Source organism: Eptesicus fuscus, chromosome 4 (assembly GCF_027574615.1).
Source record: "Eptesicus fuscus isolate TK198812 chromosome 4, DD_ASM_mEF_20220401, whole genome shotgun sequence".
Taxonomy (NCBI): Eukaryota; Metazoa; Chordata; class Mammalia; order Chiroptera; family Vespertilionidae; genus Eptesicus; species Eptesicus fuscus.
Window position 1 is genome coordinate 31559496 of NC_072476.1, and position 60331 is coordinate 31619826.

The 60331-nt window shown below is 49.6% G+C and overlaps 1 protein-coding gene across 2 annotated transcripts; it reads left to right on the plus strand.

Annotated features, from left to right (window-relative positions):
* Positions 1-3701: 3701 nt before the first annotated feature.
* On the plus strand, positions 3702-26479 carry MDH2 (malate dehydrogenase 2). 2 transcript variants are annotated; one of them, XM_008141458.3, is made up of 9 exons: positions 3702-3888; positions 11067-11235; positions 13564-13647; positions 14321-14430; positions 15705-15830; positions 18731-18808; positions 23844-23943; positions 24278-24429; positions 26166-26479. In XM_008141458.3, exons 1-9 carry the CDS (start codon positions 3823-3825, stop codon positions 26295-26297), a joined length of 1017 nt encoding a protein of 338 aa, XP_008139680.1. In that variant the 5' UTR covers positions 3702-3822; the 3' UTR covers positions 26298-26479. The 2 variants fall into 2 exon arrangements, with proteins under 2 accessions (XP_008139680.1, XP_028001112.1); XM_028145311.2 differs by lacking the exon at positions 11067-11235 and having other exon boundaries at positions 3836-3888.
* The last annotated feature ends 33852 nt before the right edge of the window (positions 26480-60331 follow it).

A 60331-nucleotide genomic window follows, 5' to 3' on the forward strand; every position in this document is an offset into this window, starting at 1 on the left:
CTATCCAAACCTCCTCACCTTCCTTGAGTCCTCATTGAGCAACTTCTGTATAATTTTCTAGTTCTACCTGGAAAGGTTAAAGACACGGCATATGAAAGGTCCTCCCCCGCCAACGGCCCGACCACCCTTCCAGCTTTCTCCCAGTCAGAGATGAGCATCCTTTGACCTCATCCTCTCCTACCTAATCCTTCCCCCTCCCCATTTTCCCTTAGCCCCCTCCTTTCAGCACCCTTCTTTTTTTTCCCAAAATTCACATCTCACAAGTTTGAAACACAAGTTTCAAATATTCACAACTCATGAAATCAGAGAGAAAACTCCTAGAATAGCTTGGACTGTGCCCTCTGAAGCTTATGCAGGCACAGAAGCTGGTGGTAGGCCCTCGCCTGGAAAAGTCTGAGGCAGCTGCATTGAAATGGTCTGCACCCCCATAATCTATTGAGGCAAAAGATGCATTAGTGTACCCTATAGACCAGATGTGGCCCAGGCAGGAGAGAGGGCCAACTAGAAGCCATGTTAAATGGACTTTGCCTAGGAGGAGCCACCTGGAGGGCCAAAGGACCAATTGCAGGTAGAGGGGGATTCCAGAAACCAGGGGCTGAGGGAGCAACTGAAAGCAGCAAGACAAGTGTAAGCCCTAGGTCAGGGAAACTGCAGTTAAGAGAGACCCACAAAAGCACTGCATGGAGGAAAGAATCAGATAAACTCTCATCAAGCTCACAGACTACTAATGCCACATGACAAAGGGACCTTTCCTGCCCCATCTCTACTCTTACATCCCCCTCCAGTATCAATGGGTCTGAAGTCTCAGTCTGCATGGTGTGGTGGTACAGGGGCGATGAGGAAGCAAGATGGAGAAATATAGAAGTCAACCACCCTCCTCTGGAAAGGTAGGAGCCTAACTAAAGCTAGAGAAGGAGAGTTGCTTTAATTTTGAATTAAATTCAGAATTTTGACTATTAATGTGAACTAGACATTTAGGCTATTGCAGTGAGTCTGTCCTGGTGACTAGATGTAACCCAAGGGCAACCAAATATTTCAAGAAAGAGTGGGGATGAAGACATAAATCTGTTTTACAATGCACCAGTCTTCTTGAATACAGCCCTGTATGTTCAGTGAAACAGTTACATGGGCAAAGCAGAGCATAGCACCTGGCATAGTCAATGCTTGATAAAGCAGCTGTTAAGACTGTTATGAACAATCTTGGGATTTAAAGGGAAGCAAATAGGAACTGATTGTAAGGACAGCTTTGTTGTCAAGTTGTTTGGAATGGCCCCAGTAAAGGACTTGGGAGGTAGTGAGTTGTGGAGATGACAGAGCTAACTTGGCAGGGATGGGGAGGGTATCAAGCGCCATCTGTGGGGGTGAGCCTGAGAATCTGTGATTCTAGCTTCTCTCTCGTGGCCTTAACTTTCCCTTCGAGAGGGATGACTTCAGGCCTGGCCTCTCTCCTGAGTTTCAATCCCACATTTCTTCTCAGAAGTAACTCCCCATTTGTCTACTGTTATTTCTATATGGACAACTCACCATCACTTCCAATTCAGCCCATCTTAAATGGAGCTCTTTATTTTCTCCAGCCAGCTCTCCTTCCACACAACCCATGAATTCCACTTCTATACAAATATAATTCTCTCAGGCTGATTTCCCACATTCCTTTCATTCATTTCTTAAGCCCTTAAGATTGTTCCCTCTTTGGCCCCACGTTCTCCATTTCTATGAACACCATCATCACTCAGATCTTGATCTCATAAGATAGCCTCCTACACAATCTCCCTGCCCCCCCCCCCCCCCCACACCCCCCACACACACACACATTTTTCCCTTGAAGTCCTTAGCATGCCCGGGTCAGTCTAATCTTCACAGTTGTGGTGGCAACATAAAAGCCTTTGATAAACACTTGCTTCCCAAGAAATAAAATACAAACTTCTCAGCTAATGTTCATAGGTCCTACACAATCTGGTTTTTCCAACCTGCTTTTTCCAGCTTTATCTAAAACCATTCAACTCTTCCCAAATTCAAAGCTTCACTCTCAGCCTGGTTAATGCTGGACAATAAAGACACAGAGATGAAAGAGATACCAAGGTGCTCAAAGTTCTAGTGGTAAGATACAGAGGTAAATAATTAACCGGAAAATGTGGTCAGTGGCAAGATAAAGGACACTGCTTGTTCTCATCCCCATTCCATCAGAAATTATCTATTCACTGTCCCCTGAACATAGGCCTAGGCTTTCCTACCTCCAGGGTTTTCTTTGGGCTCTTTTCTCCTTTAAACACTTTGCATTGTACAAGGTCCAGCTCCTAGTGCCCTCTTCTTTGAGAATTCCAATGCCCAGCTCCTCTGGAGCTGAATCGTCCCACTGAGTAGTCCTGCTCTTCCTGTATGTCTCTCAGCTTAGATGTTTCATCCTCTGGAGGTCCTCTCTCACACAGGCCCCACCCACACCCCAAATCTGGGTTAGATACACCTCCTCTGTGTTCCCACAGTACCTCATAAGTCTCCTAGTGTTGCCCACATCATGCTGCTTGCAATTTACCTGTCTTTCTCACTAGATGCTGAGTGTCTTAAAGGCATAAAATGCGTGGATCTGGCATATCTTAGTAGCTCAATAAACAAGTGGAAGGGAGGGAGGAAATAGTAAACCAGTCACCATGCAGTACCTTGTCTTTAGTACCCATGGGAATTGTTCTTTTAATCTTTGCTTTCCTAACTAACCGTTTCCAAGCAGGCTTAGTCATAGATTTCCCCGACCGCTCCCCCACCCCCATGCCCGTCTCCACCAACCCACCATGGGATTGTGCATTCCTCTCTGAAGGCAACAAACTGCAGCAAATCTACCTGCTCACTTGACTCTTAACTTTTTGATGGTAAGGATTCTTTGTATCACCAGAAAATAGCAGGGGGAGGGAGGGAATGAAGCTTAAGTTTAATTTATAAATTTAAATCATCAACTCCTTTTGAGCGGAACCACATAGTTATTTTCTGAGTAAACTCTGAATAAAGCCCCTTAACTGCAGTCAGTTTCTTCGTTCCCAGAGCAGAAACAATGTGGTCGTGTTCCCAGCATTGCTGGCCAGACCTGAGGGGTGGGGACTGGGTGAAAACATAAGTTACCTAGATACCTGTTTCTTCCTCTAACACAGGGCTGTTGTCCTGTAGAGCTCGTTGAACAGTGCCTAGAGCTAAGTCAGTGCTCATAGTCGGTCATTCTCAATTGCGGTACCTCAGTGGGACAGGGGGTGGGCGGCACGTGAGTGTGAGACAGGGGTGCAATGAGAGTGACAGATTAAAGGAGCCCCCATCCTGCTATCCCACCTCTGGGACTCTCAACCTCTGCTCCCCGCCCCCTTTCCTTTCCAGGGGCAGGGGTAGTGGGTTCAGCTGCGGTCGGGGGGCTCGGACCGCACCCAGTCCGCCAGGCCTGCGGCGCGATTGTTGGCCAGTCTCCCAGTCAGTGTCTGTCTGGAGCCCCACCTGGAAAATGGCTCCTCTAAGGCTCTTCCAGCCTAAACCCCGTCCTCTTGCACCTCTTGGGAGGGAGAGTTTGTCCCCCAACTCTGACAGCCCTTCCCCCACTCGCCGCGCAGAACTCGATTCGAACCAGCCTTAGGCTGCACTCCCACTGGGCCAGGAGCGTCGTTCCGCCTTCCTACGGGCCAGCCGTGATACCGCGAGATCTGGGACGTGAGGCGGGGCCGGAAGTTGGGCTCCTCTCGCGAGGCCCAGCGGAACAGAGCCAGGAGGCCCTGCATCCTGTGGAGGTCGTTGGAGTCACTTGCTCGCCGCCAGCTCTTTCGCTTGCTGGTCCGCACCCCGCCCGCCCCAGCCATGCTCTCCGCCCTCGCTCGGCCTGCCGGCGCCGCTCTCCGCCGCAGCTTCAGCACCTCGGCCCAGGTAGGCCCGACGAGAGGCTGGCTGCAGGCGGAAGCCCCCGGCCTGGGCCACGTGCGTCCCTGGCTCGCGAGCAGCCCTGACCCGGGGGCCAGCCTGCACCGCAGGGCCGCCGGGTACGGGTCGGCGGTTGGGCACCCTAGGCTGGTCCTGATACCGGGCGGGAAGTGCGGGAGAGAGAGGGGAAGGTGCCCCAACGCCAGAACCAGTGCACTTCTTCGAATCCCCAAGCTCGACCCCCCCGGGGTCCTCCAGAGGGCTTGCTTGCTCCTAGACTGCAATCCTTCAAGATTGAGAAGCCAGGGATCTAGGGTCGAAAGTAATTTATGTTTTTATGCAACGTTGAGTGAATAACCTTGTTCTTCTTGCAGCATCCGTACAAATAATGTGTAATTATTAACTCCATAGTACAGATAGGCGTGGTACCGAGGGTAGAGAACTGGTCCAAAGTTAACAGAGTCATTTAGCCAGAGTATTAAAATTCAGCTCTCCTGATCACTGTCAGTGGTTTTTGGATAACCAACCCTTCAAGAACCTGAACACTACTTCCTCTTAAGGACTTTTATAAAGGATCCTTATGCCGTAGTGGACTGGGCCTGCCCCCAGTGTTGTAACAGTGCATTACTTGGCCTGGGATTACTAAAGCCTAAGCTATTTTTAGCTATATTTTCTAGTGGTTCTCAAACTCTGGCGTGTGGCAGAATCACCAAAAAGCTAATAAAGAACAGGCCAGTATTTATTTAAAGAGGGTAGGATCTGGGCCTCTATTATTACCAAGTGCCCCAGGTGATTCTAAATACAACCAAAATCAAAACCCAGGAGATGCCTACCTTGCCGCACCCAAAAGGGGGGTGATTATTAAAGGAGATTCCAAATTTCTTATCTAGTTTCTGTCCTTCAGATCACTTTTCTGTGCATTTAATTCATGTGAAAAATAAGAATCTTGAGTATCCATGATTGTCAAGAATTGGGCTGGGTGTTGCAGGGGATATCAAGATGAATGAGAAGTAGCACTTGAGATAAGCCAAAAATGAGTCAATTTAAGACTGTAGGAGGTGATGAAGATTGATGCTGAGGAGTGGGAGAAGGGAACTGACCAAAGGTAAGACAGTGGGATTTACTGACATGATTTGGTGAGGGGTACTGAGAGAAAGAGGAGAATGGAGGACTCTGAGGCTTTGGGGTTTGCTGAGATGGGAAAAAACTACTGGAAGAGAGTGGTTTGGGGCAGGTGGAATATATCAGTTTTATATATGTTTGAGTTTAAAATGCCTGTTACACATACAAGTAGAGATGTTGGAAAGGCAGTATGTCAGAAAGATGAGTTTGAGCCAGATGTTACATTGGTCTAGAGACCTTAGATCCTATATCCTTTACAGTAAAAATGTGTAGAGCAGAGCAACCTCAATGTGTTTCTTTCTACGGATATGTGCTAGAGTATAACACAAACAAAAAATAGAAATTTAAAAACAAACCAGAAGAGACTTTAAAAAGCAAATGTGTAAATGAAGCAAGTGTTACTCTTCTGTCCATTTTCAAAACAATTGCTAAGCAGTGTATTGTTGACGACCACTCCTCAACCTGGGAAAGGTCAGCGAGTTTATAGACAGCTCTTTTCCAGAGATCATGAACTAACCTCTGGATTACCAAGGACTCTCACCTCATAGTAAAGCGTCCACCACTTAAAGGCTGTGTTTTTATAAATATTAACTAAGTTGATGAGATTTTGTAATATACAAACAATAACCACCTCAGCACACTGAAAGTGACGGAGTGAATGAGGAGGTCCTCCCCCTTCTCCCTGCTCCTAGGTGTGTTCATCTTGTGTGTCATATAGGACTGACTGACTTAAGGACCCTAGTGAGGGCATCAGGTCAATCGGTCTCTTGCTAGAGTTTCTTTTTTATTTTTTGTTAATCTTCACCTGAGGATATTTTTCCATTGATTTTTAGAGACAGTAGAAGGGAGGGGGAAAGACAGATGTGAGAGAGACACATTGATTGGTTGCCTCCCACATGCATCTCGACCAAGACCGGCATTGGATTTACAACTGAGGTATGTGCCCTTGACCAGAATCCTAGGACCCTTTAGTCCCCAGGCCGATGCTCTGTCCACTGAGCCAAACCGGCTAGGGCTAGAGTTTAATTCTTTATCAGATAAAAACACAAACTTGGCCATTTTTACCCTGGAATTATTTTGTGCTTCCCACATTGGAACCACTGCCCTGGTCAGCCTTAGAAGCCAGGCTGAGTAATTTGGGCATGAGGAACTTCAGAAGCTTTTTGAGCAAGGAAATGATTAAAACTTGGAATTTTACAAAGGATGGTTTAGAGGTGATACTGAGGACCTAAGTTAGATAATGGGAAGATATTTGAGGTGCCAAGTCCTTCATGTCCTAAGTGGTGTTTCTAATAAGGAAGGAGTCAGAATATGGTTCAAACGTTTGAATTTGGGAGAACACAGGTGCCATTTGGGATGGGAGAGGTAAAGAAAATAAATTTATTTGGACAGTTGTGTTTGTGGGACCAGTGAAATGCCTAATACAACTGGGAATGTGGATTTGGAATTTGGGAGTCCCAACGATTAGGGAAAAGATATGGAAATGATAATTGAAGATTTGGAAGTAGATATGGTTGCCACATCTCAGGTTCTGAATTGGTCTGACTAGTTTTCTGTGAAGTCAAGGGTTCATCTTTTTTCATTTTCTTTTTTTTGTAAATCCTCACCCAAAGATACTTTTTCCACTGATATTTTTAGAGGGAGTGGAAGGGAGGGAGGAGAGAGCGAAAACGATCTATGTGAGAGATGCATTGGTTGGTTGCCTCCCACATGTGCCACAGGAATCAAACCTGCAACCCAGGTGCATGCCCTTAACTGGGAATTGAACCCGAGACTCCTTGATGCGTGCAATGACGCTGTAACCACACCAGCCATGGTTAGGGTTCATCTTTAAAGGAGCAACCTAAATAAAAGTCCTGGCCAGTATGGCTCAGTTAGAGCATCATCCCATGCACCAAAAGGTCTCGGGTCCAATCCCTGGTCTGGGTAAGTATGGAGGCAACTGATCGATGTTTCTCTCTCTCCCTCTCTCCCTTCCCCTCTTTCTAGACTCAATGAAAAATATATCCTCAGGTGAGAATTTTTTTTTTTTAATGCAAATCTTAGTTGCAGTATATGCATTTAGAGTTTTCACTCTTTAAGCAGATTTCACTGTGTGGGGTTGTTTTGGTTTTGTTTGGTTTGATTTTGATTTTTGATAACAGAAGCCCATTATTACCAGTATCAGTTGCTGTCGAATACAGTTAGTAATAGTGAAAGGATCCAGAGTAGACGGCTGCCCTAGATGACCACACACAGTGCTTTGAGTTGTTGGATCTGCTCTCTTTTCTCAGTTTGTCTCCTAACTTCCTGGCAGCTGCCTGCCTACCAGCTAGGAATAGGCTCCCGTCTCATTTGTGAGTTTAATTTAGAAACAACAACACTGAGAATATCTGGAATTTTGGTTGGGACTTGAGTGAGACCTAGAGAGGAAGAATGTCTTTTGTATAATGGGAGTGAGCTCTAGAACAGGACTTAGAACAGATCTATTTTCTCTATGACTCTTTTTAAGATCCCAAATTCCAGATTCAAATTGCCTATGTTTGGCTTGTATCCCAGCTTCATCACTTGCTATCTTTGTGAGTCTGGGTATATTACAACCTCTTTGCTTCAGTTCCTCGCCTATAAAATTTGTCTGTTAATATTATTTAACTAGAGGCCCGGTGCACAGATTTGTGCACCGGTGGGGTCCCTCAGCATGGCCTGCGGGTATTGGGCTGAAACCAGCAGTCCAACACTGCCTGCTGCTCCCGCTCATCCCGGCGCCAGTGCGCCTGCCGCAGGCTCGCGCCCAGTCAGTCCCAATCGGGAGAGGCTCGTACCACTCACCAGCCGTGAGCCCTGCATCTGGCACCAGGGAGCAGCTCCTGCATTGAGTGGTCATTCTGTCATTTGGTCACTTAGGTTTTTATATAGATAGAGTTGTGAGAATTATATGTGGAAAGATGAAGCTCACTGCCTGCCACAGAGCAGACCCTGATTGATGGCCAGCTGTTAACATTTTGTTCCCAGAGTTCCCAGTAAATGAGGTTGCTGGATGACTTGAGTTTCAGGCAGAGTATTCTATATAATAAAAGGCTAATATATGCAAATAGACCAAATGGCAGAATGACTGGTCGCTATGACGCGCACTGACCACCAGGGGGCAGATGTGCAACGCAGGAGCTGCTCCCTGGTGGTCAGTGCGCTCCCATGGGGGGTGCTGCTTAGCCAGAAGCTGGGCTCATGGCTGGCGAGCGCAGCAGCGGTGGTGGGAGCCGCTTCGCGGCAGTGCTAAGGATGTCTGACTGCTGGCTTAGGCCCGCTCCTTGCCTAAGCCGGCAGTCAGACATTCCCAGAGGGCTCCTGGACTATGAGGTGGGCTGAGTGCCCTCTGCCCCCAGTGCACAAATTTCATGCACAGGGCCTCTGGTTACTATATAATAAAGCCCCTGCCCCTTATAGGAAAGATCACCAAGAAGTAGTAATTGAATTGGTTGTTTAAAATGTCTGGGGTGGGGTGGCCTTCCTCCCACCCCTTAAATGCTGATGTTCTGTCCCTAGTGCTCTTCTCATTCTGTTCCTTTTTGTGCCTTGTCCATGTTCCTGACTTTCATTAATTCCAGTGCAGACACTGTGACCTCCAGACCAAGTCTTTTGTCCAGGGACCTACTGTGCTTGGATGTTTCAAGTGGCCCAAATTCAGTGTGCCAAACAATTCGTTATCCTTTCTTCAAAACCTCTAAACTCTCGTCATTTCTCTCTATTGGTTAAAGGCAGTGCTGTCTGCTTGAGCCAGAAATTGTCACCCCAGGTTCCTTCCTCTACTCACCATTTGGGTGAAGATGGGAAGGAGGTGACTTAATCTATAGCTACTATTCCTCAAATCCCTCATAATCTACCCATCCTTGCTGCTCCCTTTAGCCCACTCTTGAATCATGTTTAAACTTAACAGTAGTCTCCTTGCTTCTATTGTATATTCCCAGTCCATCTTCCACTCTGTCTCATATCTTTCTAAAACCCAGATCTGGTCATGTTCTTCCCCAGCTTTTGAGGCCCTTCAGTAGTTCCCCATTGCCCGCCAGGACCTAATAATTCTGTGCTTGGCCCTCCCTTCTTCCTTTCTCCATATGTATCCAACAGTGCTAGAGTCATAAAGAACTGTCGGGACTACTTGTCTCCTCCCTCCATTATCTACCTGGTAAACTACCATCCTTCAAACCCCCCTCTAACAGTTTATTCCACCCCTATTTGTGCTGCTGCTCTTCTGAGAATCTGCCTCAGTGCCACTTGTTACACTAGGTGTTGTTAAGTTTGCGAGTCTTTGTGGGCAAGTCAGTCTGGCGTGTAGCAGAAGTAGGTGCCTGTTGAATTGTAGTGAGCTTTAATGGATGAATATCAGCCATTTTGGAAAACAGTCTAGCAATTTCTCAAAAGGTTAAACATGGAGTAGCCACATGACCCATCAATTCCACTCCTCGGTATATAACCAAGAGATTAAAAACAGCCCTGCCGGTGTGGTTCAATGGTTGAATGTCGACCCATGAACCAAGAGGTCACCATGCCTGGGTTGCCGGCTCAATCCCCAGTAGAGGTGTGCAAGAGGTAGCCGATCAATGGTGTTTTTCTTTCTCTAACCCCTCTTCCTTCCTCTAAAAATCACTAAAATTAAAAAAAACATGTCTGCACAGAAACTTATACATGCATCTTCAGAGCAGCACTATTCAAGATAGCCAAAAGGTGGAAATAACCCAGTTGTCCATCAACTGATGAATGGCTAAAAGCAATGGGGTATTGATAACAACATGGGTTAACCTTTAAAACATCATGATCAGTAAAAGAAGCCAACATAAAAAGGCATGTGTTGTGTGATACCATTCATATGTCAAATATCCAGAATAGGCAAAGGCAGGTCCATAGAGACGACAGAAGGCTAGTGGTTGCCAGGGGTTGGTAGGGAAATGGAAAATAAGAGTTGCTTTATAGGGTAATGATTATACAACTCTGAATTTACTAAAAACTATTGGATTGTACATTTTAAATGAGTGAATTGTATGGTATGGAAAATAACATCTCAATGAAGCTGTTTTTTAAAAAATGAAGGCGATTAGATGATGACCAATTAGATCTACTTAGCTCTGAGTGGCTGTTTAAAGTCAGGTTTTATGACTTTAGTGCCAGTAAGCTGACCAATAAAGTGATACAAATGCTTCTCGTTTTGTTGTTGCAGATGTTAATGAGGCAGTTAGTTTCTTTGGACTGACCCCTGCCCTCCCAACTAAGTTATCACTTTTAAAGCTTCCAGCTGACATGCCCAGGCCAACTGCTGCTTGATGTGGAGCAGTAGTGATTCTCAAACTTTGGTGTCAGAATCACTTGGGGAACTTGATAGAGCCTATTTGAAGGAACCTGACCCTCTGTTGGTTTTATTTTGTGACCTCAGCAGGTGATTGGGAGTTGATTTGGGGTAAGGATTCTTGGGCTGCATGCAGATCTAACTTACCTGGGAGAGAAGGAGCTTTTTAAATATATACATCCCTCCTAATCCTGCCTTAGGCTCCAGCCAAGATTATGCTGGAATCTTACCTGATCCCTCTTCCCCCAGGCACTTGATTGCCACCCTGTCTCTTCTGCACACGGTATACATAGCTCTTTTCCCTCAGCTCCTCACACATCTGCTTGCTTGTCCCCTCCAGAGCCAGCAGAGGTCTTCATTACTGCAGTCCCATGTGTGATGGCTAGCCTGTGGGTAGGTGCTCAATAAATGTTAGTTTATAGTTTTTGAAATTGCAGATTGAAAGTAAGGCTGCTGTTACCAGTCCAGCTGCCTGAATGAGTAAAGCTTATTCATCTTTCAGAGGCTGCTATAAGTATACCCTGTCACAAATCTCTACAGACATGAGTTCTTCCCCATGTTCCTGAGGCAAGCCTCTAACCTTCACAAGGAAACTGGATCTTTAGACGGTACAATTTACAGTTGTATCTTCCTTTGGCATCTGTGCAATAAGAGGCCAGTGCAGTACTTTGCAGGAGGTATCCTTTTAATGTGAATCCATTTAATGCTGATTGTATCTTAAGAGTTCTTTCTCTGTGCCTCTTTTTAGAACAATGCTAAAGTAGCTGTGCTCGGGGCTTCTGGAGGAATTGGGCAGCCCCTTTCACTTCTCCTGAAGAATAGCCCTTTGGTGAGCCGCCTGACCCTCTATGATATTGCTCATACACCTGGAGTGGCTGCAGATTTGAGCCACATTGAGACCAGAGCGACTGTGAAAGGTACTGGGCACGCTGGGCCTGGAGAACTTACATCTCTTCTCCCTAGGAGGCTAGGATCCAAGTTTACAGTGAGAGCCTTGGATGAAACTAGATGTTCAGAGACTTGGGATGTTCATGTTTAGTTTAGAATTAACTTTTACAAATGATCACACTTTTTTGGACTTGGGTCTATAAAAATTTAAGTAACAGTGTCTTTCCAAAAAATAAAGATGGTGTGATCTGCCCATTTGAAATTTTTTCTAACTTGAATAGTATTGTGAAGATGGTGAAGGGGAGCCTCCTGCTGGGACTTGAGGCAGTGAGAAATGCTGTTCCTAGTCGTTGTAGGTCTCATGCCCATTTTATGGGCCAACTCACCACCCAGGGTTACCTTCTCCAAAGCATGGCCACCTTAGACAAATCTGCCTTCTTATTTGGGAGATAGAGATATGTTATCCAAGAAGTAATCCTATCTAATAAAAGAGTAATATGCAAATTAACCATCACTCCCCTATGCCCACAACCCACGCCCACCCGCCAATCAGGAGCGAATATGCAAATAAACCCAACCAAGATGGCTACAGCCACAGAGAGCAGGAGGGAGGCTTGGGTTTCCCCGGCGATGGAGGAAGCCAAGCTTTCCACACACCCTGGCAGGCCCAGGCCTCTGCTTAAGTCTACAAAGTTTCAATTGTAGAAGATACATAAATCCCAACAGAAATGGCTGCGGCCACGGAGCAAGCAGAAGGCTTGGCTCCGCTCCAGGCTACAAAGTTTTAATTGTAGAAGATAAATAAATCCCAGATACCAGGGCCTCCCCTTGGGTCGCCAGGGGGTGTGGCCGGCCTGCAAACCACCACAGGCCCCTCGCCCAGGCTGCCCCACGCCCCAAGGGAACCCCCACCCTGATCCGGGACACCCTTCAGGGCAAACCAGCCGGCCCCCACCCACACACCAGGCCTCTATCCTATCTAATAAAAGAGTAATATGCAGATTGACCATCATTCCAACACACAAGATGGCTGCCCCATGTGGACACAAGATGGCCAGCAGGGAAGGGTAGTTGAGGGGGGACCAGGCCTGCAGGGGAGGGCAGTTAGGGGCAAACAGGCTGGCAGGGGAGCAGTTAGGCATCAATTAGGCTGGCAGGGGAGTGGTTAGGGGGTGATCAGGCTGGCAGGCAGAAGTGGTTAGGGGCAATCAGGAAGGCAAGCAGGCGAGCAGTTGGGAGCCAGCAGTCCTGGATTGTGAGAGGGATCCCAGATTGGAGAGGGTGCAGGCTGGGCTGAGGGGGACCCCCACACACACACACCCCCGTGCATGAATTTCATGCACCAGGCCTCTAGTAATTACATAAAATTGTATGTCCTGCTTATTTTACCCTCACATCTTAGCAACATTTCCCATGTACCAACTTCTTGGTGACATCCTTTTAAAGCTTTACTATAATTTATCACTTATTATTATTCCCACACTGTTGGCCATTGGCTCTTTCCTGTTTTCCTCTAAATATATAAGCTGTGATAAATATCCTCATCTTTCTATTTTGTTTCTTAGCGTCCTTAGGGCACTTAGAGCAAGTGTGACTACATTAACGCTGTTACTATAAAGTACCAAATTACTGTCCAGAAAGGTACAAACAACACAGGAGGCTGACTGTCAAGTCATATGTTTATGAGCCTTCCATAGTCCCTCTGAATTTGTTTGTTCATTTTCTTTTGTGTTGTAGATTTGAGTTTCTGAAAGCTTTTGCAAATAAGGAAAAAGTCTATTAAAATCAAAGCAGATTTGGTCTTGGAGCAAATTTCCCTGAAATCCTTGAATATAGACCTTATTTTCCTCAGATACTAGGAATAAACAAAATAGGTACTAATACTTAAGAGTTCTTTTTTATCAGCATAGGGTTTTTTTCGTGGCCTTCAGTGTGCCCTCTGGTCTGACCCTAAGATGGCACTTTTGTTAGGATGATCATGATGTAGAGTAAGCAACTCTTCTAACTGGGAGCTGAGAACGACTTACATGTGCTAGGGAGTAAAGATTAGCAGCTGGCTTGGTTTGGTTTTATGCAAACCTGGAGGGTTAACCCCTTCTGAATCCAGGCCTGGGCAAATGGAGGCTGGAGGAAAGTAGAATGAAAGAGGGGCATTCCTGCCAGCCAGAAATGTCAGGCTCACAGGATGGCAGTCCTCAAGGAAAGGAGTCACGTCACAGGTGGGCTTGCCAGCCTTTCTGTGGCCTGTGGTCAGCATTGGACACAGGTGGGGCGGTTCTCTGGGTTCCGTCCCATAGATGTGCTAGCCTCTCTTGGTTGCAAACTATAAGATTGCTCTCTTGGGCGTTTTTTTCTAGGCTACCTCGGACCTGAGCAACTGCCAGACTGCCTGAAAGGTTGTGATTTGGTGGTTATTCCAGCTGGAGTCCCGAGAAAACCAGGTGTGTATTTGAAAGCCTTCCCTAGCATCTCCCTACAAGTCAGTTGAGGAAGTGGTTTTCCATGAAAAATGAATCTAGTCAGATCTCTCTGCTGCAGAAAAAAACTTCAAAGCTCCCCATTGCTTGTGGGATAAAAATCAAGGCCTCATGTGTTTCCTGCTCATCCCTCCTCCCCAGCCTGGAATGCCCTTTCTTCCACCTGTCTCCACCTTGGGAATTCTTCATGACCCTCCTCCTCAGATATCATGTTTCCTGACTCCCATCCCCACTCCCCACCCTCACAGACCTCTGTTTCAGCCCTTTTCACACTGGACTATTTTCCCTACAAGGTAGTTTAACTTAAAACGGGGACCCTGCCCTATCTGGTTTGGCTCAGTGGATAGAGCGTCAGCCTGCGGACTAAGGGTCCCGGGTTCGATTCTGGTTAAGGGCACATGCCAGGGTTGTGGGCTTAATCAGCAGTGGGGAGCGTGCAGGAGGCAGCCGATCAATGATTCTCATCACTGATGTTTCCATCTCTTCCTCTCACTGTGTGAAATCAATAAAAATATGTTTAAATATATAAAACGGGGACCCTGTGTCACTCATGTTTGACAGCTAACACACAGCTCTTGGCACATATTTAGAAATTTGTCCTGTGCTTTGTGAACATCTTGAATTGGATCATTCTCAGGCATGACTCGGGATGACCTTTTCAACACCAATGCCACAATTGTGGCCACCCTGACTGCTGCCTGTGCCCAGAATTGCCCTGAGGCCATGATCTGTGTCATTGCAAATCCGGTGAGTGCTGCTGTCGGGTAGGTTGCTGATACATACGAAAGTTCACAGTAAAAGTGTGCTAATGTCTTATAGGGAGAATAATCAGACTAACGTACTGAAATGGTAAATTGGGGGCACTAAAAAGAGGTCCTTACATTTATTTCCTAAGGATTCCTTCTGGCATAGACTAAGTGAGTTTTAACCTGGTTTTTCCATCAACTGTATGCCTTTGGGCAAATCACTTCCCTTATCTGAATAATCTTAGTTTCTCAACCTGGAAAATAAGTCCATTCTTAAGGCTTCTTCCAGCCATGATTGTGGGAGCCTGTTGAACTCCTTTTACTATGTTCTACCCAGGGTTTGCAATTCCTGGTTCCCCAACACTCCCTTTCTTCTCAGACTTACACATGTATCTCATATGCAGTCACATCAGGTCCTGCCTGCTTAATCTTCAGTTCAGAACTCTGCTGTGTCCTCTCTGAGAAGGTTCCCACGACTGTCCTAGCAGGCCCTTGGGTTGTATTTAGCAGCAGCCCTCTTCATTCATTCCTCCCTCCTGATTGCCTGGATTCTGGCTTCTGAGTATGACGGTGCCATGATAGTGATGTTGACTGAGGAACGTGACCGTTGATAAACACCCAGAGCTTATGCAGTGGCCTCTGAGAAGAGGATCCTGTCTTTCCCAGCCTGCTCACCCTTCCTCAGGGCCATTTGGTCAAAAGTAGAAAGCAGTTGCTTCTTTTATCAGGGAGCTGACTAGTGCCTAATATATATCTTGCTGTTTAGTTTTAATTATATTGTTTCTGTGAACCAAGTGTTAGGCACTTGCCATGTACCTAGTCATTTAATCTTCTCAACAGCCTTATGAGGTAGTTTTATTCCCGTTTACAGATAAAGAACCCAAGTCTTAGGGAGTTAAAGTAGCTTTTCCCGGGTTACTAATGGAGTGACAGAGCTGGGACTTGACCCTGTGCCATCTGAGCTTTTAGCCCTGTGCTATGCTGTTTTGTAGGAATGGCCATTCAGGTGTAAGTTCTAGCTGGAGCCGAAGATGCCCTGTGTAGCCACCGTCACATTTTAAAGTTGATAGTTCCAGGGTGTCGTGTATATTTGAACTGTGGGCTGGGGCCACCACGGGGAAGAGCGCCGGCTGTAGTGCAGAGTTCCCTTGTTCACGTGGAGGGGAAAGGAGGCACGCTGGTAGTGAGGAAGTCCCCCCTGTAACCCATCTCTCTTGATACATGACTGTGTTCTCAGAATGCCTGGCAAATTATGCTGTCTCTTGGATTTATTAGGTTAACTCCACCATCCCAATCACATCTGAAGTTTTTAAGAAGCATGGAGTATACAACCCTAATAAGATATTTGGGGTGACAACCCTGGACGTTGTCAGAGCCAATGCTTTTGTTGCAGAACTGAAGGTAAGAGCCACATCAGGTATCTTTCAAGCTCCCGTTTCTGAACTTCTCTGGGCCATCCTTGGTTCTTTTATGGGCATAGAAGACATCAGGGCATTTACAGGTCACTTGTAATTTGGGGGTTTTAATTATTTTTAATTTCTTAAAATATGTTTTTATTGATTTTAAAGAAAGGAGAGGGATAGAGAGAGAGAAACATGGATGAGAAACACCAGTGGGTTGCCTCCTGCATGCCCCCTACTAGGGATCAAGCCTGCAATCTCAGCATGTGCCCTAACCGGTAATCGAACCGGTGACCTCTTGGTTCATGGGAGGAGGCTCAACCACTGAGCCACCCTGGCTGGGCTTACATGTTTTTAATAGCTTGCCCTGTGGTGGGAAATAGCTCTCACATTTTCTTGGGGCATCAGCAGGCCCCTGCAGGTTTAAACCAACAGCTTTAGTCTTGACTTAGCTTACTCTTCTCTTCTTGATGCTTTAGAGGTTCAGGCTTTCCCTGGGTTTCTCATTGGCTGGACTGAATTGTGCTCTCCAAGCTCATTGCCTCTGAAAACTAGTATTAACAGGATTTACCTGCTAATCATTAGATAAATTCTTGGATAGATCCTAAGATAGCAGAATTGCTGTCCCCAGGCTGTAGTTCTGACTCCCCTTCTTGGGTTACCTGCGGTAGCTTTTCTCGGGGAGTTCTGATCTTGCCAGCTGTCTGCTTCTTCCTGGGCTGCTGGACTGAGCTGTGGACTCATCCTGAGGTGGGTTTGGCATCAGTGCTAGGTCTGGCGTTTTCCGTGCCTTTCACAACTTGCTATATAATCTTTTTGGTTGTGAATCCAGCAGAACCATTTATTTTGGCCCCAAAAGGTTTCCTTGAACTTCAGACCATTTTTTTCCCTGACTTTTTAGATAAGAGGAGCCTCTCTAAAGTAGGGAACATTGTCATGCACACAGCTTAGTGGGAAGTGCACACACAGGACTGTTGGCCTTTATTTTACTCCCCTGTGCACCAGACAGGTCTGTCTCTGGAGTTTGATGATGACCTACTTTAATTCATACTTCAGCATGTTCTTCAGGCTTGATTCTAGGTGTGGTGGTCATCAAGGTCCATAAGACATGGCCCCAGGCCTTGGGAGCTCTGTTGAACGGAGAGACACTTGAAGGCTTTATGGAGAAGATCACATTGAAGCTGAGAGTGCACAAGCTGGAGAGCCAGGGTTCCGGCTTCCTGAAGCTTGTACCCCAGTTTGCTGGAAGCAGTAGTGCTCATTCTCTTAGAGTTCCCATGGTGCTGCCAGCTGTCAGCACACCGTTTTCCCTGGGCCCCTACTTGTGCACAGTGCAGTAGCTACATGTGGCTGTTAAATTAGATAAATAAAATTTGAAGCACTTGCCCTCCATCACACTAGTCAAATTTCAGGTGCTTGATGGCCACATATGACTGCTGTATCCTATATAATATAAAGAGCTGATATGCTAATTAGACCGAATAGCAGAACAACCGTCCAGACGACCTTCTGGATGAAGCCGAGGCTGCAAGGGCCGGTTGAGCCCTTGCATGAATTTCATGCATCGGGCCTCTAGTTTTTATAGAAAGTCCTATTAGATAGTGCTTCTCATCCTAGAAGCTTTACTGTTAGAGGTGGTGGATGGAGGATCTTGGCCCCTCCCAGAGAATCTGGTGCTTGACAAGTGTCAGCTAAGTGAACTGCCCTTTACCTCAGTCTGTCTGACATTCTGAAAAATTGCCTGAGTCAGAATTGACCCTTAAGCTCCCAGTGCCTGGTTCCTCCCTCAGCCCTCTCAGCCACCTGGACCCCTTTTACTTCCGCATTCCCTTTCCACTAGGCTCGCAAAAATTGTCTAGTTTACATTTCATACACTGCTGATGTTATGTTCGTTCTTCATACCAGGGGGTATGAAGAATATGCTTCCCTTGGGGCAAGTCCTCCTGTTCCTTCCCAGGTGAATGAAGTCAGTCCCAGGAAGCCTTCCCCATGCCGATGAAGTGCTCCTCTGGCTTCCATGGTGTTGTGCTGGACCGGCCCTTTGTATCGTCTCATTAGACATCAGGTTTCTCAAAAGCAGGGGCTTTTTTCATGCACAGCACCTTGCCTTCTGAGCTCCCTGCTTCTTAGTTGATCCTGCTATTCCTGTCTGCCCTGGGCTCCTCCCCGTTCTCCCCCCCCCCCCCCCCCCCCACACACACACCAGAGGCTTAGCGGTTCCTAACTTAGGGCTGCTCTCTTCAGCAGCTGCAGCATTTGGAAAAGGTTCGCCTCCGACACATAACTTGCACCAGGTTCTTTTTTTGACTGTCACAAGAATGCCTGGTTCACAGAGTCTTCAGGGGCATTGTACCTCAGTTTAACAAACGAACCAGCCTCTCAGCTAGCCCACTAATGAACCAGGGTGTTCTGAGCTTTCCCAGTTTTGTTCTTTCTGTCCCAATCATTGTTTGAGTTGACAGATTTCTCACCCCTAGTTTCCTGGAATTGTTTTGAAGTTTACTTTGACTTGTTTTACGAAGTGTGGGCACATGAGTCTGGGCTTGTGCATTGGAATAACATTAGCTGTGGGAAAGAGGACTGTCATTCTTTGATTCTGAGAAGATAGATTGATAGGGACCAGTGCAGGGGGTGCCTACAAGGAGGCAGTTTTCAATTCATTATAAAGAGAAAACCTTGTGACCTCACAAGATGACAAGTTACTCCTCACTGCCTGTGTTCAGACTGATGTCAGACTGTGGGGCGGGGCCATTTGCGCAAGGCTGTAGTCAGTCTCTTCTAATATTTTGTTTTCTGATTTCTGTGGATTTTCCCAATATTGGTGTTTTGGGTAGATGTGACATATTTTATATTCAAAAGAGCTTGTTCAAAGTTAATCATGTTTCACATTTTGTTGACCAGGGTTTGGATCCAGCTCGAGTCAATGTTCCTGTCATTGGCGGCCATGCTGGGAAGACCATCATCCCCCTGATCTCTCAGGTATGTTTGTGACCTTGCCAAGAAGCCTTAAGATCCACTTTGAGGCACTCAGGTCAGACTGACAAAGATGACAAAGATCTGTTGTATTTTGAAAGGATGCAGCCCCACCCCAGTTGTCCAGGGGTTTCTTGACTGGTGGAGGGCTGTGCTCAGCTTTCAGTGTTTAGGGTCCACAGTTGTATGGGGTGAGTGTAGTCAGAAGGTGCTCAAAGCAGCCAGCTCCAGCACACAGTGAAACTGCTGATAGAAACATTCATGAATTTCTGCTGAGGTCAGAGCAGGCAAAGCTGCTTTGTGTAAAAACTAGACTAGAGACCAGGTAACACCACTAAGAATGGTATCAAATCAACCTCATAAACCCGAATACAGGAGAAACCAAGATGGCGGCATAGGTTAAACACCTAACCTGCAGCCGGGCACAACAATTTCAAAAATACAACTAGAGGTCAGAACGGACATCGTCCAGAACCACAGGAGAGCTGGCGGACTGAAATGCCCACAGCTGGGGGGAAGGAGAAGGCCACGGGGACAGTCGGGGAAGCCGTAAAAGCCTGAGGTATGGAGAAACGGGCGGAGACATGAGCACACGCGCCTGCGGGGAGGATGGAACCGGAGAGGAGGGGGCGGCTGATGACCTGGCCGGAGTTCACTGGCAGGAAGGAGATAAAGGCTCCGGAGTGCGCTGAGCACCGGCTCCGATTGCACTGAACCCCATTCCGGGCGAAACCCTGGGAAACTCACTCACTTTCGCAACTCCGCCGCCCCCGCAGGCCGCCCGGCCCGGGACGCTGGGGACGCCGCCGCCGCGGCGGCGCCCGGAGCCCGGCGGCCTCCCAGCACCAGTCCCCGCCGCGCAGCCCCCGCGCGCCTGGTGCCGCGGGCCGCGCGCCCCGCACACCGGACGGAGGCCCGGGCACCCTCTCCGTGCACCTCCCGGCGGCGCTAGACTTCAGTAGAGTTGACTGAATTCAAGGGATTAAGAAGTATAAATTGGGGGGACGCCGCGGCGGCGACGTCCGGAACGCGGCGATGGCGGTGCCTGGAGCTCGGCGGCCGCCCAGCGCCCGTCCCAGCCGCGCGGCCCTCGCACGCCTGGTTCCGTGGGACGCGCGCACCGCGCACCGGACGGAAGCCCGGGCGCCCTCTCCATGCACCTCCCGGCGGCGCTAGACTTCAGTAGAGTTGACTGAATTCAAGGGATTAAGAAGTATATATTGGGGGGACGCCGCGGCAGCGACGTCCGGAACGCGGCGATGGCGGTGCCTGGAGCTCGGCGGCCGCCCAGCGCCCGTCCCAGCCGCGCGGCCCTCGCGCGCCTGGTTCCGCGGGACGCGCGCACCGCGCACTGGACGGAGGCCCGGGCGCCCTTTCCGTGCACCTCCCGGCGGCGCTAGACTTCAGTAGAGTTGACTGAATTCAAGGGATTAAGAGGTACGGATTGAGAAGTTTGAAAAAGATGGCGGCAGAGGTTAGGGGCTGTTCTGTTGCCTCGCACCCAGCGAAATCGGAGGGGATGAGGTGTGGAGGTGCGTGGGTCTGGCTGGTGGAGGGGGAGAGGGGCTTTTGTTCCAAACCTAGGGGAGATTGGCTCTCCATCACCCTGAAACCCATCTTCTGGCGAACCCCAGGAGACCCAGATGCCTGCGGGGAGAGGCGGGACTCTTGCGGAGGTGCGCCCAGCAATCAGTTTGCTGCGCTGGAGTGCGGAACGAGGGGACTTAGATACGTGGAAGGCAGAAGGACCAGACTCACAGCCATCTCGGCTCGCCGCACCATGGCCTGTGGGCGCCCTGAGACCCCGCCCCGCCCTGGGACCCGCCCCGCACGTTTTGAAGACCTGCCCCGCAAGTCTTGCAGGCACACCTGCGCCCCAAGCAACGGCTTATGCATGTGGGTGGCCTGCCCTCTGGCAGCGGACCAGATGATCTGCTGTTCTAGTTGGACTGCTCCAGGGCCACTCAGACAGGAGGAAGAAACTACAGTTTTTGCTGTAATCCTTGCTGAGTGCCTAAGGCAGTAGCTGATCTACACCCCATTGGAGACCCAGAAACGAGGGCATCTAGTGGTCTGTGGGAGATGACACCAGATTTCAACCACGTGCATAAGGGACACATTCAACGGGAATATTCAGTGAGCGCCAAAGCTTTGCTGCACCAAGACCCGGCCCATAAACGTGTCTCCTGCACAGCAACTCTTCCTTTATAGACAAAGAGAGCCCCCCCAGTGACACCAACAACAATCAAGACTTAACTATACAAAGGAGGACCAAGATGGAGGCATAGGGCGGAAGCCTGATTGTTGCCTACCACAACAACTTTGAGACTACGACAAGAGAGCAGAGCAGACACCATCCAAGACCACCATAGGGCTGGCTGAGTAGATGCTCTACAACTAGAATAAAAGAGGGGTATGTGGGATGATGCTGATGCCGGTGACCCAAAGACCACACTTTAAGAACTACGGCTCAGGCGACACAAAAGAACTATGGCTCAGGCGATACAACAGCGGCCTGGAACGTGCTCGGCGCAGTTCCCCCGGTGGTCTCCGGCTGAGGGGACGGCTCCACTGGCAGCCAAGCACGGACAGACGAACCCCTATGAGACATGGGGTGGGAGACTCCGCGCTTGCTGACCTCTGAGTCCGTCAAGAATCTCAACGCCCCGGAAGCGGCCAGGTGCGCATGCTCGGCGACCGGCCACCGATGCAGACCCAAGGGCCGACGCAGCGACGCCAGACTGGCCCACCGCCATGCACCGGGTGCACCGGAGCTTCGCCGAGCCGCCGCCCGACGAGTTCTGCAGCAGCCATACTGGAGCTCTGGAAGGATGGCCAGGGGAATTGCTGAGGGGGGATTGACCGGCAGGAATTGGGATCGGGAAGACGGGGCCCCGCTGAGACCCGGGTGCGGGCGGGGTTGCGCGCCTCTGGGTTCGGGTGTGGTCACACACCTCTGGGTATAAGTGAGGCCTCAAGTCCCTGGGTCTAGGTGAGGCCACATGCCCCTGGGTCCAGGTGAGGCCGGACTCCGGGTCCGGGTGAGGCCAAGTGCCCCTGGACCCGGATGACGCTGGATCCCGTGCCCGGGCGAGGCCAAGCGCCCCTGGGTCTGGGAGAGCCCACACACCCCTGGGTCCAGGCGAGACCATGTGTCCCTGGATCCGGGTGAGGCCGCGTGCACCTAGGCCCGGGTGAGCCCAAGTGGCCCTGGGTCTGGGAGAGGCCAAGCGTCCCTGGGTCCGGGTGAGACCATGTGTCCCTGGATCCGGGTGAGGCCTCGTGCACCTAGGCCCGGGTGAGCCCAAGTGGCCCTGGGTCTGGGAGAGGCCAAGCATCCCTGGGTCCGGGTGAGACCATGTGTCCCAGGATCTGGGTGAGGCCTCGTGCACCTAGGCCCGGGTGAGCCCAAGTGGCCCTGGGTCTGGGGGAGGCCAAGCGCCCCTGGGTCCGGGTGAGACCATGCGTCCCTGGATTCGGATGAGGCCTTGTGCACCTAGGCCCGGGTGAGCCCAAGTGGCCCTGGGTCTGGGGGAGGCCAAGCGTCCCTGGGTCCGGGTGAGACCATGTGTCCCTGGATCCGGATGAGGCCTCGTGCACCTAGGCCCGGGTGAGCCCAAGTGGCCCTGGGTCTGGGAGTGGCTAAATGTTCCTGGGTCTGGGTGAGACCATGCGTCCCTGGATCCGGGTGAGGCCTCGTGCACCTAGGCCCGGGTGAGCCCAAGTGGCCCTGGGTCTGGGAGTGGCCATATGTTCCTGGGTCTGGGTGAGACCATGCGTCCCTGGATCCGGGTGAGGCCTCGTGCACCTAGGCCCGGGTGAGCCCAAGTGGCCCTGGGTCTGGGAGAGGCCAAGCGTCCCTGGGTCCGGGAGAGACCATGTGTCCCTGGATCCAGGAGAGGCCTTGTGCAACTAAGCCCGGGTGAGGCCACGTGCCCCTGGGTCTGGGAGAGGCCAAGCGTCCCTGGGTACGGTGAAGCCAGATCCTGGGTCTGGGTGAGGCCGTGCTCCCCTGGATCCATCCGGGTGAGGCTGGGTCCCAGGCCCGGGTGAGACCACGCGCCCCTTGGGTATGGGTGAGGCCACGTGCCCCTTAGTCCGGGTGACGCTGTGCCCCTGGGTTCGGCCGAGACCAAACCAGAGGGAGTCGGACCTCCGTTACCACCATTTGTCCACCATCCAGAGCTGAGGGGTCAGTGCTGACATGTACACATAAGGAACTACTGGACATCGAAATTGGGTCTCAAAAGAACTGTTGGTCCAGGGGGAAGCTCGCTACAGATTGATTCATTTGCCTGTCAGCATAAATATTATTGCTCGTCTCACATTCAGTTCTTATTAGTATATATCTAGTGACATATGATCTCGTTCATCTAGAGGAAATGATGAACAACATAGACTGAGGAACAAGAACAGAACCAGAAGCAAGGAGGCATCGATCGGACTATCGGGCCTCAGAGGGAGGATAGAAGAGGGTAGGGGGAGGGTGGGGGGAGGGGGAGAGTTCAACCAAAGGACCTGTATGCATGCATATAAGCCTATCCAACGGTTAAGTTCAACAGGGGATTGGGGCATGCGTGGGGAGAGGGGTGGGATGGGAATGGGGGGATGAGGACAAATATGTGACACCTTAATCAATAAAGAAATTAAAAAAAAAAAAAAAACGAATACAGTGCACTGAGAAGGACACAAAATATTTGTGCTAATCTTGCCAAAAATGCATAACCTTACACAAAATCCCAAGGAAACACCTTACAGATCCAAACTAATGGACATTCTGCAAAATGAGTGACAATACTCTTGACATTGTTATGAAAGACAAAGCAAGACTGGGGAACTGTTAGAGAATGGCTAAAGTGAAATAGCCTAGTCCATTGCTGGTAAGGTCAAATTCACTACACCTCCCAACAAAGTTGACATTTTCTTTAAAGAAAGGCTCTTGGTTTTCCATGTATTGATGATGCAAGGAACCCTCTGTGAATAGGGTGAGGAGAGTGGGATCTGAACCTGCTCACAGGATCCCTGTGACTTTTGCTTGCAGTGCACTCCCAAGGTGGACTTCCCCCAGGACCAGCTGACAACCCTCACTGGACGGATCCAGGAGGCTGGCACGGAGGTGGTCAAGGCTAAAGCTGGAGCAGGTAGGGTCTCGGAGGCAGTTCATGGGTGGGGTGCTGATGCCAGAGTCACTGTTGAAGACTGCAGGGAGCAAACCTTTTTCTAAGTGTCCTATATGTTCACTTGATAGAAAACCCTATTTCAGAGGGTAGCTCCGCCCACTCGGTGGAGTAGAGTGGTGTTTGAGGTTGGCAAAGCTAATTCATGCCATTCATGAGTTTAGATTGAGGACTGCTGACCTAAATTCTGGACGACTAAAGCTAGAGATTTTACCGGTGCTTTATTTAGCTGGCAGGGCAGGCGTACCTGGATTTTACAGTCTGTGCTAGCTTGGCTAACCTTTCTGTGTCCCCCTAGGCTCTGCCACCCTGTCCATGGCATATGCTGGAGCCCGGTTCGTCTTTTCCCTTTTGGATGCAATCAACGGAAAGGAAGGAGTTGTCGAATGTTCCTTTGTTAAGTCCCAAGAAACGGACTGTACCTATTTCTCCACACCATTGCTGCTGGGGGTATGTATCCCAGAGGCTGGGTCTCTTGACTGTGGACGGAGAGTTCGCGCTAGTTACGACTTAGTAGCTCTGCCCTCTCTGGCTGCTTCATAATTCAGAGTTCTTTTTTGCAGTCACTACATCTCACTGCATGGCCTGTGCTTGGGTTTTTGAGGGTGGAAGAGCATCACAATAAAAAGCAAGAGAAACTGTGGGCTTGGCACATCCTGGCACAGGAATTTCATTGCCCGTGGGCCTGACAGCTGGTCATCAGTGGCTGCCTGAGTGTGTTTCCTGATGAGACCCTCTCTGAAAGAGACGCTCCCACAGGCTGCTCTGAACGAAGAGGCTTCTCCACCCCAGCCTGTAGCCATCTCCCTGTAACTTCTACTTGTTAGTTCTTGTTCTGACAGGGCCTGCCAAGCCAAATTCTTCCTCCAAAGAAGTCTGGAAATTATGCACAGCTGTTAACACTTCCCAGTTCAGGCATTCCTGGTTCCTTGCTCCTCATCCCACTGGTTTTCCTTCTTGGGATGTGCTGCTGATTGTTCCCTTGAAACTGGTGTCTAGGATGGAGCCCATCTGGTCACATTGCTGGCTTCAGCCAGGCTGGTTTTTTGTTTGGTTGACTCTTGAGTCTTCAGTGAGCCACTGCCCCTAGATCTCATTCACACAAACCATCAAGCCAAGGTTTCCATTTCTTCCTTAAGTGTGAAACTGCTGAAATCAGGTAAATGTGTGCTGGCCTTCATCTCATTCCCAGAAAGAAACAGATTAGTGACTTTCTGGGCCACAAAGAGGCCCTTCCCACAGACACCTGATGTTCAAAGGTCAATAAGACGTGGCCTCAGGCCTCAGGGGCTCTCTGTGATGCACAGACTGACACTAAACAGATTAATTCAGTAACCAGTTCAGCACAGGCGTGAGCAGGATGTGGTGAGACCTTTAGGAAAGGAGCACACAAGGCTGATTGTCCGGGTCAGGAAGGGCTTTCCAAGGAGATGGACAGTAGCAGAGACAGTGTTGTTTGCCTAATGTCAGACGTTCACCTACTTAATTACATTCAATTCAGGTGGATATTAAAATGTTTATTCAGTCCTTGGGAAAACTAAAATGTTTATTCAGTCCTTATCCAACTTGGGAAAGACACTAGAACCCGAAAGTATGCTCTATGTAAGGGAGAATAATTTGAAGTGCCATTAATTGTTGAGTACTTGATGGGCCAAGTCTCCCATGTGTATTCACAGTCTCCCTTGAGGTAAATAGTATGCTCATTTTATAGATAAGGAAGCAGTCTTGGTGTGGAAACCATTGTCCAGGGTACATGCATAGTGTCACAGTCCAGATCCCAGCCTAGGACTGTCGGGCTGAAGCCTGAGCTCTGGGTATTTGCAGCAATTGCCCAGAACCACAGGTGTGGATCGTCTAGGCCAGTGATGGCGAACCTATGACACGCGTGTCAGCACTGACACGCGTAACCATTTCTGATGACACACGCACTGAGGCAGCCGCATGTCGAGGATGAAACATTTGCTGCTCCTGAGGATGAAACATTTGTGAAATAATGTGTTTTTTCTCAAAGTGACACACTACCCGAGTTATGCTCAGTTTTTTGGCGAAGTTTGACACACCAAGCTCAAAAGGTTGCCCATCACTGGTCTAGGCAGAGATGATGAAGTTAAAGTTGGGTTTTCTATAACAAACTCATTCATGGAAACTAACTTTGTTGTAAAACTATTGTCTCCTCTCTCTCTCAGAAAAAGGGTGTTGAGAAGAATCTAGGCATCGGCAAAATCTCCTCTTTTGAAGAGAAGATGATAGCTGAGGCCATTCCTGAGCTGAAAGCCTCAATCAAGAAAGGAGAAGACTTTGTAAAGAACATGAAATGAGAAAGCAGTTAGTGAGCAATCCATTTCCTTAACTTATTAAGGCATCATGTCACTGTAAAAGCCATTTCAGATATCTTTCTGTTTCAGTTTTGATGATGGATATGTATTAACATTACCATCCCTTCCAGATCATGGGTCAGTTGACTACTGGTGCATCAATAAAAGCAGGCTTTGATATTCTTTTTCAAGGTCTCTTCCATAAAAATTGTGCTTTCTTCCCCATTAGAGCTGACTTCAGAGTATTTGGCATCTCTTTCATCACAAATAAAAACTACATGTTATTTAAATATTAGACTGAAGCAAGATAGTTTCATCAGCAGCTTCAAGAAAGTCTAAAATATCAGTAACTGCTCCCCCCAGCTCTACTCTTTGCACCATTGCATTCCACAGTGTAAACTAAAGAAGGGTCAGCTCAGGCCTGATTCCTCAGTGTCCTTTCACCCGCATGGGGTAATAGCTCGGTGCCTGATGCCAGGCCACTGTTTTCTGCCCCTGCTTCTTTCTGTGTGGTATTTTCCGGCTAAGAGAACAGTACCATCTTCTCTGGTGGGGCTGCCTTGGCTGACCTGTGTTCCACTCTGAATTTTGTCCTCTTCTGTTGGAACCATAATACTCAAGTGACTAACATCTGATAGCCAATATTGTGAGAAAAGTTGGGATGGGGCAGAAACGACCAAAATACCAGCTGGGTGGCAGGGCTGAGGACACAATGCTGTCTGTCCTGAGGGAAAGGTGGCTTTGTGTCTTTCTTCCTCACCGACCTGCGAGAGACTTTATTGTACTTGCTTGGCTTAGGACAAATGCAGGGAATTAAAGGGAGACCTGATTCCCTTTAGTGTTGGGTGCATCTGCTCCACAAATCCGTGGTCTCTGCAGTGGAAATGGGGAACTTTCTGGCAAGTGGTGATGGCCTTCCACTGAAGGTGAAAGGGCAGGTCGGGGTGGAGCTATGGACACCCAGGGAACTGAAACATGGATTTTACAGTCAAGTATGATATTGTTTTCTTAAACTTAAGTTATACATGTTCATTGTTTAAAACCTAAAACTTAGGCAAAAAATAAAGCAGAAAAAAAAGTCGCTGGTAATAAACAGTATTTGTCCTCTTAATTTTTCATATTTCGTAAGTTGAGATAATACTTCATGTGCCATTTTGAGGCTTGTCTGGTTATCTGTTACTATGTAGCACACACACCTAATTTAGTTGCTTTTAAGCCATTTTATTATGTCTGTGGATCATGCCGGTTGACCTGGTTTTGCTGGGAGGCTCTGCTCCTCCAGTTTCGAGGTCCTGGCACACTCAAGACGATGGCTCAGGCACATAGCTGGTGTTTGGGGGGGTGCTGGGACTTCTCTATGAGGTCTTGGGCCTCACTCTTCATGAGGCCTCTACTGTAGGGTGGGCAGATTTCTTTGTGGCTCAGGGTTCCCAGAAGTGCAAGGGTAATAGCTGTCAGACATTAGGCTTAAGATCAGAACTGGCATAGCATCACTTCTGCCACATCATGGTGAAAGCAAGTCACAAGGCAAACCCAGGTGCCTGGTGGGGGTGCACTGACCACATAAGATCTGAGTACCAGGAGGCCTGGATCTCTGAGAGCCAACTTTGGAGATTAGCTACCACAGGTGAAAGTGTGGATGTATTTTCCTATATCATAGCTGGATAAACCCTAGGGTGAATGTACTATAAACTGTATTCCACTGTTGGATAACTAGGTGGTTTAGATTTTTACTATTACAAAGAGTGTAGTCCTGCCCTGACCGGTTTGGCTCAGTGGATAGAGCGTCGGCCTGCAGACTGAAGGGTCCCAGTTCAATTCCAGTCAAGGGCATGTACTTTGGTTGCGGGCACATCCTGTAGGGGGTGTGCAGGAGGCAGCTGATGTTTCTCTCTCATCGATGTTTCTAACTTTCTATCCCTTTCCCTTCCTCTCTGTAAAAAATCAATTAAAAAAAAAAAGAGTGTAGTCCTGAACATCACTGCGCTTTAGGACTAATTCCTGCCAGTGGTTTTATATGTGAAGCACTGTGCTAGCTCTAGCTTGGGTGTGTGTGCTATTTCATGGGATCCTTGGGGGAAGTGCCTTTAGCTGTTCCCAACAGGTAAATTACATACGTGGCTCACCTTTGTTGAGCCCCCCCCAAGTCCCAACCCTGACTAGGCAGGACCTAGTACAGATGACTCAGAGAAAGTTGTCTTGATTTACAAAGGTCAGTGCCCATCCCATATACCAGTGATTACCACATTAGTACCTCCCAGAGTTTGCATAAAATTCAGGTTTCTGGCCCTGACCGTTTTGGCTCAGTGGATGGAGCATTGGCCTTCGGACTCGGGTCCCAGGTTCGATTCCAGTCAAGGGCGTGTACCTTGGTTGCGGGCACATACCCAGTGGGGAGTGTGCAGGAGGCAGCTGATTGATGTTTCTCTCGTCGATGTTTCTGACTCTATTCCTCTCTGTGAAAAATCAATAAAATATATTCTAAAAAAAATTTCAGGTTTCTGGCCTCACCCCTCAGAAGTTCTGATCTAACAGCCCAAGAAGAAGGGTTTGGCTCAGTGGATAGAGTGTCAGCCCTTGGACTGAAAGGTCTCAGGTTTGATTCCAGTCAAAGACATGTACCTCAATTGTAGGCTAGAGACCTGGCCCAGGTCAGGGCAGGTGTAGGAGGCAACCAATCGATGTGTCCCTCTTACATCGATGTTTCTCTCTGTCTCCTCCCTTCCACTCTAAAAATCAATGGAAAAATATCCTCGGGTGAGGATTATAAAATAAAAAGGGTCAAGAAGCTAAAATGTTTGAGATTCTTCCAGATTATACTGAGAGGTGGGGCCGTCCACCACACTGACACTGGCTACCCCAGAGCGCTTTTCACTTAATAGCTTCCTGCCTTGCAGGGCTTACAAAGAAGCCAGAAACGTGAGAATCAGAAAAGTGCAGGACTTGATAGAGGACAAGGTTGCTTCTAGACAATGTGGCAGAGGCCAGGATCAGAGAAGATTGCTCCATATAGATAATCCAGGAGGGAGGAGGAGATGGCATTTGAGCTGGCCCTGCAGGCTGGGTAGGAGTCCAGCAGGAAGGGCAGGCTGGCACACCGGGCAGCAGCAGGAGTGGGTTGGGCTTGGAATGGGCTCAGGATGTTGGTGCCCCTCGTTAGGGCGTCATAATGCCGGGGTTCTTTTCCAGCCTTACAAAGGGTTCAGCATTCTGGAGAAAGGGGCTGTGCGTAGATGATTAAAAAGGAGTCCAAGATATTTTTGAAAGGCATTGAGGGTCAGAGGAGCTTCAGCTAAAAGGAACTGAAGACTCCTTGACCAAGGACCTGTGCTTTTATTCATGATTTATCGTAAGGCAAGGTGGAACTATACACTTCAAATGGTAAGGTATCAAAGGGTACAGAGCATTGTCAGTTTGAAGAATAGCCTACAGCTGTTCAGGTGTTTGGCCAACAGGAGGCAATAAAATGCCCTGAGCTGTCTGGCAGCAGACCATTATCCTATTCAGGTTTGGGGGAAGTGCCTTTTAGCCGTTCCCAACAGGTAAATTACATATGTGGCTCACCTTTGTTGAGCCCCCCCCAAGTCCCATCAACCTTTTGATGGAATTCTCGTAATTATTACATGCTGGAATTGGTTCTCAGCATCAGGACATGTTTGATGAGTGGTGAAGTGTTTGGCAGCATAGGGCACACAACTGTCGTGAGGTCATTCTGAGGGGTCTTGAATGCCAGGTCATCCTGTGGGTAGTGGGAACAGGGAGGATGTCAGAGGTGCTGAGCAGGGTGGTGACACAGTTCTAGAATGGGGCTTGTTACAATGCAGCCCATGCTGCAGACCACACCTATGTAGGAATGATGTCTACTGGGTATGCTCCACAGCTAAAGGGCTGAAGGCCCAAAAGGGAATGACAGTGAATGGGAGAAATGACAGGGACATGGAGGAAAAGCAGCATCTCCCAGGTCCATTTCCACCTCCCAGAAGTGCATCAGCCAGTTAGCAGCCTGGGTTAAACTAACTGCACCCCAGCTTTCAAGCCTCAATTATACACCTCCCAGTCCCAGAGCTGGCTGCCTTCTGGTCACCTCCTGGCACAGGATTCCTGTTCCCCTCTGTGAGGAACAAAAACCCACATATTGAGTATAATAATAAAAGCATAATATGCTAATTAGACCAGACAGCCGAACAACCTTCCAGACGGGCTGTGAGGGCCGAGGCAGCCGCTGTGGCTGTGAGGGCTGAGCCCCTTGCACGGATTTCACGGATTTTGTTCATCGGGCCTCTAGTATATATATATATATAAAAGGCTAATATGCTAAGCATCTGGGTAATGACATCACATAGCAATGCCCGGCTTCCTCTCCCTAACTACTAGCCTCCTTGCAGTTTCTTCAGCCCAGGAACACGACTTGCTTTATAGCCAGGTGGAGACATTTCACACTTTAACCAAATGTCTGTGAAGCATTTTCCCGTGCCTCATCTCATTTGATCCTCACAGGAGTCCTGGAGTAGGTAGATAGGAGAGTTGGTGGAATCCTATTTTCTTTTCATTAGCTGGAAAACAGAGATTTAGAAACTTGACCCAACTGAAAAGAAGTAAGAAATGGTGGACCTTGAAAATGAATTCAGGTTTTCTCACTGCGCAGAATATAGTCAAAGACTGCTGCAGTTAAATATTTCACCCTTTGTTCCCCCTGCATGATCCATAATAATCTGCTTCGTGTTGATATTTACTACTGTGCTGCTGACAATTACCTGAAAGAAAAGTTGGGGTGCTTCACTGGGCTGGAAAAAGTTTAGCTACATCAGAAAGCAGGTCTAATTAAGCAAGTTTATTCTATATCTATAAAAGGCTAAATTGATACATATAAAGCTCTCGCTGGCGCCAATCGCACGCATGTGTTTTGATCTGTTGTCGATCATGAATTTGGTTGACACTTATAGATAAAGGGCAAATAGTGATATTAAAATATTTCTTCTAATTAATTTCCTTTCAATGTGCATGAATTCATGCACCGGGCCACTAGTGGTGTTAATGACCATAATGAGCTAGCTGAGGCCTTTGCCAGGGGAAGGCAAGAAACAGACTTTAGAGAGCTGAGGAGGCTGGTGTGGAAGCAGTGGAGCACCCACAACGAGGGTAATTGGATGGTGAAAGAGTTGGTTCTGCAAAGAGGCTGCCATTTAATCCAAGGGAGACACAGCCAAGTTGGGTAATTATAGTAAGGAAAGTGGAGAGAATGACCCTAATCTATCCGCATAGGAGGGATTTATGCTGCAGTTCCACCAAGTAGCCTGGAGGGGGAGACAGAGGCTGGGGCTACAAAATTGCTTCTTGGGACTGTCAAGGTCAGGTGGTGGAGTGAGGATTAGCATTCCAGAGCCAAATCTGGCTCCATGACCTGTCTGGTCTCTGATCACCCAGGCTGGAGGGGCAGCCACTTTCAGACAGGGATAATGCATGTGGGAGGGAATCCAGGGAGGACTGTGGTAATTGGCACCCAGGTTTGGAGGCAGGGCCTAGAGACAATATCAGTGCAGGGGACTAACAGGGAAGTGGGTCTGGGAAGAAAACTCCCTCCTCCCCATTAGCCTTGCCCAATACACTCAAGGCCATGCCCCACAAGATGAGTTGGCAGAGCAGCTTGGGGGTAACTTCCCACTTCTGTTAATCGGGAACCCTGGGCTCCTCCCTGTATAGACAGCAAGGCAGGCCACAGAAGGGGGTGGAGGAGGATTAAGTAATACAAACCCAGGGGGGACAGGCCCAGAGCCTGAGGCCTGCAGCTGTGTAGGCATCTGCAGCAGCTCCTCCAGCAGGCCACACAAGGGCACTGGGCCTGGGCCCTCCCAGTGCTTGCATTTCTGAGTTTCACAGGAGTGCTTCCTGGACATCTCAAGATGGATCTCCTCAATTAACCCACTTTAAGAAGCCACCCACACCCTCCCCTGCCTGCCATCCTGGGCCTGTGGGCTCACTGCTGGGAGCAACTTCTGAAAACAGGGGAGCTGACCAACCAAAACTGTGTTTTTCTTAACTCCTCTTCCTCTTCTCCTGGATGCTAAATTAAATTCCCTCAAAGTCGAATAGGGCCACCCAGAACCAGATGCCAAAAGGAGGGCCAGGTGGGTTGGTCTTCAACTGGCTTGCACCAGTACAGCTGATCTGGTTGTGAAATAAATAAATGAACCAACTAATCAACAGCTGCTGCCCCAATCTGCCAATTCATCTCCTGGGACACCCTGGCCCTCCCATTGGTAAAGGGGTAATGCCTGCCCTAACCGGTTTGGCTCAGTGGATAGAGCGTCGGCCTGCAGACTGAAAGGTCCCAGGTTTGATTCCGGTCAAGGGCATGTACCTTGGTTGCAGGCACATCCCCAGTAGGAGGTGTGCAGGAGGCAGCATCCCCAGTAGGAGGTGTACAGGAAGCAGCTGATTGATGTTTCTCATCAATGTTTCTGACTATCCTCCCTTCCTCTCTGCAAAAAAAAAAAAAAAAATCAATAAAATATATTTTTTAGAAAGAAAAAAGGGGTAATGCCTGGCAGCATAGCTTCTTCCGAACTGATTAGCCAGTGCCAAAGTGCTCCTGATGGTCAAATATTTTAATACTGCCATGGAATGGGGCCCCTTCTGCAGAGTGTGAACATAAAAGGGACTCCTTGGCAGACCTGAGAAGCTCAGGGATGGAAAGTACCCACACAGAATGTCTGGTCATAAATTCCTAACCAGGCAGGTCATAGCAGGTAGTCACGTCCCAGTCCTATAGCTTTCTTAGCCAAGGTCAGTCTTCATACCCTAAGCAGCCCTGTCCATTGTTCTTATGCAGCTGGGATAACATACCTTTGAAATGTCAGAGTAATTTTCTTTCCCAAATCCCTCGAAGGCACAACCGCAGGCACCAGAGCACAAACATGAGATTCATTCTTATCTTGCTGCCTGCATACCATCTCTATGTGCTGTACATGTTAAATGTTAACGTAAAAGGAGTATCTCTCCATTTTGCTTTTTATCCAGTCCTAGAAATTTCCCCACATTGCTTTCTCACGCCTCCTTAATCTTCCACCAATGGATTTTATGTAACCTTCCTTACTTTCTCTTCTTTGATTCTAAATGCATTTTTAAAAAACTGTATAACTACCATTCTCCAGAGCATTTTCTCAATCCTTAAGGTCTTACGCCTGGGCATGTTCTCAAATAAACTCATAAAAATTTTCTATAGGTTTGTATTTTCTTTCATTGACAAGAGAAACTGGAGAGCTGGCCTAGAGAGCAAGCTCCCTGCCCCCGGCACAGCACCGAGTTGCTGACCTTCTAGCCATGCTTTAGCCAGAGGGGAGGGTCGAGATGCTGGGCTTTGAGGTGGTTTCCCAGTGGTTTCCTCTACCCCATCAACCTCCCCCAGGCCAAAGCTAATAAATGAAGCACTCATCTGACAAGAAAGGCTCTCCACAACTTCCTGAGTGAAAACAAACGTGTATTAAATGATTCCATACACGATAAAACACTCCCCAAAACCTATTTGTGTTTGAATGTAAATGCATACCAAAAGGTCTTGAAGGAATACATGCCAGTTAGTGTGTATTCTAGAATGTATTCCAGAATTTCTAGAATGGAGGAGGAAGTTGTCTTTGGAGTGTGTGTTGTTTGTAGGGTGCTCCCAGATTTTTACTCTGTATCTTAAGTTGTAGGTTGAATTGTGTCCCTCCCTATACATTCATATGTTGAAGTCCTAACAAGCACTTGAGAATGGGACCTTATTTGGAAACAGGGTTGTGGCAGATGTATTAGTTAAGATGAGATCACACTAGAGACTGGTGACCTTATAAAAAAAAAAAAAAGAGAGACATTTGCACACAGACCTGTGCACAGGGAGAACAGGGGTGGTGAGTCTCCAAGGCCAGGAATGCCAAAAGGTGCCCACAAACCACAAGAAGGCAAGGGAGAAGCTTGGGACAGTTTTCTCTCATGGCCCTCAAGTAGCCAACTCTGCCAACACCTTGATCTGCGGCCTCTGGCCTCCAGGACTCTGAGACAACACATTTCTATTGTTTCAGCCACTTAGTTTGTGGTGGTTTGTTACAGCCACCTCAGGAAACAAATATACTTTGAGAGTTAAATGTTGAAGTGAGAAATCCCTTGTAATAGTGGTCAGAATGTACAATGAGGATTGCTTGTGAAATTAAAAATCAAATGTGTATCTTTGCAAAGCATGTTATTGAGCTAATCCCACACTCGAGCACCACTCCCTGTGCTGATACATGCATGGGTCTTGTCATTTTACGTAGCAACCACCCATTACCAGCCCTTTTACGGACGAGGTGATTGCCCAAGCTCACACAGCTTGAGTGACAGTGCAGGATGGAAGCTCTGGCAGCTGGGCCCCAAGCCTAGTGCCCTGTGCACTTCTCTTGGGGCCCACTCCCCGTTTTCCTGGCTTCCTGGCCTCTAATCCATCATGCATATATCAGTTGTGGTGGGCAGAGGCACCTAGGGTGTGGTGGGAAGACCCCCGAGACCGGGAGTCAAACAGTCCTGGATTCAAGTCCTGACTCTGTTACTTATACTTGAGTGACCTTGGGTGAAGTGTCACCCTTTTGATGAGTCGCAGTTTCCTCATCTATGACATCATCATGAAAAGCCCTTTACAAACTGTAAAGAGCTGTGTACCAGGGACTTGTTGTTATGACTCTAGTACCTTATCCTGATGTTTCTTTTTGCCTAAAATAGGGCCAGCTTTCCCCAGCAACCCCTGGGAACCCTTATTGGCTAAAGTTTCGCCCTAAACCATCCCTCAGCTGTGGGACTGGATCACCCTATCCATGCAGTGAGCATTTTTTCCCTCTCTCATGTCTGCTGAGCACTCACTACCTCCCAAGCCTCCTTGTGGGAGGCAGAATGGCCCCCAAAGATGTCTATGTCCTAACCTCTGGAACCTGTTAATATGCCACCTAATATGGCAAGGAGGACTTTGTAGTTGTGATTAAAGACGTTAAGATGGGGAGAGTCTTCTGATTTATCTGGTTGGGCCTGCTGTGATCAAAGAGTTCTTACAAAAGAGGGGCAGGAGAGTCCGAGTCGGAGGAGGAGATGTGACGACAGAAGCAGGAGAAAGAGAGAGAGAGAGAGAGAGAGAGAGAGAGAGAGAGAGAGAGAGAGAGAGAGAGTTAGAGATGCTACACTGAGCCTTGAAGATGGAGGGAGGGGCCATGAGCCAAGAAATGCAGATGGCCTCTAGAAAGGCAGGCAAGGAAACAGATTCTCCCTCAGAGCCTCTGAAGGAACGCAGCCCTGCTGACACGTGATTTTAGAACTTCTAACCTACAAAACTGTTACATAATAAATCTGTGTTGTCTTAAGCGACTAAATTTGTAATCACTGTTACAATAGCACAGGAAACTGGTATACCCCTCCTAAGTGTTTTGCAGGCATAATTCCTTTACTCCTCCTCACAACATTTTAAGGTGGGTACAACTATTGAGGAACTAGTCCAAGGTCACACAGCAGGTAAAGGGAGCTGGGATTGCAACCCAGGGAGTCTAGCTGCAGAACTTTCCCCCTTCAGCAAGGTGCCTGCAGCCTCTGTAGGGCTGTGTCTTAGACATCTCGTTTCTCCCAGTAGCTCCCTCCCCCACTGGGCAGATTCTCCCTGCATGTGGGTTGGTTCTGTCTCTTGAACCCAGAACCTTGGATTTCTTGGGTTCCTGGCTCACCATGCTCTGAAGTCTATGTGCTTCTGGAGGGGAGATGCTCCCACTGTGCCCCCTGCTGGGAGGCAGATTCTTGGCGGGCGTTCCATAAGGGATGGAGGAGGGTGTTGACTCACACCAGGCGCCTGAATGGAGGGACCAGCCATTCACAGACTGCCATGCCTTGAGGAAGTCACAGCCCCTGCAACTGCCCAGCTGCTCTCAAAGGCCTGACAGAGAAGCACCACCCTGCTCTCCCATCCTGTCTGTCTGTCTGTGAGTGCGGGAGAGACGCTGTCAGATCACACAGAGCCTTCTCCCCGTTTTAGAGCCATTTCACATTCTCCCCAGCTGGCAACCCAGCCCAGTCGGACAGCTCTGGTAGGAAGTCTGGGCAAGTCCCTCTCCTTCTCTCAGCCCCCTCCCTCCCTTCCTGGGGGCCTCAGGCTGGCCTGGTCCCTCTTAGGAGAGGTCACAGCCAGGCTGCCTGGTCTGCCTGACTGTAACTCTTCATCACTCTGTGTAGCCCCGTCCTCCCTAAGCCACCAGCTCAGCTCCACTGCAAACCCCACCTCCACTGCCTAAAAATAACTTCCCTCCGCTGTGCTCGCTCCCTCCTGGGCTCCTGCAGGTGTTAATATTCTCCCAGCCAGGCTGAGAGCCTCGTGCTAGGCAGACTGCAGGCCAGTAATTAGGTTAACTTCCCTCCTGCCAGGGACAGAGGCAAGTGGGCTGGTGGGCCTGGGTAGGGGTGATTGGAAATGGAAATGCTCTTTTCATGGGCTGGGTTGAGTGTGTGTGTGTGTGTGTGTGTGTGTGTGTGTGTGTGTGTGTTATGTAATGTGCATATGTATGTGTGGTATAGTACATGTAGTATGTGTATATGATATGTGATGTATGTATATGAAGTGCCTGTTTGCATCACAAAGCATCTTGTTCTCTCCCAGAAACTTCCACAGCTGCCATCTCCCAGCATGCCTGTGAGGAGGCCTCTGTTACAAACAGGAAAGCAGAGAGGAGCGGCCCAGCCAGCCCCACCCCAGGATGAGCCAGTGCAGCTTTAGCGGCCTTTACGGGACAGTCTCTCTGTCCTAGGTACCCACTGGGCATGGGGATGTGGGGGTCTGGTTCATTGTGACCGAGGCTCGAGTCAAGTGACCTTGCCAGGTGGGTGGGACCTGAGTCCTCACAGAAGCCTGTGTGCCTTCCAGAGGGGAGGAGCAAGGTCATCGCTTCGCTGTTGAGGAGGAGGACTGTGGCAGAGGCCACAGGAGAGGGTGGGAGGGGACGCTGACCACACACTGGAGAGTCCTGGCATGGAAGCAGAGGCCACGGCCGGTGATTGGTGCCAGGCAAGGTCTCGCTAACGGGCTCTGACGTGACTTAGACACATGTATTGCGATGTGTGTTTAAAGGTTAGAAACAGTACATTCTGGGCAGCATTGCTCATACAGGCTGAGTACAAACAGGAGCTGATTTAAACAGAAAACTAAATAGCCGTATAGAAGGTATTCAGAACAAAACGTGAAGATAGAACACAAACTGTGGCACCATGCTTCATTATAAATTGGACATCATGCTTCCCAGTTCAACAGAACCTTCCAGAAGGAAGAGTCCAGAAGGCTGGAGTAGTCCTGAAGGACAGCCTAGAAGATGAGGCTGCTAAAAGCCAGCAAGAGCTCACCTCACTCTGTGCCCTGGCCAGGCAGCTCAGTTGGTTAGAGCGTTGTGCCAACACATCAAGGTTGCAGGTTTGATCCCCAGTCAGGGCACATACAAGAGGCAACCAATGAATGCATGAATAAGTGGAACAACAAATCTCTCTCTCCCCCTCTCCCTCTCCCTTTCTTCCTCTCTCTCAAAACCAGTCAATAAAATAAAGTAAAAAAGAGTTCACCTCACTCTATACCTCCCCACCCCTCCAGGTCCCCAAGGCTGTAGAGCCTTGAGCAAATTAACTTCTCTGGGCTTCAGCTTCCACACCAGTGAAATGAGGTGATGATGCCCATTGCCAGGCTTGCTGATAGGATTAAGTATACAACACACAGTAGGCACTCAATTATTGGTGACTATCCTTGGGATTTTCCTCACTAGGAGGTCAGGGCCCCCTATGGCTCACAAGAAGCCATAGGTCTGAGGCTGGAGCTGCTGGGAGAGGGCTCTGGCCGTGCAAGAGCCAGAGATAAAGAAATAGGGGTCTGAGGAGCAGCCACAGGCCTCACAGATGCACAGGGTCTCACTACTTCCTCCCCCTCCTGCCACCCACACACACAGGGCTGGGCCAGCATGATTCCAGTCACCTGAACCCATTGCACACATCCATGTAACACACAAGCATATCTTGCTGGTGCATGTTTTTGTGCATGGATGCACATGTGGGGCCCATGTTGGTGTGGGGATAAGTATGTGCGTGTATGTCAGGAGTTGTGTGATGCGATGTGTGTCTGAGGGTTGTGCAGGTGTCGAGGAGGCATAGATATGTTTGTGAGTATTTGTCTGAGCTAAGCAAGCTGGCCTCTGGCTCAAAAAGCAAATTCGGCCTGCCAGGGTCCCTGAAGGAGTAATTAAAGCAAAACCAAGGGGGAGAAAGAGACCCTGCTGACATTAGTGCATTGGGGGGCTTTTAGTGTGCAATTAAGTGCATTAATGCTGCATGTGTGCATGCACATATGTGCGGGCCTTTTCCTGACAGGCCAGCATTCTCCCTGTCCCACACTGACAGCCTGCCCTGAGTCATCTGCCTCTCCCCAGGGCCGCTGGAGTGGGCAGGCTGGGGTTGGTCCAGTCCAAGGCCCGGGAACTCCCAGGAGTTCCTTCCTGGCTCTGCTTCCCAGCCCTGCCCCCAGCTCACTCAGCCTGCTGTGTCAGCTTGGGCAGAGCCTGGGGCTCTGGCAGATCCCTGCAAGGACATGAGTTATCTGTCCTTTCATGTAAGGATTTCCACAGCTCGGAGAAGGCTCCTCTTGGACCACTGTACAGTTAGGCCTCATAGAAGAGATGGGCCCGGGTTAGTTAGTACCCCATGAAGGGACCCTCAGTCAATCCACTCCTACCTCTGGGTCCCGGGGGTCTGGTTCATTGTGGATGTGCTTCTCCCACAGGCAGGCCATCTCTAGCCATCTCTGTCCCAGCACATCTTGCTGGTGCATGTTTTGGGGCATGGATGTTCACGTCGGTGTGTATAAGTGTGTGCTGTGTATGTCAGGAGTTGTGTGATGTGTCTGAGGGTTGTAGAGGAGGTGTAGAGGAGGTGTAGATAGGTTTGTGAGTGCGTGTATGTAGATGAGTAGACAAGGCATGGATCCTAGAGCAAATAAGCCTGAAACATTGCTGGAGGCAAAAATGACAAAACTGAAGCTGTCCTACTTTGGGCACTTCATGAGAAAGCAGGTTTCTTTGGGGGGAAAAAAAATAATGCTGGGAAAAATAGAAGGCAGCAGAAAGAGAGGAAGACCAAATATAGATTGACTCCATAAAAGAAGCCACAGGCATGAGCCCAGCTGAGCAGGGCTATTGAGGACAGGACATCGTGACCATCACTCACAGTGTCGCCAGGAATCAGAGCAAACTCAATGGCACCTAACAACAACAATGAGGCATGAATGTGGCACATGTATGGGGTGTGTGCACAGGATGTGCATATGAGGCACAGGTGTGGGACAGGTAATTGGGATGTATATGGGGCATATACTGGAGCATGAAGAAGCATGGGGGCATGCATGTGGCATGCATGTGAGCTGTGTGAGTTGGATGCTTGTGTGTTATGTGGATGTGTGCAATGGGTTCAGGTGGCAGACACATGCTGAGATAAAACTGGGTCACATCCTTCAAGATATCCTCAGCTGCCATCTCTGCAGCCTCCCCTACTCCCTTTCTGCCCCGACCAGTGCCCTGACCAGGTTGAAAATGTGGAGGGGCCTTTGCTCCAGGCCTCCAAGGACAGCTCGCCACACACTGCTTGGGGGTAAAGGTCCTCAGGCCAGGACACCCACCAGGGGGACAGACTGAATGCTTCCTGGGACCTGGACATAGCAGGTGCCCAGTGTAAGATGGAGGGTCAGTGGGTGGTGGGTGATGACTTACAGTGACCTGCCGAGAAAAGAGAGAAGGCGAATGTCTAAGGCTACAGTGATGGCTAATGGGGCAGGGCTGCCCTCTGCCCTGCCCACACCCCTCCTTTGTCCCTTTGCTGACGTCTCACCTTGTTTCCATCTCGTCTTCTTTCACGCATTTTCTCTTCTCACTCTAACATTCCCTCTCCTGGGCATTAATTTTTTTTTTCTTGAAATATGATGTACACACAGAGGGTGTAGAAATATTCCATATACAGCTCAATTAATTTTCACAAATTGAACACATCCGTGTACCCAGCGTCCAGATCAAGAAACGAAATATTACTAGCCTTCCTGTGCCCTTTCTAGTCACCACCTCCCAAGGATAACCACTCTCCTGACTTCTAACACTGTAGATTAGTTTTGTCTAATTAGTCATTTTTAGTCCCTGCATCTGAGTCCTTCTCAACCTAGGAGCAACATTAACCCCTTCCTGAATGTGAGAGGTGAGGAGAAAGCAGTGTGGTCATGCTATCTGTCCCCACTTCCCTACCCCACTGACGGCAGGCAAAGGATGAAGGACCTGGCTGGCCCTCATCACAGACACTTGTCAAGAGTCTCCACAGCCCCTGCTTGAGTGTTTCAGGGCTAAAATCCATAGCTTGACAATGAATAATCTCTCTATATAAAAGCCTAATATGCAGTGTCCCCCTCAGGAGCTCCACCTACTGGGAGTCTGATCACTTGCTATGACAATCACTGACCACCAGAGGGCAGCACGGAATGAAGGAAGGCCCTGGCAGGCAGCCGCTAGGGACCCTACCAGTGCATGAATTTCATGCACTGGGCCTCTGGTTAATTTATATAAGTGTGTTAGTTAAGGCAATGTTAGCTGCTATAACAAATTAAAATTTCAGTAGCTTATCACTACTTATTATTTCTCATTCTCTAACAGTCCTATGCTGATGTTCTTAGCCAGCAGGCAGCTCTTCTCCATGTGATAATACAGGTACCCAAACTCCTTCCATCTTGTGGTTCTCTCTCCCCTCCCCAGGGCCTTGGAGTTTTGAGCATCCTGCCAACAGACAGAAGAAGAGGACAAAGAGGGCCACCTGCTCTTTAGGTGCCTTTTCCAGGAAAATGTCACTTCTGCCTACATTCCCTTGGTGAGAATTAGTCACATGGTTTATATACATGCAAGGAATGTTGGGAGATATAATTCTTGAATGGGCATTCATGTCCCATTGACAAGTCTCTTCTCGGGAAGCAGAGAATGAACACTTGGCTTCTCTGTCACAGTGGGCCTCAGAGAGAGGGAGAACTCACAAAGGACACAATCTCTTCGCTCTGCCTCTACCTTGCTGGAAGGGCAGAGTTCACTGACTCAGTGCCTCATTCACTTATCCATTTGAATGACTTCTCACTCATTCATTAATTTGCAAATTCATTTACTCATTTCCTCCACATCTTTACACTCACTATTTCCACTTTCTGTGCACACACATCCATACATATATATATACCTCCTATATACCCTGTCAAGAACTAAGGGGCAGAGTAGCTTCCCTGGCCAGAGTCACACACCCACCATGTGGACAGCTCACAGTGGGCTCTGGGGTCCCAAGAGATCCAGGGGGAGAGGAGACATATGAAGAGCTGGGGAATTGGCAATCTGGTTCTAGGAGGTCTATCCCTCCCGTAGGACCCACATTTGAGGGCCTGAGTGGATTCGAGCCTCAGAGAGGAGAAGGAGCTGTATGCCCTGGTCATGGCAGGGGCCAGGGCCACAGGCTTGAGAAGTAGAAATAAGACCTATGCACAGCTCTGAGGCCAGTGGTTCAGGGGGCAAGCTTGGCTTTGGGTCAGACAGATTGTGACTCAAGTCATTGGCCAGGTCACCTATGGATTAGATGGCTATGGGCAGCTCTGAACCTCTCTGACCCTCAGTGATCTCATCTGTGAGATGGACAATGATCCTCAGCTCATGGTCCAGGCCTGGGTAACCTGTCTGCAGAGGTCAGATTCCCAAGGCCCAGAACAGGACAGAGATGGGTGGGGAAGAGACTCAGAGAAGCAAACAGAGAAAAGCCAGCACAGATGGTGATGCCATTCATTGAAATGTGTAACACAAGGGAAGGAGCCCTTTTTAGAAAATTAGCAGGCCGATAGGGAAACCAAGATAGAGGTCTATTCCTCTGAGCCAGGGCAAGGGAGTGCAAGGGGTGAGAGTGCTACGGGGCTCTCCATCTCACGTGTGGTAGAATTGTGAAAATTAGAATTGTGAAAGGACAACAGAAATTAGAAAATGAGGATGAGCATAATCTCTGGGATACAGCAGAGTTCAAAGTGGGCCACTCTCACTCCTGGGTCCAGGCTAAGGGGAACCTGGGTCTGTGGGGAATTTAATTCCAAGTCCCCCGAGTGGATAAGTCCCAACTCCAGCCAAGGATGGCCTTGGGCCAGTGTGGGGGGTTAAACCATTGGCACAGTTGTGAGGCCTTGGGTAGGGGAGGGAATTCCCACGTAAAGTCCTAAGGCAGAGCAGGCAGAGCCCACAATCTCAGAGTACAGCCCCTTCCTTTCTTCTACCACTTCCCCTGGTCCCAGCAAAAGCTTCCTTCCTTCACATTAACACATCCCAGGGACCTGCACCTTCCCAAAGGGCCCTAATGAAGGCAATGGCCCCTTAGGGTGGATTTACAAGTTGAGAGGAAAGCAGGAGACCTAAAGGAGGAGGGAGCCTAGGGGAGGTGAATAGGGAAGGCTGCCGCCTCTGCTCATTTTTTATTAAAGATCTGCTTCAAGGTCAGTCCTGCCCGTCTGCCACAAGGGACTCCTCAATTTCCCAGGCTCTGCAGAGAGAGAGAGAGAGAGAGAGAGGAAGGAAATGGAGAGGAAGAGGCCTGGGGTGGGCCAGGCAGAGAGGAAGAGGCAGTGTGATTCTCGAACATAGTGTGGACCCAGCAGAATGCTGGACTCTGAGGGAGCACCAGGGTGACAGCAGGGAAGGGAGCGAGGAGAGAGACAGGACAACAGCAGGGAAACACTGATGGTTTGGACCAGGGGCAAAGAGTGAACAGTTAAGGTGTCAGATGGAGAGAGGGATACAGATACCAGGTGTTATTATTTTCCAGGTAAAAAGACAGCAGAACATCACTGCCCTTTCCCCTACATCACCAATTCACTGCAAGCTACAGCAGTGAGAAGATCTATAGTAATTAGAAAAGGAATACAATCCTCAGAGACAGGAATTACTAGCCCCATCTTACAGATTAAAAAGAAAACACTGAGGCTCAGTGAGGCTTTCCCAACTCCAGCTAGTCAGCAGCAAATCTGGGCTTTGGGCAGGGTAACAGCCCCAGGCAACAGGAGTATGAGTTCTAGTGTAAATGAGGGCCATCGCATCAGTTCTGTAATTTCAGGAGGGACTGTGGGCCCAACTCAAAGAGTATGACTCCAGAGATATGGCCGATTAAAGATGGCCACCAATTCCTGGCCCCTCCTCCCATTAAGAGATGGAATCTAGCCGAAACCGGTTTGGCTCAGTGGATAGAGCGTCGGCCTACGGACTCAAGGGTCCCAGGTTCGATTCCGGTCAAGGGCACGTACCTTGGTTTCGGGCGCATCCCCAGTGGGGAGTGTGCAGGAGGCAGCTGATCGATGTTTCTCTCTCATGTTTCTCTCTCATCGATGTTTCTAACTCTCTATCCCTCTCTCTTCCTCTCTGTAAAAGATCAATAAAATATATTTTTTTAAAAAAAGAGAGATGGAATCTACGCCCCGCACCTTTGAATATAAGTGGGGGAGTGCGATTTTAAATGGAACAGGCTCTGTAACTGCTTTAACCAATAGAAAATGGGGAAAGTGGTGTGTGTTCTGAGCTCCGGCTTTAAGAGATTAGCAGCTTCTAATTCCCCTCTTTTGGAACACTTGCTTCCAGATCCCTGAGCTGCCATATGAGAAGCCTGACAACTCTGCTAGTGACACTACAAGCGGAGGCCTGAGACCATCTGGAGAAGGCAAGAAGGAGAGCTGAACCCAGTCCTCCAGCCATCCCCACCAGAGCCCGGACCTTCCAATCCACAACCACTAATCAGCTGAAAACCACCAGGTGATTCCATTTAATGCTTCACGGAGCAGAAGAGTCGCTTAGACAAGTCCTGCCCAAATTTCTGATCCACAAACTTGTGAGATATAATAAAATGGTTGTTGTTTTGAGTCATTAAGTTTTGGAATATTTGTTACGCAGCAATAGATGGCCATTAGAGTAGGTCTGGAGAGCACTCAGACACCATTACATTTAACAAGCACTTAAGGTGGTTCTGATGCAGAGAGTTGAGGAAACACTTTGAGAAGCACGGGATGAGAGGGAATGACTTCAAACCAAGTGTGTGTCTACCTCACATTATACAAAGGTATAAATGGAAAGAGACAGGCAGAGCCAGAGAAAAAGAGAGCAGAGTAGATTGAGGGGTGGAAAGGAGGAAAAAGGGGGTGGAGGAGGAGGACAGACAATAGCTTGGAGACAGACAAAAAAAAACACACCAGACAACTCAATTCAACAGACAATGATTCTTGCCTCCTCTATGCTGGTGTTGGATATATGGAGTTAGCCATGACCCAACCCTGCCTTCATGAAGTTCATATCCTAGACTCAGGGTGGCACAGAGAGAGGGTGGCAGAGGTAGGGCAAAATAAGAGAGAAAGAGCAGAGCTAATTCTGAGGTCAAGGTCACTATAAGCCACTGTCTGGGCCTGGGAACTCGGGTGAGTGAAGACACCAGCCTGGCTTGGCCAGGTCTCTCATCACAGGGTCTCTTCTGCCCTTGCCTCTGAGCATGAGGCCCCTGGCAGAGATGATCAGGCACCAGGGGGTGGGAGGATGGGCACCTGGAAAGGGAGTTGGCCCTGGAGCTGAGTGTTGAAGGACATGGAAATAGAAAGAGGTACTGCAGCAAATACAAAGGCTAGTGGGAGACACAGGGTTGGTTGGTGGGCGAGAAGCAGGGAAGGCGGACAATGCCAAATTTAGTGACAGATTGAAGGCAAGTGAGTCGGGCTATGGGAGAGCTTGAATCGCTCTAGATGCAGGGCTCTGAATCAGACACTGAGTCCCATGTCTACTTTGGAAAGGTTTATTTATGGCACTATTGTTCCATAAAGGTTTATTTATGGCAGAATGTAAGACAGACAACATTTTGGGTGGTGAAGCTAGGCAGAAGATGGATTGAAAAACCATCAAGGGAAGCATTTAGACATTAAATCAACAAATATTTACTGAATACCTACTATGTGCTGAATATGGGAATACAGCAGTGAGCAAAGTCTAGAGTGTGAAGAGAGAAAAACAACCGTAAGTAGATGGGTAATATGACAGATGGCGATAAGATAAAAATAAGGAGGTACGCCACAGAAGCTATACAAATCGCAAGGTACACACAAAAAGGTGCTCAACATCATTAGTCATCAGGAAATGCAAATCAAAACCAAAATGAGACACCTATTCACACCTATTAGGATTACTATATTTTTAAAAACAATAGAAAATTATAAGTGGTGATAAGGATGTGGAGAAATTGGAACCCTTTTGCATTCCTGGTGGGGACGACAATGTTATAGCTGCTGTGGAAAATAGTATGGTGGTTCCTCAAAAAATTAAACAAAGAAGTAATTCCACTTTTGGGTATATACCCTAAAGAATTAAAAGCTGGGACTCAAACAGATATTTGTACACTATGTTCATAGCAGCATTATTCACCAGAGCCAAAAGGTGGAAACAATCCACATGTTCACTGATAGATGAATGAATGAATACACAACATGTGGTCTACCCATATAATAAAATATTACTCAGCCTTAAAAAGGAAGAAAGTTCTAACGCATTCCACAATATGGATGAACCTTGAGGATTTTATGCTAAGACACAAAAGGCAAATTCTGAATAATTCTGTCTATATGAGGTACTTAGAGTAGTCAAATTCATAGACACAGAGTAAAATGGTGGGTGCCAGGGGAGAAGAGATGGGAGGTTAATGTTTCATGTGTGCATTTTCAGTTTGAGTTTGGGTGATGGCTGCACAACAATGTAAATGTACATTTAAATAATTAAAATGGTAACTTTTATGTATACTTTATCACAATGATTCTTTTAAAGGAGTGAAAAACAGTGTTGGGCGAGGAGATGATGTTTTATATGGGGAGGTCTTGGAAGGGTTCATTTATCAAGTGCTATTTGAGTGGAGATGCGTGTTCCAGGAAAGAGTAAATGGGGAGGAGCGGGTACTTTTCAGGGGACCAGGACCAAGCAAGGCCTGGCCCAGACAGACACCATGGGGAGGAGGGGGGGTGAAGAGGAGGTACAGTTCCAGGAGGTGGAAGGTCTGTAGGAAGAAGGGGGAACTGGAGAATTCAAGGTCTCCCAGGGTTCTGACTTGAGACTAGACTTAAAGAAGGAGGGTGGATGGATCAGGGGCCCAGAATGAAGTAGACAGCCCCTCCAAAGGTTTAGTTGAAGAGAGATTGATGAAGAGACTCTGCCCAGAGGTGTGGGTGGGGATGTGAGAATGGAGCAATAAAGAATAGAGAAACTCCAGAGACTTGGAACAGTGGGAACTGTTACCACCTCTAGGCCTGAGGTGCCACAGGGAAGAAAAAAAATGCCAGAACTTAGCCAGAAGACCTGAGCTGTGGACAAGGGGCTATTGGACCAGAGTTGGAGAGGAGCTCAGCAAGGGAATAAATACCTAACTTCTCTCTCCTCCCACCCTTCATTCTCCTGGCAATATTTCCCCTCAGATGAATCCAACCTGAAGTCAAGAGCAAGGGAGCCTGGGTAACCTGTCTGCAGAGGTCAGATTCCCAAGGCCCAGAACAGGACAGAGATGCGTGGGGAAGAGACTCAGAGGAGCAAACAGAAAAGCCAGCACAGATGGTGATGCCATTCATTGAAATGTGTAACACAAGGGAAGGAGCCCTTTTTAGAAAATTAGCAGGCCGATAGGGAAACCAAGACAGAGGTCTATTCCTCTGAGCCAGGGCAAGGGAGTGCAAGGGGTGAGAGTGCTACGGGGCTCTCCATCTCATGTGTGGTAGAAAGATGGGCCAAGGAAGGTAGGAAAGCTTGCTTCCAGCCAGCTTGCAGGGCCCTCTCTCCTTCTCCCCTGAAGCAGCTCCCACTGTAAAGCTGGAGAGTGGAGCAGGGGCTTCAAGAGGCAGATGAGGGCGAGGGCAGGAGGAGGTATGCCTCGCTGGGGCAATGTATTCCTAGGCATAGTCTCAAACAGAGTTGAGGCCAGGGCTAGGTAGAAACCAAATCAGTGTGGTGAGGTTTAAAGCCAACTTGACTTAATTTAAGAAATGGGCTTCACTCTGAGAGGATACCCTCCCTGCACCTTCTCTGGCCTCCCCTCCACCCCCTCCCCTACACCCAGCCACAGATAACCAGGCAAGGAAAGGCCTGCAGGCCCTCCAGGGGCCCTTCCCCAGCCCTTGGTCTGCTGACTCCCTGATCAGCCAGGCAAAAGGGGCAGCCCCTCCCAAACAGGGGAACAAGCACACTGGTGCTAGGCCAGCCCAAGGAAAACCCCAGCAGATGAAATATTCATGCAGCCAGAAGGCAGGAGACCAGCAGAGGACTCGCTGCTGGGGCTATGGGGCTGTGGTAATGGCAGTGGCAGCTGTAGCCCATCCCTCTCCCACATCCCAAGCGTTGTTCTACAGACTGGGTTGGGCCTGCAGTATCAGGATCACACACACACACACACAAACACACACTGAAGATGCATGTGAGGGTGGGGTAAAGAAATTTGGCAGGGAGGAAAAGAGAGAGGAGAGGAGGAGGGCACACACAGACCCCAGACACGGACAGACAGACTCATACAGTTATACATATAAACAGATAGGCACACATTCACATAAACCCACACAGACTCACAACAAACATATACTTGACCCAGGGATGACTCTCAATGTCATATAAATGCCTTCTTAAAATCTGCCTCACTTGCCTCACCCTAGTCCCAGCCCTGCTCATGCCTACTCAGCTACTTCCAGCCCTGCTTGCTGAGGCAGGGAAGCTTCCACGGGGACACCACTGGGGGCTCCAAGCAAAGGCTTCCACGTTCCCGGCTTCCACTAGGGAAAGGTTTCTGGGCTCCCACCTCCCATTAGGAGCCCGCCCCTGAGTTTCTGCCACTCAGCCAGCTCACTCAAGGAAAGGGAGGCGGGAGCCACAGGACAGACAGATCATCCAAAATCAGGAAAAGTAACCACAGGGTGACTTGAACTCAGGACTCCAGATGCCCAACCGAGCGAGCACTACGGAAGGTCCAGCGACTCCAGTCTCAAAATTCCTCTCATCCATTGAGACGTCCTCTACTAGCACCCCGCCCGACCTCAGTCCAGCCACCAGGATGCACGATGAAAGGGGTGTTCTGGAGGCGATTCACAGGTGGGCCCTCTTAGACATCTGCTGTGCAGTGTCCTAGCCAGAACTCAGCATCCCGAACTTCACTTCCAGCTCCAAATAAATAACCTCCCTTGCTCCGGATGCCTCTCGGGTCTGGCGTGCCCCCACCCGCAAGGAGTGGAACAGACGTCCCTGAGTGGAAATCCCCCAATGCCCCATTTCTCGCCTCTGCTGCGGGGTGGAGGGTCCTCCACACCTACAGAGGGCGCTGTGGGCGCCAGTCCGCTCTGGCCGGCCGGCGGGCAGGGAGGCCGCCTCCATGGTGGTGCGCTGTCCAGCATTTCAGCAATCGGCGGCGGCGGCGCCCGCGAGGAGACAGAGGGCGCGGGGCTGTGGAGACCCGCGGAGCTGCCCTGCCCAGCTGAGGAGGTGGCCCGGAGGCAGTCTGGACAAGCGGGCCGGGAGAGCCTGGCTCGAGCGGCCGGGGGAGCGCGGCAGTCAGCAGGGAGGTGAGAGCCCCTGGTGGGGCGGGGGCATTTCCCAGAGGGGCTGGGGCGGGGTAGAACCTCGGGCCTCCCTAGCTGGGCTGGGGAGCTCAGAGTCCGCAGGCCCCTTAACAGAGGGTAGGTTGGGGGACTGCTGGAGTGTTTGGTCGGGGATGCGAGGCACCTGGAGAACAGAGATGAGGAACGTTGTTCATTTCACAGAGAGGAATGGAGAAAGTGAGAACCCTGCGGGGTCATGGACAGACTCCTCTGGGTATAAATGACCATGGCCTGCCCATGAGAATGCTGGCGAGCCCTCCAACTGCAGCCCAATTGCCCTCCCTCAACTGAGGAGTAAGACCTGCTCCCTAGGGAAGGGAGAGACCCTGTGGAGATGCTGGTCACTGGGAGTGGTGGAGGGACCAGGCCCCCATCTGAATGCTCGGCTTCTGTCCAGCAGGGAGTAGCCCCTTTCTCACCTGCCCATATGCCCCTGGGAAGGCAGGAGCTGGCAATGAGAACTGGGTCTCACACAGGATGGCATTTACCCTCACACTGGGAAGAGGATGGAGGACATCGAAGTGAAAATAGCCACTAAGAGTTTAGTGGGGTTCTCTGTGGGCTCTCTGGGTGCCCAAGGAGAGTTTCTGGAGCTCAGAGTGGGCTTAAACCCAGAGCAAATCCCTGGTAAAAAGAAGATATGAGAGAAGAGACGCAGCCTCTGTCTTGCATCCTCCTCCCCCTCCCTCTCAGGGCTCCTGCCTGGACAGTGTTGAAGCCTCCTGCAGTTCCTGCTCCTGACAGCAGGTTCATTGTGGGGAAGGATTTGGGGGAGAGCAAGAGAAGGGCAGCCAGTTCTGGCCTGGGACCCCAATGCCTGTGCTCTATCTTAGCCATAACTTCTCACTCCCCGAGACCTCATTCACTCACCCACTTCTGGCAACAGGGGCCTGTGCTGGTCTTTTGTCCTAAGTCAAGAGAAGAGGCAGACACTCTGATGGAGAGCAGGACAGGAGCTGGAGAATTTCTCTGTCAAGGGGGCATCTTAAGGTCATGTTCCCAGCATGTGCCAGATTCTTCCCCAGCCCAAAATAGGACCAAGCTGGCTAGGAAATTGCTCCCACATAACACCAGCTTCTTGGTTCCTTAATTTCATACCCCATCCCACTCTCTTGTGAGGGGTGAGGGGTGAGGGGGGGCGATTCTTGAAGTGTGAATAAAGACTTGATTGGATTTTAAGAGGTGGGGTGGATAGGTTTGGAGTCATGGATTATGATGTCTGAGAGACATGGGTTCAAATTTAAGTTATGTGACTTCAAAAGCCACTTAACTTTCTGAGCCTGTTTCCTGATTTGTGAAACAAGTATAGTGTTAATAGTATCTACTTTGCTGTTCAAAGAAATAATCCAGATAATGGATGGGAAACTATTTTTAAGCTGTAAAATACTGGGAAGTGTTAATAAATTGAATACAAGTAAGAATTTCTTAAGAAGGAGCTGGATAAAGGTGGAAAAGTTTTTAGCATTGTCTAAAGCACATCTTTCTGTTCCCAGGGGATGTGGGCATTGGTTGAGGGCCTGATACCAGCTCCATGCTAGGCACAATGCTACATTTGACTCAGTAAATCCTCACAAAAACTTCACAAGGCAGCCATCGTTGTCCCTATTTCGCAGCTGAGACAAGAGACTTGACTGACTTTCCCAAGGTCATGAAGCCCACAAGCTGTCTTCCCTAGGGCAGAAGTGGAGCTGATGACCTGTCCCAGTCCCTTGGTATCAAAGCTCAGTAAAGTGTCAGTTTCTTGACTCATGCTGCCAGCTTTCTAGGTGGGGAGCCTGAGGCATATGGGTGAAAGGCAGGTGTGCAGTGCAGGAACAAGCTGACTCCCTCAAGGTCAGCTGGGATATTTGGAGGTGGAATGTGCTTTGAACTGGCCAGCTGGGTGCCCCCACCTCAACCCACCCCTGCCAGTGTCATTCATGCCTGCCAAAGGAGGAGTCTGGGTCTGACAGGCCCATCTGCTCTCTGCTGCACCCATTCTTACCTCCTCAGCCTGCCAGGTTCTTGCTGACCTGGGCAAGCTGGGGACTGCCAGTTCCTTTCTGAAGCAGTTCGTCCTCACCCCTGAGATGGGGCCTTGGTCACGAGCAACTGCCTCAAGGCTGTCCTGTGCCTCCGCTACTGACTTTTTCCTTCCTCTGACCACTTCCTACTGCCTTCAGGGGCAGAATCAAGCTCCTCCTGTCAGCCTGGGGCTCTGCTGAGGAGATGGGAGGAGCCCACCCTCTTCTTGAACTCCTATACACACTCTGAGCCCCTGCCATAGACCTGTCACTTCCCATACATTATCTCATTTCACGCTCACATAACCTGGTACGTTTTACCCTCATAACCTGGTCCTTTTCACAGAGGAGCAGAACAAGGCCTGGAAGTGACGTGACTTTCCCAAGGTCACAGAGCAAAGTCTTGGAGCAACCCTAGCCCACTGCCTAAGGGGCCCAGTGTGGCTTCCACACACAGGTTCCCTGGGGGAGGGTCAACCAGAGCACCGTGGCCAGTGGGAGTTGGAGGGTGGCATATTGTGGAGGTGACTAACGGGCTCTGGGACAGGAGTCCAAAGACTTTCTTCCTGGGCCTATCTCTGACCCTGGCTTCTTGTCTGACCTTGAACAGGTCTCTTTCTTCTCTGGGCCTCAGTGTCCTCAACCACAAAATGATAGGTCTTGAGTAGATGACCCCAAAGGTCCTTCTAGCACCAAGATTTTTAAATCTCTCTGCTCTATAAATCTGTATGTTGGAAATCCTGTGGTTCCATCCGCAGAAATAGAAGTCACCTCCAGGGTTTCGAGGTTTGATTTATTCATTGGAGCTGAGATTTAAAAGGTACCCATCCCTCCCAACTATAAACTTGAGGTTTTAACTTAAGGGAGAAAATATGACTTAGGCCCAGTAGCTCATCTGGACATACCAGCCAGAAGCCTTTTGGCCCAGGATTTGAGATGACCTGCAGGTTCACTAAAGATGCCCTGCACACACCTCCCAGAGTTGTTTGCCAGAGTCCAGAAGGCCCCAAAGCACATATGCACAGGCCCCTCGTCCAGGTGCAATGGTTGAGGCTTATTCATGGAATCTTGGGGACAGGAAGGGATTTTGCAGCTGTTGCTCTAAAGAAAGGACGCAGGGCCCTGCAGAGGGGGTGGGTCGATATGGTAACTAGTCCAGGCCCAGTGGGGAGGGGCAGCCAGATAAGAAAAGGAGAAGGTCCCTCTTAATTCCAATGCCTGGGCTCAGTGAAAGGATGGGAAGCTCAGAGAGGGGAAGGGTTTAGTGAGGAAAGAAAGGATCAGAGAGAATGCCCACAGTGAGAGTGGATTCAGAGAGGAAGGGGATAGGAGGTGCTCAGTGAGGAAACAGAGAGATCAGTGAGAGGGTGGGAAGAGCAGAGGGGCCTATGACAGTGAAGGGCTCATTAGAGACCCCAGCCTGACCCAGCCCAGATCTTCATAGTGGCTTAGTGCCTGCTGACACCTCTGGGTTTCTGCCCCTCACCTTCCTCTGGGTCATGAGCCCAGGAGGCACAGCTCCGTCCCCAAAGGCCAAGTCCTGTTGATTCCATGTCATCCAGAATGGGGCTCTCAGGGGGCTTAGGCAGGTGTGCCAGGTCCAGGTTGCCCAGGCTGACTTTTGGCCTGAGAGAAAGACCTCAGGGGCCATGTGGGCCTTGGCTCCAGAGCAGCCCCAACCCCCAGGAACTCCCACCCTGCCACCAAAAGCCAGCCGTCTGCAGCACCACTTCCTGGGCAGTCAGCCTGGCCTCAGCCTCCTGCCACCCCCACCCTGGCCTGCTGCCCACTGCAGAAGCTTCTCTGCCAGCTGGAGCTGGTGGGCAGTGCCATAGCTCCCTTAGCATCCTGCCGGGGCCTGTGAGAGCCATGAGGCAGCCTGGACCCAGTGAACAGGACCTTGGGGTACAGGCAGCTTACTGCACTGGGGAGCTCTTGGCCTTCATTTTCCAGCATTGAGTATGACCTAGTGGCTTTGAAACCTCTCCCCATAATAAGCCCCTTCCCACCACATTCCCCAGAACTCCCCAGGATGGAGACAGGTAAAAGTAAGTTTCAGTGAAGTCTTTTGATTAAAAAAAAAATGACACATCTTTATTGTACAAGATTTGGGAAGTAGAGAAAATAAGAATCATCAAAGATAGCTACCACCCAAAGAGAGCCACTGTGAACAAAGCAGGGGGCAGAATTCCCTTCCAGGATTTTGTCCCTGTGTTCATAGGTACTTAGAGTTAAATAACTGGGAAGATGCTGTTGGGGAAAACAGCATCCTCTTTTTTCACTCTATCATGAGCATTTTCTGATGTCTTTAAAGATTCTTCAAAAAGCTTACCATTAATGGCCATATGAAGGCTGGGCATGGGTGGGGTTGCTCCCCAGGGAACCAGTGAAAGTTGCAGGGAGAACCTTGCCCCTCCTTTGCCCTCCTTAGTGGGGCACACCTTCAGGGGCTGCTAGCTGTGGTTTCCCATGGAGAGGATGGCTATGGGGCAGTGACTGTGTCAGCCAGGGACTGAGGTGGGCCTGTGTCCTCAGTCCACCCGCTGCCAGCATAAAGGTGGGTAGGGTCAAGGCATGAGGGAGTCATTCATCCCCTGAAGAGGGTGAGAGCCTGGATCCAATAAAACCTTAGAAGAAAGAGCTCAGAACTGGAAATCTGGCAACTGCTAATTTTCTGGGCTCCGATCTCACCTGGACCCCAACCTCCACAATCAGGTCTTAATCTTCTGTGAAATGGGCATATTGATACCTTCCTCCACGCGTGCCATGAGAAGTGACTCAGGTAGTGGGTCTGAATGCTCCCGAGGAAGAGAATACCCAGTGTACTCCCCAGAGACGGTGGTCATGTGAGTGTGTGACCACACAATCAACATCTATCACTGCCCCCTATATTCTGGGCTCAGTAGGAACACTGAGGACACCCTGACCTTGTGGAGCTCCCAGACTAGTGGAGGGAACTGACAGTGACAACCTATTGAGATTCTACTGGGACTAAGATGTCCACAGTGATGTGGCAGCCAAAGAAGGCTTCTGGGAGAGGGAGATTGAAGTTGGGCCTTGGAAAATGACAGGGAAGGCACCAGACAGAGCAGACACAGGCATGGCACTCCAGAAAACATCATGGGCAACAGCACAAAAGTCCTGGTGAACTAAGGGGACAATGAATGACCTAATATAGCCATAGCACAGAGGGCATTCCTGGATATAAAAGGCAACCAGGAGGAATGGTGGTCTGGCTCAGGTCTATGAGGACCTTGAAAACCACTGTAAGAGCTGGGAATTTATTTGGAAATCAGTGGGAGTCATGGAAGGCTTTGGAGCAGTGTCATGAAACGGTCAGATGTGCCCACTATGGCTGCATTTGTTGGGGGATGGAGGAGGATGGAGATAAAGAGACCAAGGGCAGAGAGGCCGGGGAGGAGGTGATGGCAGAGTAGGAGAGGGGACAGGTGCCGGAGATACTCCTCTAGGAGATTTGACAGGGGTGTATGGGTAGAATGAGAAGTGGGGCAGTCTGTTCTCCATGCCCATCCCAGCTGCTGGCACAGACTTCAGTATCAGACAGGGAACCCCAGGCTGGGGTGGGTAAGCTTCAGGACTGTCAGGGGAGCCCAGCCACCTCTTCTCCAAATAGGATGCCAGAGGGGGCTTCTGGGATTGTAAAGAAGCTGGGACACTCAGCAGGCCCTGCCTCTGTGCAGTCCTGTCTCCCCTCCTTGCTTGGCATGGCCTGACACATGCATCTTGATTCTTGTGGCCCACCATTATTATCCCCAGAACACCTCTCTTCTCTGCCTCCCAATTTTTCTCTTCCTCTGTCCCTTGCTTCTCATACTTTAGAAAGCATAGATGGTCATTCATTCATTCATTCATTCATTCATTGAACATTTTCTCAGCAGGTCCTCTGAACTGAAAAGCTCAAGTATCATTGTCATCCCAAACCCTGTAGAAGGCACTGGAGAAAGGGAAGAGCCAGCCTCAGTCTAGTGGGGAGTAAGGCCCATAACTGGTGGATGTTGTGGGATGGAATATGGGTTATGTGGGAGCATCCCCAGAGCTGCTGGGTATCTGTGGTAGTGGGAGGGTTGCCTGACCAGGTGACTTCGGAGCCAGTATTTACACATGGGTCCTCAAAGGATGAGTACAGATTGGCCAGGAGGGGAAGAAGGGGAAGAGCATTTCGTACAGAGGGAACAGCATGAGCAGAACTATGGAGGAGGGAAGAGCACCAGGCACTTGTAGAAAAGTGTGGCTGGAGAATCAGGGCCTGGCCTGAAGGGCAAAGGACCAGGCTGGAGAGAGGCCTCAGGAAGGGCCTGATTGTTAGGTGGGGAGTCTAACCTTTCTTCTGAAGGTGGCAGAGAAACCAAGGGATGTTTCCAGCAGGTAAGCACAGAGCCAGAGCTGTTTTAGGAAGGTCACCCCTGAAGGGCGAGCATGATTTGGACAGATGGAGAGGACAGGGGGGCCTGCAGAGTGCTGTCAGGACACAGGTCACATGGCCTGGGCCCTCTCCTTCTGCAGCTCTGCTCCTCCCAACCTGGGACATCCAGAACCACAGCAGTTGTGGTCTCTAGATGCAGAGTACGTGCCTCAGCATTTCTAGAACATCCTATAAAAAGCAGATTTTTGGGACCCATCCATCCCATTCAGAATCTGAATGTGGGGCTTTGGGGGTCTGTACTTTGGGGGTCTGTACTTCCCAGGTGACGGTATATTTAGAGTTGAGAGTTGGTGCCTCATTGCTTTGCATCTGCTGTTCCCTTTAGCTGGATCCCCTTCTTCCTCTTTTTCTACCTCCTTGAACTTCAGACTCGGCTCACATGTCTCTGTGCAATGCTTGTTCCGGCCCTCTCCTCTGCATGCCCCCAAGTGCCCGGTTTGCCTTTCCATCTCCCTCAGTAATCAGCTCTAGGGGTCTCATGTACTAACTCATTTAGTCCTCACAACATCCTATGAAGGAGCCAGGTCACAGCAGAGGATACTGAGGTATACCAGCATCACCCAGGCAAGATGTGGTAGGACCACAGAGGCTGCACTGTTCTGTGATGCCCCAGACTAGGAGCTCTTTGAGGGCAGGGACCCTGTGTCATTCGTGGTTGCAGGTCCCCAGTGCAAGCACAGGGCCTGGCATGTGGGATGTGCTCAGTTTCCCCATCTGTAGGATGGGCTTAAGGATGATAGCTCCCCTCTAGGGGGCTGCTCTGCAGCTTGGGGAAGTCCTCAGTCTTAATGGGGTTGTAAGCTGTGAGGTGTGCGGTCTGGGTGGGGCTGGTGAGAGGGTCCAGCAACAAAAGCCAGGACTCCTCTCTGGGCTTTTAGGATGAATTTCCCAGAAAGAAGGCTTTTTCCCCTAAGTTCAGCCACTCCCATAGAATTCAGACCCTCTCGACACTAGCCAGGGGCTGGGAGCAATCTTATGGCTGGGTGTGGTTAGACGACCTGATGACAATTCTCTGGGCTGATGGCAGAGCAAGGTGGGAGAAGCCCCAGCTGCAGAAGCAGCCCTCACTGCCCACCTGACCTTAAAGGGCTTGTGCCTTCCCAGAGCAAAGAGGGACCCCTCTCCCTATCATTCATGCCTCCCACCCACAATCCCTCAGGTTATTGTCAATGATGTTTTAATTAACTGCTTAATTAACGATTTAGGCTAATCAGATTAATTGACATTAATTGGCTACCATTTGTCAAGGACCCTGCAAAGCTGTGCCTCTCCGCATTGAAGTGTGTGACTGGGGCTGGCAGGGGAGTCAGGGAGGAGCTGGCACTGTGCTGTGGAGCTGGGGGAGGCGGTGGCAGGCAGTGGACACCAGGACTGCTGCCCAGGGACTGTGCACCTCTCGGTGGTTCTCAGGGCTGGGCCCTTGACAGCTGGGTTCTAGCTCTTCACATTTTAGGAAGTGCATCACCTCTTCCTCTTCCTTAGTTGCATTAAAAAAAAAAAAGGGTTGATGAGGGACCAGAGGGAAGAGCCAGATACTTTCAATTCCAAAGGGCTGTAAAGACCTCAGAGGGGGAGAGACATTAAAACCCTAAATCAGCCATGATATAAGTAGGTCACCATATAACAACTTCTGGGATGAAATGTGCATATTCAGTTTTAAAAAGGGGGTGGAGGAGCAGTACCAGGGAGATAAAATATGCAAAATATTAAACTGTGATAAAATGATCAGATTTCCATTATTTAGTCAATTAGAGCCCCCAAAACTCATAGTACATTTTTATGCCTGTTTTAAAGTACAACTTACAGTTTTAAATTATAGCACTTGAAACAAAAAAGAAAAAAAAAACTACTATGAAATGCATCCTACGTTTTGGAAAAAGAAGAAAAAAAAAAGCCAACCCACTCAAAACTGGGAGTGTGAGTTTGCCTTCAGAGCCATTCTCTCAAGATTAAATGGCTCTCATAGCTCGTCCAACACTGAGCTGGAAGTTGGTAGCCTGCAGTCTTATTTTGACTTTGTCACTGACCCCCTGAGGGTCCCCTCCCCTCTTTGGTGAATCCCTGGCCTGTATTCCTGAGAGAGTGCTTACATGGAGCAGAGGAGGTGATTTTGAATATTCTAGAGATGAATTCAAATGTGAGGGGAGAAAGGGGTTCATTTTAGTGAGAGAGTCGAGCTCCCAGAATGGGGAGCACTTCCTGGGCAGGTGGAGGGGCTCCCCACTTGGTGGCATAGCTCTCTAGCTTGGTGTGAGAAAACCTGGAGAATGAATGTGGGGTGTTTCCCCCACCCCTTAACTGCCCTATCCTGCAGCCCCTGGGGGGAGGAAGGAACAGGAGAGACTGGAGGCTGTTGCCTAGCAACAAGAGGCGCATCTGGATCGATGAGAATGGCAGCTGAGGCTCCAGGCTCCAGCCCCCAGCCCAGCTCTCTTTGATCTCACCCGGCCCAGCAGAAACCTGGGGGGGATGCCCAGGGCAGCCTGCCTGATTAGAGCAGAGTCAATAGAGGGAATTTTCCATAATGAGACTGTGTAGGCAGTGGAGGCAGCTGCCCCTGGCTTCTCCTGTCACCAGCCCCAGTGGGTAGAAGGCGCTTATCTGTCTGTCCCAGCACACCCTTCCTCCTGCTAGCTCCTGGGGAGGCGCATCACCCACAACTTGGATTATTCGCAGTCTTGGACTGCCAGGGACTCAGAGCCCAGCCTTACCCTGGCCCTAGGCTCCTGACGTGTCATCTGGATGAGGAAACTGAGGCACCAAGAGGAAAAGATATCTGGTTACAGAGCTTCTAGCTCATCTTACCTTTCCTCAGCCCAGCTCCCAGGTGTGAGCCTGAGAGGGTTGGGTCCGGATGAGGAGGAGATGGAGATGAAGGGGGTGATAGAAGCAGATGAGAGCATACGGGTTCCTCTGATTTAACTCCAGGGTCAGCATGGGAGGGTCCTTGGAGAGCCTGGAGTCCTGACACATAATTATACGGCTCTCCCTAGGACACCTCACCAACACCATCTGGCTTGGACCCTCCCCAGGACACAGGGATCACCACCTCTGTGCCCTCAGATAGTCCTTTCTCAGGCTCCCAGATCTACATTCTAGCTCAGACAGCTACAGGAAGCTGCCTGCTCCCTGGCTGGATTGGCTACAGCTCCCTGAAGGCCAATGAGGGCCCTGAATAGGAGCAGAAGGGTCTGGGTGGGGGCAGGAATTTCTTTGTTCCACCAGAGTGCAGGGGAGGCTAAAATACTACTTGCTTATTTGGTATCAGCATTGCTCTATACAGATCTGTCTACTGGGTGGAACTGGTCTGTGTTATTTTCAATGATCAGTATTACGTGTTCTGCTCCATTCCACTGGTCTATATTACTGGTTTACTGTGGTTTGTGGGTTCCCCACTGTCTCTGTTGATGTATCCAGTCTGATTGAGGCTCTCGATGGCCTGTCCTGGGCTACAGCGGTCTGCACTGGTCTCATCTAGGTGGATGGCCTGTCCTGTGGACCTCTCTGAGTAGCAGGTTCCTTGTCCCTGGGACCTGCCACTCAGATCCTCTGCTTTGGGAACCCAAATCAAAGCCAACAGGAACAGGAGGAACAGGGACCCTAGGCTGAGGGGCAGGCAAGTCCATCCTATCCCTTCAAAGACAGAGCTGGACTCCAGGGCTTACCAAGTATATGACAATGTGACCCATGCAAATGTCAACACACAAAGTCTAGGCCTATTAAGAGCAGTAACTAGAGACCTTTCTCACTGAGGTCCCCAGAGATGGCAGTAATAAAAAAAATAAGTAGTGAGCTCACTGTCAGTCCAAACACAGTCTGGGTTTCTACAAGTGTTCACAGATGGCTGCTTTGTGCCAAGTTCTATGCTGAGCATCAGGGACATGAAAATGGAAGCCTCCCAGTCACTGCCCTTGGAGAGCACTCACTAGGCCAGGGAGCTAACAGTCGCAATAGAACAGAGGTAAATGCTGGGAGTGGTAACCAGAGGGCTTAGGCTCCAGGAGCACAACAGATGTGTGTCCCCCAGTGGGGGTCATGGAAGGCTTCACCAAGGAGGTGATGCTTAAGCAGAGGCTTGTAGGATGAATGGAAAGGTAAGAGCATTCCACGTAGAGGGAGCAGCATAGACCAGTGTGTTCTTAGGTGGAGCACAGTGCCGTGTGTCTGAGACATATCAGGGGCTGGACAGGATGCCCAGGACCCAGGGGCCAGCTAAGTTCCCTGGGCTTTCTCCTGTGGTCAGTGGGCTTTCCCTCCTTCCTTTGCCTGCCCTCGACCTCCCATTTTGCTTCTGAGAACTGAGCCAACCTCCACACCTCCATTCCATAGCATAGACTGAGACTGCAGGGCAGGGGACAGCGCCAGCACAGGGGTGGAGAGGGGAGGGCAGGAGAGGACCAAGAGCACTGAGGCCCAGGCCCAGGATATGGTACCAGCTCCCCTGTAGGCCAGGCTGCCTGGCCCTCCTGAAACCAGCACTCCGCCATCCCAGCCAGCCCCAGCCTGGGGACTCTGGCCAAGGACTTCCTCTGGCTCCAGCAGGGGCGGCAGGAAGCTCTGGCTGCTGAATAATTGAAAGGAAGGCTTTCAGCATTTCTCCCTCCTCCCTCCCCCACAGCATCTTCAGGAGGGTTGGGTAACAAGTAGCAGCGCCAGCATCTCCTGCCCTCCCCTCCTGAGAGAGTCCCCAGGAGGCAGAGAGGAAGCTCACTTAGCTAACCCTCTCACTGCCAGCCGGCCCAGCGCCTTCCTCCCAGGCCTCACCCTGCAGCATTTTCTTAGCAGTGAAGACTGGTCTCCACTGGTCCATGTGGGTTGTTATCTGTGAAAAGTGACCTTGTTGGCCTACTAGTCTTCACAAGTTGGTACTGATTTGGAATGGTAAATTATCTACATC

Excerpts from the sequence above, each read along its gene's own strand:
- MDH2 (XM_008141458.3), top strand. The coding sequence starts at position 3,823 with ATGCTCTCCGCCCTCGCTCGGCCTGCCGGCGCCGCTCTCCGCCGCAGC. Across the intron at positions 11,236-13,563 it reads GACCAGAGCGACTGTGAAAG|GCTACCTCGGACCTGAGCAA; the intron begins GTACTGGGCACG and ends GTTTTTTTCTAG. Across the intron at positions 14,431-15,704 it reads TCTGTGTCATTGCAAATCCG|GTTAACTCCACCATCCCAAT; the intron begins GTGAGTGCTGCT and ends TGGATTTATTAG.